Below are 70516 nucleotides of genomic sequence, written 5' to 3'. Positions count from 1 at the left end.
CTGTATTAATGCAAGAGAAGAAAGTTGTGGCTTATACTTCTCGGCAGTTGAAGTCCAACGAGAAGAACTACCCCACTCACGATCTTGAGTTGGCGGCAGTTGTCCATGCTTTGATTACGTGGAGGCATCTCTTGTTGGGAAGACAAGTGGACATTTTCACTGATCACAAGAGTCTCAAGTATATCTTCACGCAGCCCAACCTCAACCTCAGGCAGACTCGATGGGTCGAAATGATTCAAGAGTACAATCCGAGTATCGAATATACTCCAGGCAAGGCAAATGTCATTGCAGATGCTTTAAGCAGGAAAGCTTATTGCAACAGCTTAATTCTCAAGCCTTTCCAGCCGGATCTTTGTGAAGCTTTCCGCAAGCTGAATCTCCAAGTTGTTCCTCAAGGCGTTCTTGCCAACCTCATAGTATCTCCTACTTTGGAAGATCAAATTCGTGAGGCACAACTCCTTGATGCCATGGTGAAGAAGGTGAAACGTGGTATCGACAAGGGTCTTTCCAAATACAAGTGCTATCGCATTGATGACAGAGACACTTTGTTCTTCGAGGACCGGATTGTGGTTCCGAAAGGTGATCTAAGGAAAGTCATAATGAACGAGGCGCACAATTCTATCCTTTCCATTCATCCTGGAAGTACGAAGATGTATCATGACCTCAAGCAGTCGTATTGGTGGACGCGAATGAAGCGAGAAATTGCTCAATTCATAAATGAATGTGATGTCTGCCGAAGAGTGAAAGCAGAACACCAACGACCAGCTGGGCTCCTCCAACCTCTTGCTATCCCAGAATGGAAGTTTGATCATATCGAAATGGACTTCGTGACTGGATTTCCCAAGTCCAAGCGCGGAAATGATGCTATCTTTGTTGTCATCGAGAAGCTCTCTAAAGTGGCTCATTTCCTTCCTATCAAAGAATCCATCACAGCAGCTCAGCTGGCAGAGCTCTACACCTCCAGAATTGTCTCTTTGCACGGCATTCCACAATTGATTTCTTCTGATCGTGGAAGCATCTTCACCTCTAAGTTCTGGGACTCCTTCCAGAAGGCCATGGGCACTAACATTCGCTTCAGCACAGCTTTCCATCCCCAAACTAGTGGCCAAGTCGAGCGAGTCAATCAAATTCTTGAAGATATGCTCAGGGCTTGTGTCATTTCCTTTGGCATTAAATGGGAAGATTGTCTTCCATATGCTGAATTCTCCTACAACAACAGCTTCCAAGCGAGTTCGGGCAAGGCCCCATTCGAGATTCTCTATGGCAGAAAGTGTCGTACTCCTCTCAATTGGTCAGAGACTGGTGAACGCCAACTTCTTGGCAATGACTTAATCACTGAAGCTGAAGAAATGTGTAAAGTCATCCGTGATAATCTCAAAGCCGCGCAATCGCGCCAGAAGAGCTACTATGTTAGTAAGCACCGTGATTTGGCTTTCGAGATCGGAGACCATGTCTACCTTCACGTCTCTCCAATGAAAGGCACTCGTCGCTTCGGTATCAAAGGGAAGCTTGCCCCTAGATACGTGGGTCCTTTCAAGATCATTGGAAAAAGAGGCGACCTCGCCTATCAACTTGAGTTTCCTTCCAACTTCGCGAACGTGCACGATGTGTTTCACGTGTCACAGCTCCGCAACTGCTTCAAGACGCCTGAGCGCACTATCGACTTCGAAGAGATTGACCTCCAAGAAGATTTGTCTTATCATGAGCACCCAGTCGCTATTCTTGAAGAAACTGAGCGCAAGACTCGCAACAAGTCCATCAAATTCCTGAAAGTGAAGTGGTCGCACCATTCCGACCGGGAAGCCACCTGGGAACGCGAGGACCATCTCCGTTCCGAATATCCGGAGTTCTTTCAGTCCTAGATCTCGGGACGAGATCCTCTCGTAGTGGTGGAGTGTTGTAACACCCCGCATGTAACTTGCCATATTTGTAACTCCGACTCTTGCCATTTCCGGCTATGTGATATGTTTTTCCCTCCGTTGTCGGGTTTTGTCTTTCGTTTTGTATTTTGTCATGTCATGCATTCTCATATCATGTCATCATGTGCATAGCATTCGCATACGTGTTCGTCTCATGCATCCGAGCATTTTCCCCGTTGTCCGTTTTTCAATCCGGCGCTCCTATCTCCTCCGGTGCACCCCTCTAGCTTTCTTTCGTGTGTGTGTGTCAAACTTTCTCGGAATGGACCGAGGCTTGTCAAGTGGTCTTAATATACCACCCAGAGACTACCAGTCAAGTTTCGTTCCATTCGGAGGTCGTTTGGTACTCCAACGGTTAACCGGGCCTCCGCAATGTCCATTTGATTGTCCAGCAAAAACCCCCTCCAAAACCAGCCCAAAGCCCACCAAACTCTCTTCCATGCTCTAGGTCCTTCGATCATGATCGTGTGGGCGAAAACCGCACCTCATTTGGAGTCTCCTAGCTCCCTCTACCTATTTATATGTGGGCATCCCGAAAAACGAAATCTCAGACGAAACCCTAATTTCCCCTCTCCGCGGGCGGACGCGTCCAGCCGCCGCCGGACAACGTCCGCCGCCGCGCCGCCCGGCCAATCAGAGCGCGACACGTGTCGCCGCCGCCTCTTCCACCGCGCCGGCCCGCGAGCCCGCCGCGGGCCCGCCGGCCGGTTCCCCGCCCCGCGCGCCCGCCGCCGCGCTCGCCCGCGCCGCCGCCAGCCCGCCGCCGGCCTCCTCCTCCGACGCCGCCGGCCCCGCCGCCTCCTCCCTCCAGCCTCGCCTCCGGCTGCCCGCGCCGGCGCCGCTCCTTCCTCCGCCGGCGAGCAGCGCACCGGCCACCGCGAGCTCGAGCCCGAGCACGGCCTCTCCCTCGATCCAATCTGGTAGACACTGTAGCCCCGTTGACTTCCCTCGTTTCGTTTTTTTCCAAGTCTGAGAATTCTATCTGCAAGTACTCCTGTTCCCGATGCGATAACTTTGTGCATGTAGCTCCGATTTGCGCGTATAGTATGTCAAATTGTTCTTCTCGTGATGCTCTTCATTTTGTTCAATTGAACCATTTTCATTAGAGGTCATCTTGATGCCCAAATCTTCGTTGGAAGAGGGCTAGTTGCTGTTAATCTCTGGTTCTTATCAGAACTTGGAGATTTGTCATTTTTGTATCATTTAATCTGTGCATCTTTTGAGCATGAGCTCTACATGTGTTTTGAAGTATGCCATGCCATCTTTCCAGTGGTGTAGTCCATGTATTTTTTTGATCTCTGTGGTGACTAGCACAAGCATGCAAAGTAGGCCCCGTAATGTTTCTGGTTTCAGGGACTTAGTGATTTCTCTAAGTCCTAGTCTGCTGTAATTTTGTTGCAATGTAAACTTGATGCTAGAGAGAGATCCATGCATATTTTGGAGATGTTCAGTAAAGATGTTTTGTAACTATAGTTGTAATTGATCCATTCCTGCAATTTTTTGCAATTTTAGAGTAACATAGCATGACACAATCTTGCTCTACTTTTGCTATAAAATATTTCTGGCAGATTCTTAACATGATATGCATTTTGCCAAGCTTATTGTAGTTGATCCATACAGGCTATGCAATTGTTCTTGCCATGGCTAGCTTCATAAACATGCCATCTTTCTGTAGGTATGCTTGTTTTGTCATGCATTGCTCTGTAGTGAGTGCATCAAGCTCACAAAGAGGCTTACATATTAATATTTCTGCCATGCTCTGTTTTTCTGCTAAGTCTGAAACCTGATAACGAAACTTGCTATGTTTACATGCTTGCCATCATATCTTCTGTTCCTTTTTAGCTTATGATCGGTAAGGAACTTCTGTCAAGTGCATTTAGTAGAACACTACCATGCCTTGTTTTGCTATGTTAAGTTCCTGTAGCATGTTGTTTTCGTGCCCTGAATATTGCTACCTGATGATGATTTCTGCCATGTCCAGTTTTTCACTAGGTCTGTGAACCTGTAATCTTTTGCACTTTTGCCATGCTTGTTTGAGCTTGATATGTTGTGAACTAGCCGTAGCTCAGTGTTTATCTTTTGTCAAGCATCTCCTGCAAATTACTGCCATGTTCTTTTTTGCTATGTTGGGGTGCTGTAACATTGCTACTTGCTGCATTTTAGGTGCTATCTTGCTGTTTATCGCAGTTTAGTGTCATTCTTGTTTTGCTTGCCATTTGCAAACCGTGCATCCGATTCCGGTGATCTTTATATCGATTTCGACCGAAATCATCTCATCTTTCCAGTGGCATGCTTGGTTTGCCAAGTTACTGCCATGTTCATCATTTTCCTTCCGGAGCACGCATATGCATCGCATATCATATCTTGCATATCATACATGTTTTGCATCATGTTGCTTGTGCATTTCTCGTTGTTGATTGTGGTTCCGTTTATTTGTGTTCTTGTCTTGGGTAGAGCCGGGAGGCGAGTTCGTGAACGAGGAACCTGTCGAGTACGCTTACGAGGATCAAGCTTTCGACAACTCTGAGAATCTTGCACGCAAGATGACCACCCCTCGAGATCACTTCTATCTTTGCTATGTTAGTTGTTCGCTCTATTGCCATGCTCGCTACCTATCACTTGCTATTTCATGTCTCCTATTTCAGCCATGTCAGCCCCTAACCATCCTTTCCTAGCAAACCGTTGTTTGGCTAAGTTACCGCTTTTGCTCAGCCCCTCTTATAGCGTTGCTAGTTGCAGGTGAAGTTGAAGTTTGTTCCATGTCGGAACATGGATATGTTGGGATATCACAATATCTCTTATTTAATTAATGCATCTATATATTTTGGTAAAGGGTGGAAGGCTCAGCCTTATGCCTGGTGATTTGTTCCACTCTTGCCGCCCTAGTTACTGTTATACCGGGATTATGTTCATTGAGTTTGCGTTCCTTACACGGTCGGGTGATTTATGGGACCCCCTTGACAGTTCGCCTTGAATAAAACTCCTCCAGCAAGGCCCAACTTTGGTTTTACTATTTGCCGCCTAAGCCTTTTTCCCCCGGGTTTTCGCGAGCCCGAGGGTCATCTTATTTTACCCCCCCCCCCCCCGGGCCAGTGCTCCTTCGAGTGTTGGTCCGAACCGAGCAGCCTGCGGGGCCACCTCGGGGAAACTCGAGGTCTGGTTTTACTCGTAGCTTGACTTATCCGGTGTGCCCTGAGAACGAGATATGTGCAGCTCCTATCGGGATTTGTCGGCACATTCGGGCGGCTTTGCTGGTCTTGTTTTACCATTGTCGAGTTGTCTTGTAAACAGGGATTCCGAGATTGATCGGGTCTTTCCGGGAGAAGGTTTATCCTTGGTTGACCGTGAGAGCTTATGAAGGCCTAAGTTGGGACACCCCTTGTCGTGGAATTGTCACGGCAGGTGTCCTTAGTGTCAGGACTTAGTCGCGAGGCCAGCGCATCTATGTGGTAGCTTGAGAGGGGTTGATTGGGATGAGAGACGCAGGGCGGTTTAACACACAAGACAAGGGTTTAGACAGCTTCGGGCCCCGGGAAACATCATCCGGTAATAGCCCTACATGCTGTTTGAGGCTAGGTCTCATTATGCTCATGAGAGAGTCGCCGGTAAGCCGGCTCTTTGTGTCTAGCCTTAGAGATTGTTTCTTGTTGCTTGTCCCTCTTTGGGGTGCCCTGCCCCTCCTTATATAAGTTAGAGGGGCGGGTTACATGTGGAGTCCTAGTAGGAGTAGGACTAGTCTATCTTCTCTTACAAGTTAATTACAAATCCGGGTCTTGCTTCCTCGTAAAGGAAATATTCGTCATCCCTTTCCTTTTAATCCGGCCCATCATAACGTGAGCCGGCCTTCTGGGCTTTAGGCCTTGTTGTCCATCTGACCCGCCCGCCGAGTTACTAATGAGTCACCAAGATCGGCCAGGTTATCTGTGAATCGCCAAGCTCCGGGCGGGTCACCAGTGAGTCGCCAATTCCGGCCGGGTCATACCGCGGGATATATCCCCGACATTAGCCCCCAGTTTAATTTGGATTTATCCATGTTAAACTGATCCTGTAAAATAAACACAAGAACAAACTTGATAGGTTGTGCTCCGGGTTAAATTTTGTAAGCCGGCACCTGATCATCTTTAAATCCTTGTCATTTCTTTCTTGATACATGCCCATGAACTCCTAGAAAATCTCCTTTAGTAGATATGTTCAAACTTTGTGAATGCAAAAAATCCAGATACTTCTTTTGAGAAATCCGGGTCAATAGGCCAGCTTCAGAGTCAATTTGCTGGCATTGGTCTCTTGTAGAGAAATATTGTAAGAAACAATCCACTTGAATCGGCTTTCAATGCTCTGACTTGACAAAAATATTGGTCTTCAAATATTCAACTTATATTCATCCGGCTTAAAGATATAAAACTTGCCGGTTTATGAGTACCAAAATTGCCGGGTTATAAATAGATGATGCCAAGTCATAATTGTCGCCGACGCCGGTTTATGATTGTTAATGACGCCGGTTTACAGACACAGGGTCATAATGATTGGTGACACCGGATCAATCTGGTTTTGCTCAAAACAGAGAAATTGAAGATATTTCTTTGATAATAATATAATACCTGTAGCCCCCAAGTCTTGAGCAGAACAAAGCGATGGCTTAAGACTTGCTTCAATATGAATACTGCCACTTTGAAGAAATCCATGTTGTTCATCCCAATCACTAGTAAAAACTGAATATTCCATATTATGTAGCCCCCAAGTGCCGGGTTGTCATGCTTGCAGCAACCTGGGACTTGTAATTGCCTGATTCTCAAAAACTTCAACCAGTGTAGCCCCCAAGGGCCGGCTTAGTAAGATAATACTGAGCTGGGACTTTTCATTGAAAATAATCATATGATGTAACCCTCACCATGGGGCTTGAACCCACGTCCACAAGGTTAAGAGCTTTGTGCTTTACCAACTAAACAGTGGATCCTTCAATATAATGGATTAAGACTTATGTACCTTGAATTGTTGACAGGAGCAATTGGTAGCCCCCAAGGGCCGCTTTATCATAATATGATGAGTCGGATCTTCAACAAGGCCAATAAAAAGTAATCTTGCATTAGCCCCCAAGTGCCATGGTGCATGCTGGTAGTGACATGGGACTTGCACATTTGATGTAATCTCAATTTGAATAATGTAGCCCCCAAGTGCCGGGTTGTAAGCCTGCAGCGACTCGGGACTATTCCTTCCATTGTAGAATAAATCATATCCATTGATAAAATAATAGCCATTGCACTGAAGCGACTTTGAAAACCTCAATCATAATATTAGTTTCTGATAACCATAATAAAAATCCAGCCATGTTGGCTATTAAAGATCTGACTAACCCGGTTTGAAAACCTCAATCATTCAAATCATAATGAAAATCCAGCCAAGTTTGGCTATTTAAAGATTCCAAATACTTTATCTGTTGACAAGTAAATCCGGAGTTTAAATACCCGGCGGCTCTTGGCTGATGGCGATTTATTACGCCTCCATTGTAAGCCGGAATTTTTACAACCCGGCGGCTTATAGCCTTTGAGAAAACCAAGAATTGATAACCCTTTTGAGACACCAATTTCAATCTTTGATGATGGGCTTGAACTCAATCATTTATGTAAGTTATAGCCCTGTAAATCCTGCACAGAGTTCAAACAACATATGCCCTGGCGACTTAACGTTAAAAGCCAGGGCGGGTAATCACCCAAATGTAGTCTTATCCTGCACACAAGTAGATCACAAGATCCCTTGGCGGTTTACCGCAGGGCGGGTCATAATATCTCACATATAACCACTGTGATATTGATTTTGTACTGCCGGTTTACATGACCTGTGCAGTAAGGGTGATAACCCAATCCTTTAGAAGCCAATGCTTCCACATAGATGATGATTGTCATAAGCTGGCGATTTATCATCGAAAATCAAGCCGGGTTAAATAACAACCACTCATATACACTTTAGATATGAAAAAGAGCTTCAAATGAAATCCAAAAATTGTTGGCAAAAAGAGACTTCAAAATTTTTGAGGCTTCTGATTCGAATACGATCAGAAAACCGTCCCAAAGGGGTTAAGCTAAGATTCGAATACGATCATATAGCCCCCGGTGGCTTTGGCGTTGCCGATCAAGAGGGTACCGACAGCTATGTTCTCTTTGGTTCGAATACGACCTATGTTTGAACAGGAAGCCCCCAAATGACCTTGAGAGTTGTTTAACGACGCTGATTCGAATACGATCCACGTCGGTTCCCAAAGGGGGTTGAGCTATGGTTCAAATATGACCAAGAAACTCCCCAATGAGCTCGGCAGTGTGCCGATCAAAAGGGTATCGACAGCTATGTTCTCTTTGGTTCGAATACGACCTATGTTTGAACAGGAAGCCCCCTAGTGATCATAAGAATATTTAACGACTCTGATTCGAATACGATCAGGGTCACACCAAAAAGGTTAAGCTAAATTCGAATACGATCAGCTCCCAATAGTCATTAAAGCAGGGTACCTATGTTTGGGTTGTGCTTTGTAAAGACTCTCTTTGGTCCCTTTAATTTTTCTTGAGAACTCGAACTTTGCGAGAGATAACCTCTTTGTGAACCGAAAATTTGTAAACCGGATATTAAGAGCTTCAAAGCTTTATAAGATATAAATTTACCTTGAGCCGGACGTTTGAACCGGATTTGAGAGCTTCAAAACTTTGCGGGAGAAAAATATCTCTTGAACCGGATTTTAAACCGGAATCTTTATTTGAACCGGCAATTTTCTGACGGCCTTTAAAGTTTCATCAATATGGTAGCAGCCTCCGAAACCGGGTTATCATTCCCTCCAACGACCCGGGGTTCCCGAGTCATGTCACTGTAGCCCCCGAGTCTCAAGATGACTCGAGGAGTTGGCTTGAGATTCTCCATATTTACCCGTGATATAAACCGGCATAACTTGTATATCATTGGTGTTGATAACACGATGTGAACCCACAGAAGGTTGAAGCGACTGCGGCGGGTTATAAATGATCCCATATAAGCCGTGTCAACAACTCGGCCAATGGCTCCTTCCAACTGGTTGTTCGAAGTTAACCAAACTGTAGTGGCGGCGACTCGTACGCCTGCTCATTGAACCATCCAGTGCAGACGACGGCTGAGAATATATGATAATTTGCCTCCAGTTTGTTGGAAGAAAACCGGGCTTCCCAAGTAGTGACTTGCTCATAATCAATAAACAACTCATTCAGACAAGTGTGGCCTAGTGTGTTGATGTAGATCAGGCCGCGAGAGACGGATGGTAAAGACGATCGTAACATCAGAGGCGGCACAGACAGATGAGTCGGCCGTGGCGTTGTAAACCGGTGCGGACGGGTGAGTTGTCCTCCTTGTTGTAAGCTGGCGTGGTCGCGAGAGACGGCCACGGCGTGGTAAGCCGGCGCGGTCGTGAGAGACGGCCACGGCGTGGTAAGCCGGCGCGGTCGTGAGAGACGGCCACGGCGTTGTAAGCCGGTGCGAGGGTCCGTTGAATAACGAAGACCACCTGTGCCAAAAGATGTTGGCGTGCCTCCATCTCCGCAGTATAATATCACTTTTTGTCATAAATAATTGCCCTGTATAAGCAATATTGCAGACCAAGGCAAAGATAAACTATCCTTTGACAAAAATAATATGTACTAAAAATATATTTTAGATGGATATCACCTGATGTGTTTAGGCCGAAAATAACCCGCCATGAAGCTGATGATCACCAGGTGAAACTGGAATCCTTCACGGGTGAACCGGCTGCGGGAGCAGACAGATAAACCGGCCACGGCGTTTGTGAGCCGGTGCGGACGAGCAAGTTGTCCTCCGCGTTGTAAGCCGGTGCGGACGCGTGAACCGGCCGCGAGGGCGGACGGGCAAGTCGTCCGCGGCGCTGTAAGGCGGTGCGGACGGGCGAGTCGGCCGGCGCGTTGATGTAAACCGGACCGCGACACGCCCGTCCGTGAAGCCGCGCGACACAGCCTAACGTGCATCCGTGGTATAACACCACCCCTTTTTCTTTTAATAGTCGCCCTGCGTAAAAATATTACAGGCCAGAGTAATTGTTTTTTGATGAAAAAATATATGACAAAATAGACTTAGATGGATATCACCTGATCTTATTGTCGAAAAACCTTCAGCCGTAAAGCTGCAGCAACAACGACAGAGGCAGTGGCTTAAACCGGGCACCGAGCGGCTCAGGAGAGATCCTCCGGGTCATGCTAACCCCTTCTTTTTTTTAAACCGCCCTTGACTTTTCCTTTTTTTCCTTCTTTCCAGCCAGAGCAAGCACAGGGGAAGCAGGGCTCCTGCTCCGGCAGAAAGAGCAGCTAGAGCCTGCAGGGCCGGAGATGGTCGCTCCAGAGGCGGCCCGGGGCAGAAGAGGCGGCCACGGAGCAGAGCCTGCGCGGGCGCGGGGCGGCTCGAGGCCACAGTATAGGGGCGAGGCACACTGGCGGGTCGTTGGAGGTGTGCTATGGCGGCGCTCGACGAGGAAACAAGGCACTCGAGGGCGACCCAGAGATGGCGTCAGGTGGCGACTCGGAGGCGGAGACGGTTGGCGATGCGGCGACTCGGAGGCGGAGACGGCTGGCAATGCGGCGACTCGGACAGGAGGCGGGGCCCAGACCAGCCACGGGTCGTGGCCAGCTTTGGCTGCAGACGACCCAGGCGGCCGCGGCTCAGAGACGGCTCTCCAGCGGCGGCTTAACGGCGCGCGAGGCCACGGCGACTCTGCCACAGCGGAGACCACTCGACGGCCAAGGCGACTCGTAGCGAGGTCCTGCAGTGCGCGCGGAGGCGTATCATGGACGAGGTGAGCGATGAGGCCACGGGGGTGACGGCTCTTGGCAACTCAGCACGACCGCGGCAGGTTTTGCGCAGGGAGGCTCAGAAGTGTAACGGCGGATACGGCAGGGCCGAAGCCAGCAGTCGCGGCTCGGAGGCCCAATTGTGGAGCCCAAGTCAAAAGAATACTATTAATCCCATCCAGGATATGTGTGAGCAGGCCTCACTTTCCCTTCGATTGAACTTTCACGTGGGGTCATGGTTGCAAGTACTAGCACTCCACGGACGAAATTGTTTCAGTAGTGAATTCTGAATTGGCATCGCTAATTTACCCTGTAGTGGTGTACTGTTCCCGGACTGCGATGGTACCCGCGGGTCGATGATGGTAGCAGACCGCTCAGTGCAGAGTCGACGGAAGCAGAAGGTGAGTCAGCGCAATAGCGGTTTAAAGTACAGCATCGACGATATCAAGGCCCAGGCCGGCTTACGGTGCAGCAGAGGAGTGGTAGGCCTAGGGACTCGTAACATGCAATGATGCTTGTTTCTTTATTCCTTTGCCCTCACGCCTAAGATGTAGTAGCAGTGACAACTTGATGGATTTGGCATGCACTGCCATAAATTATCCTTGGGAGTAAATCGCACTGGTCAAAAGGCGACTTGACGTAGCGATTTCAAAGCAGAGATGATGGCGACCTGAGATAGCGCGTGGAACGAGGCCTGTCGAGGCGTAGGTTTGAAGGCGGGCGATTTAGCACGGCCGCGACCGAATCCGACTGCGTGCGACCAAGACCTCCGGGTCGTGGTCAGTTTGACCAATCCACGTTCTCCCTCCCTTCGACTTGCGCAAATTAGATCAGATCGAAACCGTAACAACTAATCAAAACACCTGCTTTTCGACTTGCGCGACGAGGTCAGCAGCTCCAGGTCACATGTTTGTCTCCCCATTGGCTACTTTCTCTGGTAAATGCATGCGGGTAGAATCACCTGTAGATTGCTAACACGCTTTTGATGGTCAACACAGATTGAACCAAGACTGCTGAGACCATCCGTGGTGGCACAAACAAACTCTTTCTTCGATCTCCATTGAAGAGATTTAGGGTTGTCGTAGATTCTTAATTGATCCGGCAGGTCATAACTGATTGTAAAACACGGACCGATTACACCGATGCCGATTCTTTTGAGTCTTTCTCCATCCCGAAAATTGCAAAGTTCTCGAGCCCTAGTAGAGATCCCTCCAAGAACTCATCACCAATGTGCGCAGGCCCCACGGTGGGCGCCAACTGTCATGGAATTGTCACGGCAGATGTCCTTAGTGTCAGGACTTAGTCGCGAGGCCAGCGCATCTATGTGGTAGCTTGAGAGGGGTTGATTGGGATGAGAGACGCAGGGCAGTTTAACACACAAGACAAGGGTTTAGACAGCTTCGGGCCCCGGGAAACATCATCCGGTAATAGCCCTACATGCTGTTTGAGGCTAGGTCTCATTATGCTCATGAGAGAGTCGCCGGTAAGCCGGCTCTTTGTGTCTAGCCTTAGAGATTGTTTCTTGTTGCTTGTCCCTCTTTGGGGTGCCCTGCCCCTCCTTATATAAGTTAGAGGGGCGGGTTACATGTGGAGTCCTAGTAGGACTAGGACTAGTCTATCTTCTCTTACAAGTTAATTACAAATCCGGGTCTTGCTTCCTCGTAAAGGAAATATTCGTCATCCCTTTCCTTTTAATCCGGCCCATCATAACGTGAGCCGGCCTTCTGGGCTTTAGGCCTTGTTGTCCATCTGACCCGCCCGCCGAGTTACTAATGAGTCACCAAGATCGGCCAGGTTATCTATGAATCGCCAAGCTCCGGGCGGGTCACCAGTGAGTCGCCAATTCCGGCCGGGTCATACCGCGGGATATATCCCCGACACCCCTGCAGGGTATTATCTTTCGAAAGCCGTGCCCGCGGTTATGAGGCAGATGGGAATTTGTTAATGTATGGTTGTAGATAACTTATCACTTGACCCATTTAAAATACACCAAGTGCGTGTGTAGCCGTGATGGTCTCTTCTCGGCGGAGTCCGGGAAGTGAACACGGTCTGTGTTATGTATGACGTAAGTAGGTGTACAGGACCTCTTCTTGGTCATTGCTAGATGACGTCCATTCCTTTGCTTCTCTTCTCGCTCCCATTTGCGCAAGTTAGCCACCACATATGCTTTTGCCGCTGCAGCTCCACCTCTTTGTACCTCTTTGTCCTATAAGCTTAAATAGTCTTGATCTCGCGGGTGTGAGATTGCTGAGTCCCCATGACTCACAGATACTTCCAACACCAGTTGCAGGTGCCGACGATGCCAGTGCAGACGATGGCGTCAATCTCAAGTGGGAGTTCGACGAGGAACGTGGTCGTTACTATGTGTCTTTTCCTGATGATCAGTAGTGGAGCCCAGTTGGGATGATCGGGGATCTAGCATTTGGGGTTGTCTTATTTTCATCTGGATTTTGACCGTAGTCGGTCTATATGATTGTATTTTGAATGATGTATGGATGATATTTATGTATTGTGTGAAGTGGCGATTGTAAGCCAACTCTTTATCCCATTCTTGTTCATTACATGGGATTGTGTGAAGATGACCCTTCTTGCGACAAAACCACTATGCGGTTATGCTTCTAAGTCGTGCCTCGACACGTGGGAGATATAGCCGCATCGTGGGCGTTACATCTCTTGTTGGGAAGACAAGTGGACATTTTCACTGATCACAAGAGCCTCAAGTATATCTTCACTCAGCCCAACCTCAACCTCAGGCAGACTCGATGGGTCGAAATGATTCAAGAGTACAATCCGAGTATCAAATATACTCCAGGCAAAGCAAATGTCATTGCAGATGCTTTAAGCAGGAAGGCTTATTGCAACAGCTTAATTCTCAAGCCTTTCCAACCGGATCTTTGTGAAGCTTTCCGCAAGCTGAATCTCCAAGTTGTTCCTCAAGGCTTTCTTGCCAACCTCATAGTATCTCCTACTTTGGAAGATCAAATTCGTGAGGCACAACTCCTTGATGCCATGATGAAGAAGGTGAAACGTGGTATCGACAAGGGTCTCTCCAAATACAAGTGCTATCGCATTGATGACAGAGACACTTTGGTCTTCGAGGACCGGATTGTGGTTCCTAAAGGTGATCTACGGAAAGTCATAATGAACGAGGCGCACAATTCTCTTCTGTCCATTCATCCTGGAAGTACGAAGATGTATCATGACCTCAAGCAGTCGTATTGGTGGAGTCGAATGAAGCGAGAAATTGCTCAATTCGTGAATGAATGTGATGTCTGTAGAAGAGTGAAAGCAGAACACCAACGACCAGTTGGTCTCCTCCAACCTCTTGCTATTCCGGAATGGAAGTTTGATCATATCGAAATGGACTTCGTGACTGGATTTCCCAAGTCCAAGCGCGGAAATGATGCTATCTTCGTTGTCATTGACAAGCTTTCTAAAGTGGCTCATTTCCTTCCAATCAAAGAATCCATCACAGCAGCTCAGCTGGAAGAGCTCTACACCTTCAGAATTGTCTCCTTGCACGGCATTCCACAATTGATTTCTTCAGATCGTGGAAGCATCTTCACCTCTAAGTTCTGGGACTCCTTCCAGAAGGCCATGGGCACTAACATTCGCTTCAGCATAGCTTTCCATCCTCAAACTAGTGGCCAAGTCGAGCGAGTCAATCAAATTCTTGAAGATATGCTCAGGGCTTGTGTCATTCCCTTTGGCATGAAATGGGAAGATTGTCTTCCATATGCTGAATTCTCCTACAACAACAGCTTCCAAGCGAGTTCGGGCAAGGCCCCATTCGAGATTCTCTATGGCAGAAAGTGCCGTACTCCTCTCAATTGGTCAGAGACTGGTGAACGCCAACTTCTTGGCAATGACTTAATCATTGAAGCTGAAGAAATGTGTAAAGTCATCCGTGATAATCTCAAAGCCGCGCAATCGCGCCAGAAGAGTTACTATGATAGTAAGCATCGTGAATTGGCTTTCGAGATCGGAGACCATGTCTACCTTCACGTCTCTCCAATGAAAGGCACTCGTCGCTTCGGTATCAAAGGGAAGCTTGCCCCTAGATACGTGGGTCCTTTCAAGATCATTGGCAAAAGAGGCGACCTCGCCTATCAACTTGAGCTTCCTTCCAACTTCGCGAACGTGCACGATGTGTTCCACATGTCACAGCTCCGCAAGTGCTTCAAGACGCCTGAGCGCACTATCGACTTCGAAGAGATTGACCTCCAAGAAGATTTGTCTTATCATGAGCACCCCGTTGCTATTCTTGAAGAAACTGAGCGCAAGACTCGCAACAAGTCAATCAAATTCCTGAAAGTGAAGTGGTCGCACCATTCCGACCGGGAAGCCACCTGGGAACGCAAGGACCATCTCCGTTCCGAATATCCGGAGTTCTTTCAGTCCTAGATCTCGGGACGAGATCCTCTCGTAGTGGTGGAGTGTTGTAACACCCCACATGTAACTTGCCATATTTGTAACTCCGACTCTTGCCATTTCCGGCTATGTGTTATGATTTTCCCTCCGTTGTCGGGTTTTGTCTTTCGTTTTGTATTTGTCATGTCATGCATTTTCATATCATGTCATCTTGTGCATTGCATTCGCATACGTGTTCGTCTCATGCATCCGAGCATTTTCCTCGTTGTCCGTTTTCCAATCCGGCGCTCCTATCTCCTCCGGTGCACCCCCTCTTGTTTTCTTTCGTGTGCGTGTGTCAAACTTTCTCGGAATGGACCGAGGCTTGTCAAGTGGCCTTAATATACCACCCGGAGACTACCGGTCAAGTTTCGTTCCATTCGGAGGTCGTTTGGTACTCCAACGGTTAACCGGGCATCCGCAAAGTCCATTTGAGTGTCTAGAAAAACCCCCTCAAAAACCAGCCCAAAACCCACCAAACTCTCTTCCATGCTCTAGGTCGTTCGATCACGATCGTGTGGGCGAAAACCGCACCTCATTTGGAGCCTCCTAGCTCCCTCTACCTATTTATATGTGGGCATCCCGAAAAACGAATTCGCAGTCTAACCCTAGCGTCTTCCACCTCGCGCCGCCGGACAACGTCCGCCCATGCCGGCGGACGAATCGCGAGCCGCCACGTGTCGCCGCCGGATCCTCCACCGCGCCGGCCCGCCCGGCCCGTCGCGGGCCCGCCGCCCCGCACCGCCGCCCCGCGCCCCGCGCCTGCCGCCTCCTCCGTGTCCGCGCCGCCGCCGCCGCGGACATCGCCGCCGCCCACGCCTCCGGCCGTCGCCGGCGCCGCGCTGTGCCCCGCCGCCCGAGGCGCCGTGCCCCGCCGCCCTCGCCTTCTCTCCCTCCGGTCGTGGTCTCCCTCGCCTCCTCCGTCGCCGGCCACGAGCGCCATCGCCGGCATGAGCCAGATCCGATCGGGAGCTACTGTATGCGTTGACCTCTCCTCGCCCCTTTTTTTTCCTGTCCTCAAATATCTTCAGCATCTTGCTCTGTTCGTATAGCCATAACTTCTTGCATGTAGCTCCGATTCGCGCATGTAATATGTCAAATTGTTCATCTCGTGATGCTCTTCATTTTGTTCAATTGCACCATGTTCATAAGAGGTCATCTTGATGCCCAAATCTCTGTTGGAAGAGGGCTAGTTGCTGTTATTCTCTGGTTCTTGACAGAACTTGGAGATTTGTCATTTTTGTATCATTTAATCTGTGCATCTTTTGAGCATGAGCTCTACATGTGTTTTGAAGTATGCCATGTCATCTTTCCAGTTGTGTAGTCCATGTATTTTTGTGATCTCTGTGGTGACTAGCACAAGCATGCAAAGTAGGCCCCGTAATATTTCTGATTTCAGGGACTTAGTGATTTCTCTAAGTCCTTGTCTGCTGTAATTTTGTTGCCATGTAAACTTGATGCTACAGAGAGATCCATGCATATTTTGGAGATGTTCAGTAAGGATGTTTTGTAGCTATAGTTGTAATTGATCCATTATTGCTTTGTTGCTATGTTGGGGTGCTGTAGCATTGTTACTTGTTGCATTTTAAGTGCTATCTTGCTGTTTAACGCAGATTCGTGTCATTCTTGTTTTGCTTGCCATTTGCAAACCGTGCATCTGATTCCGGTGATCTTTATATCGATTTCGACCGAAATCATCTCATCTTTCCAGTGGCATGCTTGGTTTGCCAAGTTACTGCCATGTTCATCATTTTCCTTCCGGAGCACGCATATGCATCGCATATCATATCTTGCATATCATACATGTTTTGCATCATGTTGCTTGTGCATTTCTCGTTGTTGATTGTGGTTCCGTTTGTCTGTGTTCTTGTCTTGGGTAGAGCCGGGAGACGAGTTCATGAACGAGGAACCTGTTGAGTACGCTTACGAGGATCAAGCTTTCGACAACTCTGAGAACCTTGCAGGCAAGATGACCACCCCTCGAAATCACTTCTATCTTTGCTTTGCTAGTTGTTCGCTCTATTGCCATGCTCGCTACCTATCACTTGCTATATCATGTCTCCCATTTTAGCCATGTCAGCCCTAACCATCCTTTCCTAGCAAACCGTTGTTTGGCTAAGTTACCGCTTTTGCTCAGCCCTTCTTATAGCGTTGCTAGTTGCAGGTGAAGTTGAAGTTGTTCCATGTCGGAACATGGATATGTTGGGATATCACAATATCTCTTATTTAATTAATGCATCTATATATATTTGGTAAAGGGTGGAAGGCTCGGCCTTATGCCTGGTGTTTTGTTCCACTCTTGCCGCCCTAGTTACTGTTATACCGGGATTATGTTCCTTGAGTTTGCGTTCCTTACACGGTCGGGTGATTTATGGGACCCCCTTGACAGTTCGCCTTGACTAAAACTCCTCCAGCAAGGCCCAACCTTGGTTTTACCATTTTCCACCTAAGCCTTTCTCCCCCGGGTTTTCGCGAGCCCGAGGGTCATCTTATTTTAACCCCCCCCCCGGGCCAGTGCTCCTTCGAGTGTTGGTCCAAACTGAGCAGACTGCGGGGCCCCCTCCTGGAAACTCGAGGTCTGTTTTACTCGTAGGATGTCTCATCCGGTGTGCCCTGAGAACGAGATATGTGCAGCTCCTATCGGGATTTGTCGGCACATTCGGGTGGCTTTGCTGGTCTTGTTTTACCATTGTCGAAATGTCTTGTAAACCGGGATTCCGAGACTGATCGGGTTTTTCCGGGAGAAGGTTTATCCTTCGTTGACCGTGAGAGCTTATGATGGGCTAAGTTGGGACACCCCTGCAGGGTATTATCTTTCGAAAGCCGTGCCCGCGGTTATGAGGCAGATGGGAATTTGTTAATGTCCGGTTGTAGATAACTTGTCACTTGACCCAATTAAAATACATCAACTGTGTGTGTAGCCGTGATGGTCTCTTCTCGGCGGAGTCCGGGAAGTGAACACGGTCTGTGTTATGAATGACGTAAGTAGGTGTTCAGGATCACTTCTTGGTCAATGCTAGATGACGTCCGTTCCGTTGCTTCTCTTCTCGCTCTCATTTGCGCAAGTTAGCCACCATATATGCTTTTGCCGCTGCAGCTCCACCTCTTTGCACCATCTTTTCCTACAAGCTTAAATAGTCTTGATCTCGCGGGTGTGAGATTGCTGAGTCCCCGTGACTCACAGATTCTACCAAAACAGTTGCAGGTGCCGACGATGCCAGTGCAGATGATGGCGTCGATCTCAAGTGGGAGTTCGACGAGGAACGTGGTCGTTACTATGTGTCTTTTCCTGATGATCAGTAGTGGAGCCCAGTTGGGACGATCGGGGATCTAGCATTTGGGGTTGTCTTATTTTCATCTGGATTTTGACCGTAGTCGGTCTATATGATTGTATTTTGGATGATGTATGATGATATTTATGTATTGTGTGAAGTGGCGATTGTAAGCCAACTCTTTATCCCATTCTTGTTCATTTCATGGGATTGTGTGAAGATGACCCTTCTTGCGACAAAACCACTATGCGGTTATGCCTCTAAGTCGTGCCTCGACACGTGGGAGATATAGCCGCATCGTGGGCGTTACAACGGGGTTGATGGAGTCGTACTCGTCGTGATCCAAATCACCGATGATCCTAGCGCCAAACGGACGGCACCTCCGCGTTCAACACACGTACGGAGCAGCGACGTCTCCTCCTTCTTGATCCAGCAAGGGGGGAGGAGAGGTTGATGGAGATCCAGCAGCACGACGGCGTGGTGGTGGAAGTAGCGGGATTCCAACAGGGCTTCGCCAAGCGCTGCGGGAGGAGGGAGATGTGTCACGGGAGGGAGAGGGAGGCGCCAGGGCTTAGATATTGCTGCCCTCCCTCCCCCCAGTATATATAGGGCGAAGGGAGAGGGGGGCGCAGCCTTGGCCCTTCCTCCAAGGAAGGGTGCGGCTAGGGAGGAGTCCATCCTCCCCAAGGCACCTCGGAGGTGCCTTCCCCCTTTAGGACTCTCCCTTTCCCTTATCTCTTGGCGCATGGGCCTCTTGGGGCTGGTGCCCTTGGCCCATATAGGCCAAGGAACACAGCCCTACAGCCCATGTGGCCCCCCGGGGCTGGAGGACCCCCTTGGTGGACCCCCGGACCCCTTTCGGCACTCCCGGTACAATACCGATAATGCGCGAAACTTTTCCGGCGACCAAAATAAGACTTCCCATATATAAATCTTTACCTCCGGACCATTCTGGAACTCCTCGTGACGTCTGGAATCTCATCCAGGACTCCGAACAACTTTCGGGTTACCGCATACTAATATCTCTATAACCCTAGCGTCACCGAACCTTAAGTGTGTAGACCCTACGGGTTCGGGAGACATGCAGACATGACCGAGACGACTCTCCGGTCAATAACCAACAGCGGGATCTGGATACCCATGTTGGCTCCCACATGCTCCTCGATGATCTCATCGGATGAACCACGATGTCGAGGATTCAATCAATCCCGTATACAATTCCCTTTGTCAACCGGTATAGTACTTGCCCGAGATTCGATCGTCGGTATCCCGATACCTTGTTCAATCTCGTTACCGGCAAGTCTCTTTACTCGTTCCGTAACACATCATCCCGTGATCAACTCCTTGGTCACATTGTGCACATTATGATGATGTCCTACTGAGTGGGCCCAGAGATACCTCTCCGTTTACACGGAGTGACAAATCCCAGTCTCGATTCGTGCCAACCCAACAGACACTTTCGGAGATACCTGTAGTGCACCTTTATAGCCACCCAGTTACGTTGTGACGTTTGGTACACCCAAAGCATTCCTACGGTATCCAGGAGTTGCACAATCTCATGGTCTAAGGAAATGATACTTGACATTAGAAAAGCTCTTAGCAAACGAACTACACGATCTTGTGCTAGGCTTAGGATTGGATCTTGTCCATCACATCATTCTCCTAATGATGTGATCCCGTTGTCAACGACATCCAATGTCCATGGTCAGGAAACCGTAACCATCTATTGATCAACAAGCTAGTCAACTAGAGGCTTACTAGGGACATGGTGTTGTCTATGTATCCACACATGTATCTGAGTTTCCTATCAATACAATTCTAGCATGGATAATAAACGATTATCATGAACAAGGAAATATAATAATAACCAATTTATTATTGCCTCTAGGGCATATTTCCAACACTAGGTTCTGTTCTGGGGTTTTCTTGATTTATAGGAGGAGTTGGCGTTGATTTCACGTCAGGGGGGCCCTCGGGGAGTCCACGAGGCAGGGGGCGCGCCCCCCACCCTCGTGGGGCCCACGGGACTCCCCTCCGGTAGATTTTTGTTCCAGTATTTTTCATATTTTCCAAAAAAAATCTCCGTTGATTTTCATTGCATTCCGAGAACTTTTATTTCTGCACAAAAACAACACCACGGTAGTTCTGCTGAAAACAGCGTCAGTCCGGGTGTCGGGGATATATCCCGCGGTATGACCCGGCCGGAATTGGCGACTCACTGGTGACCCGCCCGGAGCTTGGCGATTCACAGATAACCTGGCCGATCTTGGTGACTCATTAGTAACTCGGCGGGCGGGTCAGATGGACAACAAGGCCTAAAGCCCAGAAGGCCGGCTCACGTTATGATGGGCCGGATTAAAAGGAAAGGGATGACGAATATTTCCTTTACGAGGAAGCAAGACCCGGATTTGTAATTAACTTGTAAGAGAAGATAGACTAGTCCTAGTCCTACTAGGACTCCACATGTAACCCGCCCCTCTAACTTATATAAGGAGGGGTAGGGCACCCCAAAGAGGGACAAGCAACAAGAAACAATCTCTAAGGCTAGACACAAAGAGCCGGCTTACCGGCGACTCTCTCATGAGCATAATGAGACCTAGCCTCAAACAGCATGTAGGGCTATTACCGGATGATGTTTCCCGGGGCCCGAAGCTGTCTAAACCCTTGTCTTGTGTGTTAAACCGCCCTGCGTCTCTCATCCCAATCAACCCCTCTCAAGCTACCACATAGATGCGCTGGCCTCGCGACTAAGTCCTGACACTAAGGACATCTGCCGTGACAATTCCACGACAGTTGGCGCCCACCGTGGGGCCTGCGCACATTGGTGATGAGTTCTTGGAGGGATCTCTACTAGGGCTCGAGAACTTTGCAATTTTCGGGATGGAGAAAGACTCAAAAGAATCAGCATCGGTGTAATCGGTCCGTGTTTTACAATCAGTTATGACCTACCGGATCAATTAAGAATCTACGACAACCATAAATCTCTTCAATGGAGATCGAAGAAAGAGTTTGTTTGTGCCACCACGGATGGTCTCAGCAGTCTTGGTTCAATCTGTGTTGACCATCAAAAGCGTGTTAGCAATCTACAGGTGATTCTACCCGCATGCATTTACCAGAGAAAGTAGCCAATGGGGAGACAAACATGTGACCTGGAGCTGCTGACCTCGTCGCGCAAGTCGAAAAGCAGGTGTTTTGATTAGTTGTTACGGTTTCGATCTGATCTAATTTGCGCAAGTCGAAGGGAGGGAGAACGTGGATTGGTCAAACTGACCACGACCCGGAGGTCTTGGTCGCACGCAGTCGGATTCGGTCGCGGCCGTGCTAAATCGCCCGCCTTCAAACCTACGCCTCGACAGGCCTCGTTCCACGCGCTATCTCAGGTCGCCATCATCTCTGCTTTGAAATCGCTACGTCAAGTCGCCTTTTGACCAGTGCGATTTACTCCCAAGGATAATTTATGGCAGTGCATGCCAAATCCATCAAGTTGTCACTGCTACTACATCTTAGGCGTGAGGGCAAAGGAATAAAGAAACAAGCATCATTGCATGTTACGAGTCCCTAGGCCTACCACTCCTCTGCTGCACCGTAAGCCGGCCTGGGCCTTGATATCGTCGATGCTGTACTTTAAACCGCTATTGCGCTGACTCACCTTCTGCTTCCGTCGACTCTGCACCGAGCGGTCTGCTACCATCATCGACCCGCGGGTACCATCGCAGTCCGGGAACAGTACACCACTACAGGGTAAATTAGCGATGCCAATTCAGAATTCACTACTGAAACAATTTCGTCCGTGGAGTGCTAGTACTTGCAACCATGACCCCACGTGAAAGTTCAATCGAAGGGAAAGTGAGGCCTGCTCACACATATCCTGGATGGGATTAATAGTATTCTTTTGACTTGGGCTCCACAATTGGGCCTCCGAGCCGCGACTGCTGGCTTCGGCCCTGCCGTATCCGCCGTTACACTTCTGAGCCTACCTGCGCAAAACCTGTCGCGGTCGTGCTGAGCTGCCAAGAGCCGTCACCCCCGTGGCCTCATCGCTCACCTCGTCCATGATACGCCTCCGCGCGCACTGCATGACCTCGCTACGAGTCGCCTTGGCCGTCGAGTGGTCTCCGCTGTGGCAGAGTCGCCGTGGCCTCGCGCGCCGTTAAGCCGCCGCTGGAGAGCCGTCTCTGAGCCGCGGCCGCCTGGGTCGTCTGCAGCCAAAGCTGGCCACGACCCGTGGCTGGTCTGGGCCCCGCCTCCTGTCCGAGTCGCCGCATTGCCAGCCGTCTCCGCCTCCGAGTCGCCGCATCGCCAACCGTCTCCGCCTCCGAGTCGCCACCTGACGCCATCTCTGGGTCGCCCTCGAGTGCCTTGTTTCCTCGTCGAGCGCCGCCATAGCACACCTCCAACGACCCGCCAGTGCGCCTCGCCCCTATACTGTGGCCTCGAGCCGCCCCGCGCCCGCGCAGGCTCTGCTCCGTGGCCGCCTCTTCTGCCCCGGGCCGCCTCTGGAGCGACCATCTCCGGCCCTGCAGGCTCTAGCCGCTCTTTCTGCCGGAGCAGGAGCCCTGCTTCCCCTGTGCTTGCTCTGGCTGGAAAGAAGGAAAAAAAAGGAAAAGTCAAGGGCGGTATAAAAAAAAGAAGGGGTTAGCATGACCCGGAGGATCTCTCCTGAGCCGCTCGGTGCCCGGTTTAAGCCACCGCCTCTGTCGTTGTTGCTGCAGCTTTACGGCTGAAGGTTTTTCGACAATAAGATCAGGTGATATCCATCTAAGTCTATTTTGTCATATATTTTTTCATCAAAAAACAATTACTCTGGCCTGTAATATTTTTACGCAGGGCGACTATTAAAAGAAAAAGGGGTGGTGTTATACCACGGATGCACGTTCGGCTGTGTCGCGCGGCTTCACGGACGGGCGTGTCGCGGTCCGGTTTACATCAACGCGCCGGCCGACTCGCCCGTCCGCACCGCCTTACAGCGCCGCGGACGACTTGCCCGTCCGCCCTCGCGGCCGGTTCACGCGTCCGCACCGGCTTACAACGCGGAGGACAACTTGCTCGTCCGCACCGGCTCACAAACGCCGTGGCCGGTTTATCTGTCTGCTCCCGCAGCCGGTTCACCCGTGAAGGATTCCAGTTTCACCTGGTGATCATCAGCTTCATGGCGGGTTATTTTCGGCCTAAACACATCAGGTGATATCCATCTAAAATATATTTTTAGTACATATTATTTTTGTCAAAGGATAGTTTATCTTTGCCTTGGTCTGCAATATTGCTTATACAGGGCAATTATTTATGACAAAAAGTGATATTATACTACGGAGATGGAGGCACGCCAACATCTTTTGGCACAGGTGGTCTTCGTTATTCAACGGACCCTCGCACCGGCTTACAACGCCGTGGCCGTCTCTCACGACCGCGCCGGCTTACCACGCCGTGGTCGTCTCTCACGACCGCGCCGGCTTACCACGCCGTGGCCGTCTCTCGCGACCACGCCAGCTTACAACAAGGAGGACAACTCACCCGTCCGCACCGGTTTACAACGCCACGGCCGACTCATCTGTCTGTGCCGCCTCTGATGTTACGATCGTCTTTACCGTCCGTCTCTCGTGGCCTGATCTACATCAACACACTAGGCCACACTTGTCTGAATTAGTTGTTTATTGATTATGAGCAAGTCACTACTTGGGAAGCCCGGTTTTCTTCCAACAAACTGGAGGCAAATTATCATATATTATCAGCCGTCGTCTGCACTGGATGGTTCAATGAGCAGGCGTACGAGTCGCCGCCACTACAGTTTGGTTAACTTCGAACAACCAGTTGGAAGGAGCCATTGGCCGAGCTGTTGACACGGCTCATATGGGATCATTTATAACCCGCCGCAGTCGCTTCAACCTTCTGTGGGTTCACATCGTGTTATCAACACCAATGATATACAAGTTATGCCGGTTTATATCACGGGTAAATATGGAGAATCTCAAGCCAACTCCTCGAGTCATCTTGAGACTCGGGGGCTACAGTGACATGACTCGGGAACCCCGAGTCGTTGGAGGGAATGATAACCCGGTTTCGGAGGCTGCTACCATATTGATGAAACTTTAAAGGCCGTCAGAAAATTGCCGGTTCAAATAAAGATTTCGGTTTAAAATCCGGTTCAAGAGATATTTTCTCCCGCAAAGTTTTGAAGCTCTCAAATCCGGTTCAAACGTCCGGCTCAAGGTAAATTTATATCTTATAAAGCTTTGAAGCTCTTAATATCCGGTTTACAAATTTCCGGTTCAAAAAGAGGTTATCTCTCGCAAAGTTCGAGTTCTCAGGAAAAAATTAAAGGGACCAAAGAGAGTCTTTACAAAGCACAACCCAAACATAGGTACCCTGCTTTAATGACCATTGGGAGCTGATCGTATTCGAATTTAGCTTAACCTTTTTGGTGTGACCCTGATCGTATTCGAATCAGAGTCGTTAAATATTCTTATGATCACTAGGGGGCTTCCTGTTCAAACATAGGTCGTATTCGAACCAAAGAGAACATAGCTGTCGATACCCTTTTGATCGGCACACTGCCGAGCTCATTGGGGAGTTTCTTGGTCATATTTGAACCATAGCTCAACCCCCTTTGGGAACCGACGTGGATCGTATTCGAATCAGCGTCGTTAAACAACTCTCAAGGTCATTTGGGGGCTTCCTGTTCAAACATAGGTCGTATTCGAACCAAAGAGAACATAGCTGTCGGTACCCTCTTGATCGGCAACGCCAAAGCCACCGGGGGCTATATGATCGTATTCGAATCTTAGCTTAACCCCTTTGGGACGGTTTTCTGATCGTATTCGAATCAGAAGCCTCAAAAATTTTGAAGTCTCTTTTTGCCAACAATTTTTGGATTTCATTTGAAGCTCTTTTTCATATCTAAAGTGTATATGAGTGGTTGTTATTTAACCCGGCTTGATTTTCGATGATAAATCGCCAGCTTATGACAATCATCATCTATGTGGAAGCATTGGCTTCTAAAGGATTGGGTTATCACCCTTACTGCACAGGTCATGTAAACCGGCAGTACAAAATCAATATCACAGTGGTTATATGTGAGATATTATGACCCGCCCTGCGGTAAACCGCCAAGGGATCTTGTGATCTACTTGTGTGCAGGATAAGACTACATTTGGGTGATTACCCGCCCTGGCTTTTAACGTTAAGTCGCCAGGGCATATGTTGTTTGAACTCTATGCAGGATTTACAGGGCTATAACTTACATAAATGATTGAGTTCAAGCCCATCATCAAAGATTGAAATTGGTGTCTCAAAAGGGTTATCAATTCTTGGTTTTCTCAAAGGCTATAAGCCGCCGGGTTGTAAAAATTCCGGCTTACAATGGAGGCGTAATAAATCGCCATCAGCCAAGAGCCGCCGGGTATTTAAACTCCGGATTTACTTGTCAACAGATAAAGTATTTGGAATCTTTAAATAGCCAAACTTGGCTGGATTTTCATTATGATTTGAATGATTGAGGTTTTCAAACCGGGTTAGTCAGATCTTTAATAGCCAACATGGCTGGATTTTTATTATGGTTATCAGAAACTAATATTATGATTGAGGTTTTCAAAGTCGCTTCAGTGCAATGGCTATTATTTTATCAATGGATATGATTTATTCTACAATGGAAGGAATAGTCCCGAGTCGCTGCAGGCTTACAACCCGGCACTTGGGGGCTACATTATTCAAATTGAGATTACATCAAATGTGCAAGTCCCATGTCACTGCCAGCATGCACCATGGCACTTGGGGGCTAATGCAAGATTACTTTTTATTGGCCTTGTTGAAGATCCGACTCATCATATTATGATAAACCGGCCCTTGGGGGCTACCAATTGCTCCTGTCAACAATTCAAGGTACATAAGTCTTAATCCATTATATTGAAGGATCCACTGTTTAGTTGGTAAAGCACAAAGCTCTTAACCTTGTGGACGTGGGTTCAAGCCCCATGGTGAGGGTTACATCATATGATTATTTTCAATGAAAAGTCCCAGCTCAGTATTATCTTACTAAGCCGGCCCTTGGGGGCTACACTGGTTGAAGTTTTTGAGAATCAGGCAATTACAAGTCCCAGGTTGCTGCAAGCATGACAACCCAGCACTTGGGGGCTACATAATATGGAATATTCAGTTTTTACTAGTGATTGGGATGAACAACATGGATTTCTTCAAAGTGGCAGTATTCATATTGAAGCAAGTCTTAAGCCATCGCTTTGTTCTGCTCAAGACTTGGGGGCTACAGGTATTATATTATTATCAAAGAAATATCTTCAATTTCTCTGTTTTGAGCAAAACCAGATTGATCCGGTGTCACCAATCATTATGACCCTGTGTCTGTAAACCGGCGTCATTAACAATCATAAACCGGCGTCGGCGACAATTATGACTTGGCATCATCTATTTATAACCCGGCAATTTTGGTACTCATAAACCGGCAAGTTTTATATCTTTAAGCCGGATGAATATAAGTTGAATATTTGAAGACCAATATTTTTGTCAAGTCAGAGCATTGAAAGCCGATTCAAGTGGATTGTTTCTTACAATATTTCTCTACAAGAGACCAATGCCAGCAAATTGACTCTGAATCTGGCCTATTGACCCGGATTTCTCAAAAGAAGTATCTGGATTTTTTGCATTCACAAAGTTTGAACATATCTACTAAAGGAGATTTTCTAGGAGTTCATGGGCATGTATCAAGAAAGAAATGACAAGGATTTAAAGATGATCAGGTGCCGGCTTACAAAATTTAACCCGGAGCACAACCTATCAAGTTTGTTCTTGTGTTTATTTTGCAGGATCAGTTTAACATGGATAAATCCAAATTAAACTGGGGGCTAATATCGGGGATATATCCCGCGGTATGACCCGGCCGGAATTGGCGACTCACTGGTGACCCGCCCGGAGCTTGGCGATTCACAGATAACCTGGCCGATCTTGGTGACTCATTAGTAACTCGGCGGGCGGGTCAGATGGACAACAAGGCCTAAAGCCCAGAAGGCCGGCTCACGTTATGATGGGCCGGATTAAAAGGAAAGGGATGACGAATATTTCCTTTACGAGGAAGCAAGACCCGGATTTGTAATTAACTTGTAAGAGAAGATAGACTAGTCCTACTCCTACTAGGACTCCACATGTAACCCGCCCCTCTAACTTATATAAGGAGGGGCAGGGCACCCCAAAGAGGGACAAGCAACAATCTCTAAGGCTAGACACAAAGAGCCGGCTTACCGGCGACTCTCTCATGAGCATAATGAGACCTAGCCTCAAACAGCATGTAGGGCTATTACCGGATGATGTTTCCCGGGGCCCGAAGCTGTCTAAACCCTTGTCTTGTGTGTTAAACCGCCCTGCGTCTCTCATCCCAATCAACCCCTCTCAAGCTAACACATAGATGCGCTGGCCTCGCGACTAAGTCCTGACACTAAGGACATCTGCCGTGACAATTCCACGACACCGGGTTAGTTCTAATCAAATCATACCAAAACCATATAAAACTATTGTAAACATGGCATGAATACTTCATAAATTATAGATACATTGGAGACGTATCAGAGGCCCCTACCTCCCCTTATATAGGTAAACGAGGGGTATGGTTACATGGCTTGTTGCCCAAGTTTTGCACTAATACATGTCTTATAGTACAAGTAAGAGGTCTCCTTCGAGAGGAGGCCCACTGTCATGGTGAGGGTCCTAGGCCGTGGTGGGGCCCCGTGGCAGGCCCATTGCAGGTCTTCCCGGTACGCAGACCACCCCCGGTGCAGCACGCCATCATTACCGCTAAAACTGAAGCCATTGCAATCAAAGACCTAACCAATACACCTAGACTATAGAACACACACGTAACATGGTCCCGGAATTCCTCTTTCTCCTGTCACCACCATAGCAGCCAACGGAACTGAGGAAACCCTGCCGACGCTGGAGTTCATGCACCCGCTCCCTTTTCTAACCGGGTCGCCTTAAGCGGCTGGGATTTCACGGGGTTGGGCAACGATAGAGGGCTACATCAAACCATGGTAATTCTATTGCCTAACTAAAAAGGAAATATGCATGCATATACACTCAAACAAGCCATAATACCACATGACCAGCCTTCGCATTTGGTGCATACCCGTGTAAGAGCATATACAACCGGAGTTGACAAATTCGGGCCCGTATACGTTCGTGCACATGTTCGGTCGCGTTCGCGGACAGTCATCGGTCACACATCAGAAGTCGGCCTCACAACTAGCTCCCTCAAATCCATACTAGTTTCATGCAACGTTAAATTACACACGTAGTTGAACACACATGTCATCGGGCTACCAAAAATTGACATCTTCTACTAACTACGAATGCAACGAGAAGAAGCTCATCCATGGCCACGCTTCCCCTTGCACTTTGATACATCTTCAATGTATCTATAATTTTTGATTGTTTAATGCTATTATATTATCTGTTTTGGATGTTTTATATGCATTAATATACTATTTTATATTATTTTTGGGACTAACCTATTAACCTAGAGCCCAGTGCCAGTTTCTGTTTTTTCCTTGTTTTTGAGTTTTGCAGAAAAGGAATACCAAACGGAGTCCAAATGAGCTCAAAATTTACGGTGATTTTTTATGGACCAGAAGAAGCCCCCGAAGCACAAGAGTTGGGCCAGAAGAGTCCCGAGTCAACGACAAGGGTGGAGGACGTGCCCACCCCCTAGGGCGCACCCCCTGCCTTGTCGCTGACCCGTGGACCCCCTTGATGTGAAACCGACGCCAAAAATTCCTATAAATTCAGAAACCCCCAGAAAGAAACGTAGGTTAGAAGTTCCGCCGCCGTAAGCCTCTGTAGCCACGAAAAATCAATCGGGAGCCCGTTTCGGCACCCTGTCGGAGGGGGAAACCATCACCGGTGGCCATCTTCATCATCCCGGCGGCCTCCATGACGAGGAGGGAGTAGTTCACCCTCGGGGCTGAGGGTATGTACCAGTAGCTATGTGTTTGATCTCTATCTCGTGTTCTTGATATGGCACAATCTTGATGTACCGCGAGCTTTGTTATTATTGTAGAATCATATGGTGTTTCTCCCCCCCTATCTTCTTGTGATGAATTGAGTTTTACCTTTGAGGTTTCACTATTATCGGATTGAATACTATTATGGATTTGAGAACACTTGATGTATGTCTTGAGTGGGATACCTATGGTGACAATGGCGTGTTCTATTGATTCACTTGATGTATGTTTTGGCACTCAACTCACGGATTCCCGATGTGACATTGGGGTAATCTACGCATATGGGTTGATGCACATTTTCGTCCTTGTTTCTCCGGTAGGAATCCTGGGGCACTCTTTGAGGTTCTTTATGTTGGATTGAATATTATGAATCTGAAGTTGTTTGATGCATATTGTATAATTGACCCACGGATACTTGTGGTGACATTGGAGTATCTAGGTGACATTAGGGTTGATTGATGTGTGTCATATGGTGTTATTTTACTATGAACTCTAGGGCTGTTTGTGACACTCATAGGAATAGCCCAACAGATTGATCGAAAAGAATAACTTTGAGGTGGTTTCGTACCCTACAAGAAATTTCATCTTATGTTCTCCGCGATAGGAACTTTGGAGTGACTTTTGTCGCATGTTGAGGGATTGTCATATGATCTAGTTATGTTATCATTGTTGAGAGAATTTGCACTAGTGAAAGTATGAACCCTAGGCCTTGTTTCCAAGCATTGCAATACCATTTTTGCTCACTTTTGTTACTAGTTACCTTATTGTTTTTATATTTTCAGATTATAAAAACCTATATCTACCATCCATATTACACTTGTATCACCATCTCTTCGCCAAACTAGTGCACCTATACAATGTACCATTATATTGGGTGTGTTGGGGACACAAGAGACTCTTTGTTATTTGATTGTAGGGTTGTTTGAGAGAGACCATCTTCATCCTACGCCTCCCACGGATTGATAAACCTTAGGTCATCCACTGAGGGAATTTTGCTACTCTCCTACAAAACTCTGCGCTTGGAAGCCCAACACGAGTCTACAAGAAGAAGGTTGCGTAGTAGACATCACACTTGCCGTCTTCGTTGCGGAAGTAGCAGTCAAAGACGCAAAATGGATCAGGGTGCATCTGCTCACTGGCGGAGCTGTCTGATACGTCGCCATTCTCCTCCTCCTCCTCCTCTTTCTCCTCCTCTTTGGGGGTAGTCCGGCCATGGCACAGACCCCTCGGCTTTGCTCCTTTGCTAGGACGCGTGCCATCCTCCTTTTCCACTTCTCGATGACTCGGGCATGGAGGGCTTCCTCATCCAAGGCGGCGTGCGACTCTGGCTCCACCTTGAGGGCTGCCGCGGCTTCCCGCGTCCTATGCCTCGCACGGCGGGCATGCTGCGTGACCTCAACGGATGGCCCGTAACACATGCTAACGTTGACCTCCAACTCGGAGCCCGACACGGTGGAGACGAGGCACTAGCAAAGGGATTGTGCTGCCCCCCCCCCCCCCCGAAGTTCTAGTTGATGGTCGTCGTGTTCGACGAGGTCTCGGTCACGTGCCTGAAGCCACTGTCCCCAATGGATCTAAGAACCATTTGTGCGTACACATCGGACTTCCGCATGATTGAGTCCGGCAGCGGTCGGGCGCACTCCTCTCGGGAGCGGAGGAGAGCCATGCAGACGACCATCTCCTCCTTGTCCCCGCATGGGACGAGGATTCAGTCGATGGATCGGAAGATCTCGGAGTCACATCCATTGATCGCCATGTCGGTGAAGGCCGGAATTCACCAAACAAGAGCTTCAGGATGAGGTGGAGTGGCTAGGGTTTGGTCCTGAATGTGGATAGGGACGAATATATGTGGAGTCGAGGTGGACCGCAGTGAGCCGGATCCTACGTGGTGGACCCATCCGGGCATCCCATATTCACCACACAAATGGGCTGGGTATGGGGGTTGACAGTCAACCCATACGTTTGGGATGCGTTTGTGTTGTCATTCTTGCCAAGGTTGTATGTTTTTTTTCAACCTACTCAAGTCCAAAACGTTGGGGCCCTGGTTGGGTGACTTTTTTCAAAAAAAAATTGTGTCTAAATACAATGTTTTCTGTAATGCTATTCAATGATGTTCGCTGAGGAGGGTGGCAAATCAAACGTTTTTATGGTAATTCATATTGTCACGAGGATGACAATTTTAGTTGGTAAACACGGCAAATCCTAGAAAAAATAAGATGAATTTGTCATACTTTTTTTTGATCTGGAACACCTTGCATTCCAATTACTTAGGACCAACCAAATCGGTGGTCACAGCACGACGTACATCGTCAGGGATATCCAAATACCAAATATGTTGGCCATCGGTGGAACCCTTTGAACCAAGAGAGGCCAGCACATGCGTTGGGGAGTTACAAGTCCTAGGGGGTACACAACACGATGATCTATGAAGCCGGTATTAAGCTGGAACTTCGCTTCCCGGAACAACACACCGAGAGGTCCACGATCGGCTGCATCAGTGGCTATATTCTGCTGCAGGACCAAGCAATCAGTTTCAAAAATAGTGTGGCCCATACCATGTTGCTCGACCAGACGGATCGCATGCAAAAATGTTTGGGCTTCAGCCTGCAGTGCGGATCCGAGATGGTTCAGCAGCCCTGAGGCGGCCAACGCCACATCTCCCTGAGCATCTCTTGCGATGACTCCCCAGCCCCCATGCCGAGGCATCAAAAGCAGCATCAAAGTTTAGCTTAATGAAGTCCAAAGGAGGGCGAGTCCATTTCTGCAGCACCGTTGATTTACCACCACTTTCCCGGCCCAGAAACTCACGCCATTCAGCAGTAGTGTAGCGAACCTTTGCTTCAAATGCATCCGCGGGCAACCTTTGCTGCTTATGATTAGCTTTATTGCGTTCAGACCACCATGCCCATAGAAAACAGATTGTATGCAGTGTCACCATTTCAGGTAGCCGGAACACAGCCAGTAGTAAGTCCCTTGCTGATTCGCAGCCCAGCAGCTTCTGCCTAGTATTCTCCAGGGAGCAACTTCTCCACATTCTCTTAACCTCCTTGCACCGCAGGAAGAGATGGGCGCCTTCCTTCGGTAGCTGACGGCAAACTACACACTTGTTGTCTAGCTCCACACCGATCCGCTCCACATTCCTAAGCAATGGATGGCTGTTATGGGCAAACCGCCATAGGAAATGATGTACTTTCGGAGGGCACTTGATTTTCCAAAGCTGCTGCCAAAAATTCTGCCCCACTGGATTGATGAGAGAGCTCTCTCCCTGCTGCCTGAACTTTTGGCTCTCTAGGAGGCTTGTGAAGACCCGGTAAGCCGACTTTACAGAGAATCTCCCCTTACTATCAAAATGCCAAGCCACAAAGTCATCATATTGTTCACAAATAGGGATCGACAAGATCACAACCGCATCCTTCGGAGAGAAAGTCTGACGAACAAGTTGGGCATCCCACTCATTCCTCTCCGGATCGCTGAGCTCATTCACGGTGGTAAGCAGGTGACTCCCTCCGAGTGTACCAGAGCGCCTAGTATCATCTGATGGGATCCAGGGGTCCTCCCAGATTTTGATATTACTTCCCGAACCCACACGCCATATCATGTCAGCTTTAACCACTTTCATTCTCGGTTAGGGATTCGTCATACTTGTCAAATAGACTTGTTATCGTCGGTCAACATAAATTATCATGCAAATCGTTCGCAGTTTACTTGCATCCCAACTGACGTTAGCTGGTTAAAATGGTCTCATGTTTCTAAAAAGAGAAAATTGAACACATGTTTTTTATTTTCTCAAAGTCGGTCTTTGGAGACCAACTCAGAGTACCAGCTCAGGTCGGTTCGTTGTAACCGCCTTGTTCAATGGCCGAACCTGATGGCTGACGCCTAACCCTGCCTCCTCTCTCCGCCCCCCGCCGCCGCCGCCGCCGCTTTCTTCCAATCCTCCGCTCTCCTCGTTCGCCCCCGCGGCGGCCGCGCCCAAGCGCCGACGGAAGGACCAATACGCTACGCTGAGCGTCTGCCGCGACGCCACCCTCCCGCGCAACGCAAGGTGCTTGCTCTCTTCCTTCACCCCCCTATCTCTCGTGTTGTCGAACAATACAATGAAACGGATTCATCTCTAATTCCGTTCGAACTCCTCGCAGGATTCGGGGGACCCGCAGAGCCTTTTGCATCTCGGCATTGCCATAATACCCGACTCCTAATAATCAGGCGAGGCGCGGACGGCGACTCTGGGTTACCCGCCGGCCGCCTGATCTACTCTGTCAACGGCCACACTCACCTCCGCGGCTCCGTCCTGGTACAGCTCGCTACCCGTGCGGTCGTCTCTCAGGTCGCTGCCCCATTACAGCCGGTGGCTAGGGGAGTACCGCGGATATGTCGGTCTTAATCGTCACCAGCGTGGGCGATCTCGTGGTGGATCTCCACACCGATCAGTGCCCCCGCACCACCTACAACTTCCTCAAGCTCTGCAAGATGAGGTACTACAACGGGTGCCTGTTCCACAAGGTGGCCAAGGATTTCGTGGCGCAGACCGGGGACCCGACCGGGACCGGCACCGGCGGCGATTCCATGTACAAGTTCCTCCACGGTGACCAGGCTCGGTTTTTCGACGACGAGATCCATCCGGAACTGAGGCACTCAAAGATTGGCACCGTTGCCATGGCGAGCGCCGGCAAAAACCGCAACGCCTCGCAGTTCTACATCACGCTGCGGGACGACGTGGAATACCTCCATGATAAGCACACCGTGTTTGGGATAGTTGCTGAAGGTGAAGGCCTTGACACACTGACGAAGATAAACGAATCATATGTTGATGGTGAAGGGAGACCTTTCAAGGACATAAGGATTAAACATACTTATGTGTTGTATGACCCTGACGATGATCCTGCCCAGCTTGCTGAACTTGTTCCTCCAAATTCTCCCATTGGAAAGCCGATCGACGAGATTGCAGAGGAGCGCTTAGAGGATACCTGGGTCCCTCTCGATGAAACAGTGGACCCTGTGCAGCTTGAGGAGATGATCCGCTCTAAAGAAGCACATACAAATGCCGTGATCCTTGCGAGTATTGGAGACATTCCAGACGCCGAGGTCAAGCCACCAGACAATGTCTTGTTTGTTTGTCAACTCAACCCAGTGACACAGGATGAGGATCTGTATACGATCTTTTCTCGTTTCGGAACCGTGACATCAGCTGAAACAATCTGTGACTACAAGACTGGTGACAGCCTGTGTTATGCTTTCATTGAGTTCGAGGCAAAGGAAGCCTGCGAGCGTGCACACAGAGATATGCAAAATTGTCTGATTGATGCTCGGAGGATTCATGTTGATTTTAGTCAGAGCGTTTCAAAGCTGTGGCGTCAGTTCAGACAGGGCACGCGGAATGCAAATAAAGATGGGTGCTTCAAGCGTCATGCCCCTGATTACCGAGCCCGAGATCTGGATAAGGGTGCTGAGAAGGAAAACAAGAACCGAGATTATGTTCTGAGAGATGAAAACACTCAGCGAGGTGGCAGTAACCGTCGAAGTTATGATTTAGTCTTTGATGAGGACGGTGCTAGTGCTGATAATAGGCAAGATTGTCGAAATGCTGATAGAAGAAAGATCCAGAAATTGGATGATTGGAGGTCAGAGGCATCACACAAGCGTGATCGTGATAGGACCAACAGGGATAGGAACAACAGGGAGAAACTCCATATTAGTGAGGAAGGGGGTCGGAGGCACGATGGCCACATCAGTTACCATGGATCTAGTGATCGAAGCTATAGTAGACGCAACAATAGTGACTATGGCAAGCACCAGAGCAAGAGCAGGCGTAGGGATGATTAAATATGAACGAAGAAGATCAGGAGCTTTTTTTGTTCTTGTTGTGCATGAACAAGATCAGAAGTTGATCGTTAGGACATGGATAATGTAAGAAGATGACCATAGAAGATATATTGGGCGATCTCCACAGGAGAAGCAGCAGAGTCGATACTGTGAGAGGCAGAGAAGTGGAGACTGTGGACACCGTGAGACGCAGATGCACGGGGCTGTATCCCCGTCAGTTTTCCTTATCTGATTTCTGGTGTACATTGAGTTTGTGGTGTCGCCTGTGATCCAAAAAATTGACACATATAGGAGTAGCTTATAATCGTTTGGTGATCTGACCATGGCTGAATATTTTGTTTTGAAGACTCGTATCAGCCTTTGTTCAGTGCCTGCCTTTGTTCTCTCATTGTTCTAACCTGCCTTATAAAATTTTGAAATAAGAGGATGGGTTTTGTTACCTGCTCCCTCCATTCCAATGAATAAAGATTTCCAAATCCAACTTTGATCGTAAATTAGATTAATAATATATATTTTTGTGACCTAAAATTATACCATTGAAAAGTTCATTCAAATATGAAGTCAACGGTATAGTTGTTTTCACATGCAACCCATGTTTGGTTGGTTGAATTGAAAGTTCTTTTGAATATGGCAATGCCAACTCCATCAATCCACCTGCCCTCCGCCACTGGCGTAATCGTCGACCCCCACGGCCAGCATCGCCAACCGCCCCTTGCGAATTGGTTGAATCGTCTCCACCACCCCGACCATCTCACTACCCCACTCCCCCTTTCGCACACCCATCAAAAACTCTGGCGGTCGTCGTCTGAAGTGTCGAGATGCTGCCACTCTACTCCCCTCCCCCCCCCCCCCCCCCCACATGTCATTTCATCGTTGGCTTGCCTAGTCGCCCCATGCAAATCTATTGAAACCCGAAGATTTCCCGGAAACTTAGAGCATCAAAACTCCCCCAACTAGCTATTGGGACTCCCCAATACCTAACCTGACCTATATAAGTCCCACTTGGCGGTGGCACGGCGAACGACAGCGATGGTGTGGAGGCCATTCGTGACGGGCGACAACGATGGCGCGACAGGTGGTGGTGGTGACATTCGCGGGTGATCGGTGGTGCCGTGGAGGGTGGGGGCGAAGGTCGCCGGCGATTGGTGGTGGCAGCGGTTGGCGGTGGATCGGTGGCGGCGATGACACGGAGGATGGTGGTGTCGGTTGTCGCCAGGGATGGTCCGACTGACGTGGCGCCTATTGTGCCTTGGATTGGGAGAAGCCCAACTCCCCTTCATTTAAAGGAAGATGGGCTTTCTTTTATCACCAATAATTTATTGGTGAAAAGGAAACTGTTGGAGCTTTTTTTTTCCCAAATGACAGGTGCGTGGCATTCCTGCTCTGGCGTTTTTCGATAACAATTTTAGTCACGCAAGGATGGCAAATTGCAGTGGCACATGGCAAATTTCTGTCAAAAAATAAACTTAAACACGAAAGCTGACATACTTGCCAACTAAAGTTATCGTCCTCGCATAACTAAATTTGTCATCGCAAATGTTTGGAGCATGTGCTCGTACGTCTGACACTTATTATTATTTTTTCCCAACTCCCAACGAGGAAGATGCTCTTAAAAACAGCAATTGCGATTTTCTAGTAGTCATATTGTGGTGCTAGTAGTTTCTAGTTTGAGTCGCGGTGTGAAAGCCAGAGGGCGTTGCGAGTTTCACCGCAACCGGACTCGTACAGGTCAGTTCGGGGTGCGCGGGCAGCCACCGCCCCGTTCAATGGCCGCCGCGCTTTACCTCCCGGCGAACCCAAATCCGACGCCCAACCCTACCTCGTCCCTCCGCCCTCCGCTGCCGCGGCCTTCCACTTCCGGCGAGCTCCACTTCCGTCCCCGCCCAGTGCCCCGTCGTGCCCGCGCTCGAACCCATCTCCCCGCCGCGTTCGGGAGGCGACCGCCCGCGGCGGCTGCGGCCGAGCGCGGAGGGAAGGACTACTACGCCACGCTGAACGTCCGGCGCGACGCCACCCTGAAGGAGGTCAAGAGCGCCTACCGCACCCTCGCGCGCAAGGTACTGCTCTCGTCCTTCCTCTCCCATGCCTCTCTCGGCTGCTAGCTGCTGCTATTTTTGCTACATGCCGTCCAGTTTGCCTGTCTGTAATTATATGATTGTACAGAGACTAGGAAGTAAGAGAGATGATGTGGTATGATTGAGTTGAGCCACTTGCATAATTCTCCGGTGCCAGCCTGGGAAATTATAAGCATGTGAATCAATTTCACTACTTTGATCTTGTATTAAAAATGTGGTAACATTGCAGAAAGCTGGGTCGTGGCGACAGTACTGCAAAACATGAGCATTTTCTGACTTGTTGGGATGCGGCCTGGTAAAAAAGCAGCTCTCATAAAGATTGGTAGTAGAGGTGACAGAATTAATTAGTAGTAATTCACTGGCGACGAACTAGGGCTAGTGTCCAGCGTTGTGGGTAAGGCAGGTGTAAATTAAGCTTCACACGATGACTGCATCAATAATGCACCATAAATGAAGTAATATGTTAGAGATGTTCTACCCTTCACGGGATTCTGCAAAGCTATACTAAATGTAATTTGCAACTAATTTTTTTGGTTTCGTCCTAATTTTCAAATGCATTCAGCTTTGTTAAAAGGAATGCTTGGAGAAAGATACTGGGTTTTAGCAATTTGTAAGATGATAATCCTGCATATTTGTGCTCTTTGTGTTGAAGATTACCGAGCTATACATATGTAGTGCAGTTTACAAATTAAATCCCAATTGTGCATTTTTGGGTGTTCTCTTCAGGTAGACCCTACTCGTATTTATCAAATGGGGTGTTGATTTCCAAGATTCCACCCATGTATAGGTGTTGCTGGAGCTACAGACCGTGAAGAAAACACTTTCTTGGTTTGTTTTGTATTTCAGTACCACCCGGATATGAACAAGAGCCCTGGGGCAGAAGAAAAATTTAAGGAGATAAGTGCTGCATACGAGGTATCGTCTGCTCTCTGGTCTCTGCTGAAGTTATTCTTTGCATCTTGGATATGCTGAGTGTTAGACTATTATACCAAGATTTAGTTATTATTTTACTCTCGTAGTAAAGTGACCCATTTTTTTCCACCATGCTGCACTTTATGTGCGCTGTAGCCTGATGAAGTTATTCTCTGCATCTTGGAGATATGCTATACTGGAATAGTTGCAGCAATTTCATGAAGCCGCTTAAAAACCTACTCCCTCCGTTCCTAAATATTGTCTTTTTAGAGATTTCAAATGGACTACCACATACGGATGTATATAGACATATTTTAGAGTGTAGATTCACTCATTTTGCTCCGTATGTAGTCACTTGTTGAAATCTCTAGAAAGACAAATATTTAGGAACGGAGGGAGTATTACTTACAATGTGTTATGACCGGCATATTAGGGGCTTAGCCCAGTGGGCTGTGGCTCAAGTTATCTTATCGTTATTAGGGGCTTAGCCCAATTATCTTATCGTTATTAGGGTTGTTTGCTTAGGAGTCAAGTAAACCTCTCTATATAAGGAGAGGAGATGTATCAATCTAATCAAGCAAGAAGCAATCAGCATTTGGTCGGCTTCCCTTAGGGAGCCGGGCTTAGCCCAATTATCTTATCGTTATTAGGGTTGTTTGCTTAGGAGTCAAGTAAACCTCTCTATATAAGGAGAGGAGATGTATCAATCTAATCAAGCAAGAAGCAATCAGCATTTGCTCGGCTTCCCTTAGGGAGCCGGGAGACCTAACCCTAGCCGCCTCTTGCGCCGCCACCGCCTCTTCTCCACCACGCAAGGACGACGCCCAGCCGCCGGCCGCCGCGCCCTCGACCTCGTCTTCCTCCTTCTTTCCCCTACAATCTCCGCCCTAGAACCGGCAGAACCCTAGCTCCTAACACATTGGTATCAGGTAGCTCAGTTCCGATCATGTCTTCGCTGCCGCCCATCCCGTCGCTTCCGCTGCCGACCATCACCACCGCGCCGCTGGCCTTCTCCACCGCGCCGCTGCCCTCCCCGTCCGTGCCGCTGGTCGCATCCTCCGGCGCCGCCACCACCCAGATGACGGCGCCCTCCACCACACCATCGGCCGCCGTCTACTCCCCGGCGGAGATCACCGGGATCCTCAACGATCTCGTCACCGTCGTCCAGGGGATACGACTATACCTAGCCGGCCCCTACGGGTCGCCGCCGCCCTTGCCGCCGGCCGCCGCGACCGGGCCAGCCGCCCTGCCGTGGTATTCGGCACCTGCGGCGCCGACCTGGCCTCTACACCACCACCGGCCGCTTCAGCCGCCGCCCGCCGCCGCGCCCCAATGGCCGCAGTGGCCGGGGCCGGCCCTCGCCGCGTCACCCACGCCACCCGGGTCCTCGCCGCCACCGCCCTGGCAGCCGCCGCACCCCGGGGCCACCGCGACGCTGGTCGGGCCGCTGTAGCCCTCGCTGTAGCTACAGCCAGCCTCCGCCACCGACCCGATCTGGCCACAATGGCCGGCCGCGGCCATCGCCGTGCCCGCCGCCTCCGCCGTTTCCAGGTAGCAGCAGCTGCCGCTGCCGGCGCCTCCGCCGCCCAGCACCGAGCTGATTACAACCGCGCCGGCGGGCGTGCCGATTCAGCAAGTGCGGTTCCCGCCCTCGCCGTCCCAGCTTCCGGCCTGGTTGGCCGGGACGTCACCGCCGCCAGTCTACACCATGGCCGCGGACCAGCCGGCGCCCTCCCTGTCGTACGACGGGCCCTCCGGCTCCGTGGGTTTCCACGCTGGCTTCGACGGGCCACCGCTTTCCTGCGGACCACCTGTGCACAACGGACTAACGCCATCCTCTTCGCTGCTCCGTACCGCCAAGCCATACACTCACGGCGGTCCTGCTCAGACACCGCCGCGCTTCGCCAAGCTCGCCTTCGCCACCTATGACGGCGCCGAGGACCCCCTCAACTGGCTCAACCAGTGCGAGCAGTTCTTCCGGGGGCAACGGACGCTCGCGTTGGACCGCACCTGGCTCGCCTCTTATCACCTCCGCGGCGCCGCACAGACGTGGTACTACGCTCTCGAGCAGGACGAGGGCGGCATGCCCCCATCGGAGCGTTTTCGCGAGTTCTGCCTCCTTCGATTCGGACTACCGATACGTGGGAGCCGGCTGGCGGAGTTGGGCCGCCTTCCCTTCACCTTTACGGTGCAGGACTACACCGACCGCTTTCAGGCCATGGCGTGCCACGCGTCCGGCGTGACGGCTCACCAGCGGGCCGAACTCTTCGTCGGCGGTATGCCAGATCATATCCGCGTGGACGTCGAGCTGCAGGAACCCCAGGACCTCCAGACGGCCATGTACTACGCCCGCGCGTTCGAGCGCCGTGCGGTGGCCATCCAGCAGGCATCACCGTCCCGGGCCGCCGGGCCGCCACCCTGGCCGGATGTTCCCGCGCAGGGTCGGCCTGCTCAGGCTTCCGCGACACCCCTTGCCGCGACCGCGGCGCGCCCGTTCCGCCGGCTCACCTCGGCCGAGCTACTCGAGCGTCGCCGCCAAGGGTTGTGCTTCAACTGCGACGAGACCTAAATGCCCGGCCACGTCTGCCCCCGACTCTTCTACCTGGAGGCTGCAGACTACATTGAGGAGGACGCCGTCGCCGTCGGGCTCGGCGACCTGGCCGCTCCAGCTGTCGCGGAGGTGTTTGACGCTGGTTGATCACCTCGAGGAGTTCAGCAAGCGCTTCCCCGCCTTACAGCTCGAGGACGAGCTGTTTGTGCAGGCGGGGAGAAGTGTTATGACCGGCATATTAGGGGCTTAGCCCAGTGGGCTGTGGCCCAAGTTATCTTATCGTTATTAGGGCCTTAGCCCAATTATCTTATCGTTATTAGGGTCGTTTGCTTAGGAGTCAAGTAAACCTCTCTATGTAAGGAGAGGAGATGTATCAATCTAATCAAACAAGAAGCAATCAGTATTTGCTCGGCTTCCCTTAGGGAGCCGGGAGACCTAACCCTAGCCGCCTCTTGCGCCGCCGCCGCCTCTTCTCCACCACGCAAGGACGGCGCCCAGCCGCCGGCCGCCGCGCCCTCGACCTCGTCTTCCTCCTTCTTTCCCCTACAATCTCCGCCCTAGAACCGGCAGAACCCTAGCTCCTAACACAATGCTATGTTTTTCTGTGTCTCTGTTGTTTTCTTTTACTATGCAGATGTACTTTAAAAAAAAATCCTTTATCTGCTAGCTGAAACTTGATGTAAAGAGGGCCAGTTTGAAACTATTCTTAACCTTTAATTTGTGCGCGTATCCTTGTTAGTTACTACACTGCTAATCCACTGTGTCAAGGGGTTCACACTTAACGGTGATCCTTGTACTTACTGGTTCCTTGTTTATCAACAACATCACTGAATCAAAATCAAGTAATATACTACTCCCTCCGCCCATAATATAAGAGCGTTTTTGACACTAGTGTAGTGTCAAAAACACTCTTATATTATGGGACGGAGGGAGTATATTATAGTTGTGCTGTAGTTAAAGAGTCTTAGATGACCATATACTTCCAAACTGTGATGTTTGACAATGTTATCAAATGACTACGCTTTTATGTGATTCACTTATGCTATAGCCTCTTTTAGGTTCTGTCGGACAAAGAGAAAAGATCTTTGTATGATCGGTTTGGAGAAACAGGACTTCATGCAGATTATGGAGGTGGAGATTTCGGTGCACATGGGGTATTTACTTATTCAAAGCATGATGGTTTTGCTTTCAATCAGATATTTTCCTAATTTAGGGTATAAGTTTATTTTCTAGTACTCGATTTTGTTTTGTCTTGCTAATTATATTCTTCAACTTACACCAACAATTGTTGTCTAAATTGGATTTCATGTTTCACAATTAATATAAGAATAGTCAGATAGGTTCGATCGTGAAATTATTATGGGCTGAACTGTAAAAATGTTTCTCACTTAACCCTCTGCGTACATTCTATATTCCCTATCATATACATTGGCATGTGATTCTCAATTTTTCTGAAGGACTAGCTGAACTATGCTATAATTGCATTAACAGCTGAAGTAAACAAACTAGAGACTTTTTTTTACAGAGAACTGTAGAGGAGACCCTGAAAGTATATATATTATTAATAATGAAAAGGATTTACAGGATATGTACAATAGTATTTACAAGAGACCCGTGGAAAGAATATACAGATAAACGCCAAGTAAAAATCTAACTGAAAAAGTAAGCTAGAGAATCTATCCAACAAAGTACAAAGTTATCTGTAGGATGCAATGCAATGAAGAAAAAACAACAGCAGCAGCATGCAATTCTCATTTACGCATGATAAACTTGCAAATAGTTGTATGTTGTGTGCATCTTGCATCCTAACTAACAAGCCACTTAACATGGAAGGTCTCAGTCGAATAAAGTTAATGTAACATGATCTTCAGCCTTTTGTATTCTTTTGCAGGTTGATCCATATGAACTCTTCAATGCATTTTTTGGCAGTTCTAACAAGTTCTTTGGAGATAGCATGGGTCCAGGGCGATTTCATTACAGTTCAAATGTCAAGGATAACAGGGCACTTGATATTCGGTAAACAATTTAAGCCTCGCATTAGAGTGGGGAAAATTAATTCTTGGATAGCTGTTTACACCCTTTTTCTGTATTGCAGCTATGATCTTCTCCTTCCTTTTGAAGAATCAATCCTTGGAGGAAAACGGGAGATCAGTATTTCTAGACATGAAACCTGCGGCGCTTGCCATGGATCTGGAGCTAAATCTAGCAATAGCATAACAGAATGTACACAATGCAGAGGTCAAGGCAGGTCGATGAAATCTCAGAGGACACCTTTTGGTATAGTATCTCAGGTGACCTAGATGTGCTACTGGAATGCTGTGTTTTCTGTCATTGTGTAACTTGTGCTTAATACTGGCTTACTGAGTTCACTATATGGCTTTTGCAAATTCAGTGCACCTTTATTAGAGCCTACAATACACAAATTGTCTGTTAAATGAAGTTGTCTCTCTGGAATTTTGTTTTCTGTTGGATCACCACTCACCACGGTTACCTGTGGAGTTCATTGAATATGGGAGTTACTTGTGGAATCTGTATTTCATTAAATATGGGAGAAGAGATATCATATTGTAGAAAACCACTGTATATCAAGTGTTAGATTCTGCTCAGTTAACTAGCCTGGTATTTATTTATTTTTGAAACAACGAGCCACCTCATTGATTTCCATTATAGAAACCGCCAGCAGTTTTACGAAAACATAAACCCATTAACTAGCCTGGGATACTCTTGTCTTCTGGACATGCATAACAACAAAGTCTTGCATGCAATAAATTTTATAAATGTTGATATGTCATAATCCATCATTCGGTGCATTTACCACATATGTAGTCTGTTTATCACTGTTTACTATTGTTCATGTCTAGCATGCTTAGCTTAGTCCTCTCTTTCCTGAAGTTCAGAATAATACACTTTAGTTATTATCTTTTGCTGTATGACCCTTTAGTTACTATCTGTGTCTGTTACATTCTGCAGATATCTTCTTGCTTAAATTGTGATGGCAGTGGGAAGATAATTACTGAACATTGCCCAAGCTGTGATGGTTCAGGCAAAGTCCAAGTTGAGCGAAGTATACAAGTAGACATACCTGGAGGTATTGAGGATGGCTCAGCCATTCGAATTACCGGAGGAGGTAGTGTTGATAAGCAAAGGCAAGCACTGGACAATTAATACATAATTATGTAAATTCATGAACCCTTTATGTAGTTTTCACATGTTTAATTTAAACTGTAACTTGGTCAAAGCTAGGCCTAGGCTGTCCATACTGTAATTTCTATCAATTGGCAAAGTGCTCATAATTATTAATTGGTATATATTAAGTATAGTAACACAGTCTGGATGAAACAATACTCACATTTCAGTAAAGTTGATTAGGATCCACTTACTGCGAAAACATATTATGATTATTATTGTTATCCATTTCTATCTTATCACGCAGGGGTGTAAGTGGTGACTTGTATATATTTGTTTGTGTTGAAGAAAAACAAGGCATCCACAGAGAAGGTCTCGATTTGTGCTCGGATGTCACGATTGATTGCACTGATGCAATTTTAGGAACTACAGTGAAGGTGAGCTGCCAAAACTCAATGGCTCAGAACTTTTTTGGACGTGTAATCTTTGTTCTCAAATTAGATCACACAAAACTTACGTGTTGTCTTAGTGAAGCATTTTCTTTTGTTAATTCCATCACGTTGCAAACATTCTCGTTTTGTGCTAGAAAGGCTCCCACTTAAGCTTAATCAAGAAAGCAATCTTGTTATTGCAGGTTGAGACAATAGAGGGATTGAGGGATCTTTATATTCCCCCTGGAACTCAGCCTGGGGAGAAGTTGAAGATTGTGCAACTGGGAGCTCGGGACATTAAGAGACCTAACCATAGAGGAGACCACAACTTTGTGATAAAGGTGAAGATCCCGAAGAATATCAGGTGTGAATTGCCAGTGTTTTCTAACAGCACGCGAGCTGCCGACAAATGTTGTTTTTACACTCTGATGAGTTGATCTTTAGCTATTGCCGGAATCGTCACTTATCCAAAAGTTTTAAAAACTACTCCCTCTGTCCCATAATATAAGAACGTTTTTGACACTACACTAGTGTACAAAACGCTCATATATTATGGCACGGAGGGAGTAGTTGATTTCTTGTTCAAAGAGTGAACCAAATTGGACATGCTTGATTCAGGGCTCAACAGCCAACAGCAATCACATGACTTCATATTTTCATCTGACCTGTCCTGTCATCCTTTTGTGTTTGCTCTCTGTGGCATTACTGGTTGGCAACTGTAAGTGTGCTGCTACTCGTAGTGGTCTTCAGGGGCTGAACTGGAAACAGTAGCATTGCTTGTTAGTTTTTATAGTGTTAACACCATAGTCACTTTTGTTGTGTTACTTTCTCATTGTGTTTATTTATGCAGTGACCAGGCACGTTCACTTGTTGAAGATCTTGCTGCATTAAAGGGAACTCGGGGCATTTCAGTTCCTGGTGATGGTACATCGTACTGTTCCTGAGTTGATTGTAGTTAGCATCTTATGCATGCATATACATAACATAATTAACAAGACTTTTTGCTTCCTAACTTTTGGCTTAATCAGAAACTATAGATCAAGGAAACTTGAGAAACAGAAGCCATCATTCTTCCGCAGGGAAGAAATCATCGTTTTGGGGGTCCGTCAGGAATCTGTTCAGGTACATATTATATTTTATTAGTATTGTAGTTCATTTTTGTTCGAATAAGCATCCCCTAGTTCTGTTGAATTATAGTTCATTTTTGCCCGAATTTAACAATGTTATTCATACCATGCCAGGGGTGAAGAAGGGGATCAGAGATTTGCTTCGATCAGTGCACAACCTGTTATTCCACGGTGGACTTATCAACGCGGAGTTCATCGTGCTGCCCCATTGTTAGAAGGATGCTTCATGATCACAACATTCATCTTCCTGATATGCAGAACGGGCAAATTCAGGTTTCGCCTGAAGGGGGATGATCGCACAAGTAAAGCTGAAGATGGAGAGTGAATTTCGGTAGCATTGTTTGTTGGATGTTAATAGTGTAATGGATCGGAATCCGGTTGCACAAATCTGTTTCTCGGGCGATCATATTGTTTGCGCCCCGCCAATTTTGTTATTGTGTGGGAAGCCGGGAAGAAGCAGGGGCCAGAGTAACATCAGTGAACATAGAACAGCACATTTTGTGCTAGTTTTCTAGACAGGTGCTCATGACTTGAACAGGTTACAGTATGTGATTGAAAATGCCTACAATTTTAAAGAAGCCGTTGTCTCAAAAATGGAACACGTTACATGCAAAAGGGATTGCAATATGTTTACATGCAAAAGGGAACACGTTACATGCAAATGCGGTTGAAGTTTTTAAAACATGTTTCAAATATTGCAAAGAGATTGAAATATGGTACTAGCATCTGTAATGCGTTCCACTTGATTGGTTGGATGTTTCAAATATTGCAAAGAGATTGAAATATGGTACTAGCATCTGTAATGCGTTCCACTTGATTGGTTGGACTCCACACGGGGCAGAGACAGACACCACCGCATTCGTCGCACCGTCCGCTACCGCTGCCGACCGGATGGATCCAACACCCGCCATGCGTCCGCTCCACCGGATTCAGCGGCGGCGGATCCCCGCGGCCTGCAGCTTCCTCCTGCTCCTCCTCGCTCTCCTCATCTCCCCCACCGCCGCCGCCAAGTCCTCTGGCCGCCCCATCACCGTACGTCTCCTCCCCTGACCTTTCCCCAAGCTTCTCCCTGCCTCCCACCCGTCTCACCCTCCAATTCCGTGTTGCAGGACAAGGAGATCCGCGAGAACAAGGCCGCCTGCTACACCGACGTCGAGAAGTACGTGCCCGCTGTGTGTGCTGCTCGCGCTCGATGGGGATGCATCTGATGTTGTTTCTGACGGCTGTTTCTCTTGGCTCCGCGCAGCGGGCTGTGGGGATTCGCGTGCAGGTCGTCCACCACGGAGAAGGAGAATTGCGTGCTGCGCTGCCTCTCGCCGGAGTGCTACAACCTCATATATGGCGGCGATCCGGTGAGTGGAGGCGCGGTGTGGAAGGCTGCTTCTGTGATGTTTGCTTTGAATTCTGATGAAGTGATTTTTACTGTGTTGTGGCAGCTTGAGGAAGGGGAGCTAGACTATGTCCGCAGCCATGAGTACAAGTACTGCATGCACAAGTAAGACAGCAGGAAATATAGGGAATATTTAGCTTCAGTGTTTCTGGATTTACACTGAATTGTACTATCTACGTAGCATTCGTAAAGGTTTGCATTGTTGTGCTCTCTGTTTGGGTGTAGAGTGTGGAAAAGGAACAAAATAATTTTTGAGTAATGTCTCCTGTCAGATGGTGTATTTAGGAGAGGGTGGGAAGAAGTCTCATAGACAAGTAGAGTTCTTAGCAATTCTCACCACATTCCAATTTCGTATAACTATATCTTTTCATGTAGTTCCTTATGAAGGACAGTCTTAGTTATATGTTTAGCGTCTAGTGATTAGACTTCATGTACTTATGGTGGAACAGTTAGTTATGGCCTGTGTTAAAACTTAAAAGCCTGACCATGAAGCCTGTCATAACATGTCAGCCAAATGGATAATTCAGTAAGGGAGATTACGTTGCACCCATCTCATATCTTTTACTGCATGCTGTCTGTTTAAGTGATAGTTGAGCAAGGGAGATTACATTGCGCCAAATAACGCTCACAAACAGCAAGCACAGCAGCACTCAGGACATTTTATTCCTACCAAGCAAATCATTATGTTAGTCTGCTCAAGTGTCATCACTCATCACCCACATTCCCAACCTCCATGATCTGCAGTAGAACAAAGGTTCAGTCCTTATGTATTCTACTCAGCTGTCTCTTGGATTCTATGCTCTACATTACTGTGTGTTTAATTTTGACAACTCACAACTCAACTCATCCTAATGTGGGCTAGTATAACTGTTCATCAAGGGTAACCTGCTGGGTCCATTGGGTTTCTAATTCTTGATGCTATATCTCGCAGTTTTACTTCTCCAGAACAAAAAAGAAAACATTAGTTACTGGTGCTCCTCACACTGTAAATACCTGTACTTCCCAGAATATCACTTTGACTCCCATGATCATTTGTTATTTACTGAGAAACTACATCCAGAAAAAGAAAACAGAAATCACTTTATTTCGGACTGAGGTGTTTTGGATAATTTACATTAGAGTTTACATGCTGCCACTTTTATTATTCAGTTTGTTGTATAGGTCTGAAAAAATAATCTCAGTTTTATACTGTAATGAACCTAACCTGTATCCATATTGTCATTGCATCATTTTTTACTAGTTGATCATTGACTCTCTGGCATTTTAGTTTTTTTTCCTCAAATACGCACAGCATGCGTATCATATATTAAAGATAGAAGATGGGTAAAGAAAGAGCCCAATCCACCGTGGATGTTACATTCAAACTTTCACACCCACACTCGCCACTCCACTCCACCTAATATAGAAGATGGCATTTTAGTTTGGTTAGCTGCTCTTGCTCCGTCGCCCCAACTTGTGTTTTTTGTTTCTGTTCTTTTCAGGGTATCCCTTGGAGAAAGCTTGGATGGTGTGAAGGGTTCCTTCAGCTATTCATGAAGGATTTATACTTTCTGCCAATGAAGTGAACAGAGAAACATTCTCCAAGTCTGCTGTAAACAGTAAACTGTAACGTTTCCTAACATATGGTGTATCCTTATGTTGCATTACGCAGTAGGTATATTTGTATGAAATTCTTAGTCAGCAATCCAACATATATCTTTCCAGTGTTATCATTTCATGCTGGAAAATTTAGTATCTAACAGTAGCTCTTATCCGGGAAAATTGTGTCAAGTTATTCCTGTGTTTCCACTGTCATCTCTCTCTGACTTAATAATAGAGATCCAAAGATAACAAAACAAGTCAGATATGCAAATATAATAAGGTACTATAGGGAAACCATATTTAAGATTCATTGAGATCAGTGTTAGTGTTAGATAGACAACAGAATTGAAGCTTCAGTTGACACAAACATTACAAAGGAAAGGGTTCAACAAGAAAGAAGCACCCAGAACAACAATCTCCTGAAGTTCATGTCAACATTCAGGTTTTACTGCTAATGTCAGCAAACACATCACTTGGGGGCTGTTTGGTTTCTAGCCACACTTTACCACACATTGCCACGCCTCATATTAGGTGGGTGTTTGATTCTAAGCCACACCTTATGCAATATTCTTTTTGTGAAAAATAACCATATGTCATGCACACAAAAAGTGTGGCAAGATTTCTCGACCGACAGCCCCTTGCATTGTCAGATAATAAGTGCTCAGTCAAGAGGAGAGGCTCATGATAATTGTTGCCACTAATGAGAAGCTTGGGAGGCATATTTGACAATCATGCAAGCATGCTTTCAGAATCAGTACGAGGCACATCTCTCAATCCAGAGAAGTAGCTGAGTCAAAAGCTTCAATATTCTGCCGATTCTTTTTTTCTGTTTAACTCTGCGATTGTGACAAGTGGGAAAAACCATTCGGCTGGTCCACTCTTTGGAAACAGCGTAGCTGCCGTCATGTAGGATCAGTCAACTTCACAAAGAGGTGCCTCGGCCTCATTATGTGTCGGCAATATTTTGCTCTCGGTTGACTTCAGGTGCAGAGTTACCCAGTTGGGTAGCCTCTACATTGATGGATCTTGGAAGGTGTTTAATTCGTCAGAGATGGTGTGAAGCTGAACGACTCCGCCATGGTTGCTGGCATTGTGTCAGTGTCAATGGATGAGTCTTGCAGGCTCAGTTCAGCCATTTTTTTGGATATGAAGATAAACAAGGGCTCCATTTTGAGTTTGCGAAGTTATGCTGGTTTTGGTGGAATACAAAGGCATGAATGAAAGGCATTTGCTTGAGTTTATCAGCCGATATAAGCGTCAGATATCATCTCTCTGCCCAGTTTCAGTCGCTGCATCTCCTGGTACAAAACTCCCTTGGTAGAAAAGGAGAGAACCACGTCGTATGCAACATTTCAGCTTCTAGATGGCAACTGCAACATCTATCTCATCGCTGTCAACAAGTTCCAGCATTTTTTACAACCAGTTCAGCATGGTAAGTAGGTAAACCATCTTCACCATCCTGCAGCATACGTTGTCTTTCTGAATTTTGGTACGAAACCCAGTATGGTAAGCAGGTGCGTCTGCAACATCCTCTACTGTTATTTGTCCTTTACGAAATTCAATACGAAATCATCTGATTTACTATGTAGCTTCACATTTCTGAAGGATTGTCATTTTCTCTTGAAGGATTGTCATTTACAGAAAGCTGTTTCTAAGATGCTTTGGTCAATTTTTCTGACATTAAAAACTAGTATCATTGTCGCCCCTTTGGTTGCTGACTTGCTCTTCATCTACTCCCCGCGTTCCTAAATCGAAATTGCTCTGCGTACGACTTTAAAATGTATGATTCAGTCCGATCCAGTGATCCCATGATTGCCGCTGATGCAGAGATTTGATCGGAGGGTGACTGAGCAGTGTCGTACAAAGTCGTACAAGTATTCATCGTACGCGTAGCACTGCTCTTCCTAAATATAGGTCTTTCTAGAGATTTCAACAAGTGACTACATACGGAGCAAAATGAGTGAATCTACACTCTATATACATCCGTATGTGGTAGTTCATTTGAAATCTCTACAAAGACTTATATTTTGGAACGGAGGGAGTATTATTTTTGTCTCCTCCTTGATGTGTTTCAACCCTGTCTGTAGCTATTCTATGGAATCCTTTGGAGTCTGGGTTCTTCCTCCCGTGGGCATTATTATTAGCACCATCTCGAAGGAAGAAAGGTCGTAGAAATGGAAGAAACGAAAACGAAAGCCCCTAGTGAAACCTAGCCAGTTGGTCAATGCATCATCAGCAAGCTTGCTACACGATTGGGCTGGACCGATTTGCTTGGGCAGACAAAAGAATCTAGTTGGTGGGCGGGGCGGAGCCCATCTCTCTCACAATTTCCAACCGATGGAACAACAAGGGAGTTCGTTGTACCCGATACGATACCTGCTGCCTGGAAAGACCTACCGTACGCACCCTCGATCGATCATTGCCAAACCAACAGCACCAAAAAAAAAGAGGCGCCACACTTCCTTGGGCCACACCATCATCATTTGCCAGAGCTCGTCGCTCTTGTTCTCCCGGGACACGAACAAGTTGGCCCGATCAGCCGGCCACTGGCCACCATTCTATATTTCTTTTTTCTCGAGTAGCCGAGTCTCGAGCGTGATGATGCAGCTCAGCCGGCGAGTCCTTGACCGGAACCAAAAGCCTGTCAAGCGTGCGATCCTGAACCTGCCCAGTTAAATTTGCCTTTTCACACAACCGTGAACCTGCCGAGTTTTACTGCTGCGTTTTCAGGCACTGGGTGGGTACGTACGTACGTGTTGCCCAAGATTCAAGATTATGTACACCAACACAAGACCGTGCTCGTGTGCCTTGCCCGGGGAACTGGCCGATAAATGCCCGTGAACTGGATAACATGCGATGCTCGGGTACTACCACCGGCACTTGCACTGCCCGAGTGGCCAGCAGTACTCGCAAACCTTTTGCTCATGGTTGGAAGCTTGGAATTCACTCAACCCAAAAGAATCTCCAGCGCGGTGGGTAGGAATTTCTCCCAATGGAATTCCGGGTGAAAGCGAGCGCGGTTCATCTGTCTAGCTCACGATTTCCTAAACAATCCATCATGGAAATATATTACTATTAGCACTGCAGCAGTATTATTTTTCTCGTGTCTTTTGCCCCGGCTGGTGCTGGTCCCGCGTCCAGCCTTTCATCTCATCGGGCCTCAAAAGACTCCACCTGCTAATCTGCCTTTCTCCCCTCGGAGCGAGCTTTGGATTAGAAAAAGAGGAAAGCGGGAATTCTCCAACTAGGCTCCAGTAAGCGCCACCGGGTTAATCTATCATTAAAGCAATCAAGCCCATTTGCGCCAATCAGGCCCGCCGCTCCAGCTCCTTGGCCTAACCAAACCTTCCATTATAATTCAAGATTCCCCTGCCCCTGCCCCTGCCCCTGCCCACTCTATTTCTACTGCTGCCAGTACTACCACCACACAGAGAGAGTGTCCGTCTCCATGGCCATGCCAGTGCCCTCCTTGAGCTGACAGAGCAAGAAGCCTCTCGCCGCCCACCTCCCTCCCGCCCTCTCTCACCCCGCGCCGCCGGCGATGGCGGCAATGCCGGGGCTGGCACTTGCGGTGCTGGTCCTTGTGTCGGTGCTCCCGGCGTACCGCTCCGACGACCTCAACACGGACGCGCAGGCGCTGGAGGCGCTGCGCAAGGCGGTGGGCCGGTCCGCGCTGCCGGCGTGGAACAGCAGCACGCAGACGTGCCAGTGGCAGGGCGTGGCCTGCGAGAACGGCCGCGTCGTCGAGCTCCGGCTCCCCGGCGCCGGGCTCATGGGCGCGCTCCCCTCGGGCGTGCTCGGCAACCTCACCGCGCTCCGCACGCTCTCCCTCCGCTGGAACGCGCTCACGGGGCCCATCCCCGACGACGTCGCCCGCATGACCGAGCTCCGGGCCATGTACTTCCAGCACAACGCCTTCTCCGGCGAGGTCCCCGCGGGGCTCTTCACGCTCAAGAACCTGGTGCGGCTCAACATCGGGCAGAACAAGTTCTCCGGCGAGATCTCGCCCGACTTCAACAAGCTCAACCGCCTCGGCTCGCTCATCCTCGACAGCAACGACTTCTCCGGCGAGATCCCCAAGCTGGACCTGCCCACATTGGAGCAGTTCAACGTCTCCTACAACAAGCTCAACGGCTCCATCCCCCGCAAGCTCCGCAAGATGCCCAAGGACTCCTTCCTCGGCACCGGGCTCTGCGGCGGCCCGCTCGGCCTGTGCCCCGGCGAGACCGCGGAGACGCCGGCCGGGTCGCCGGAGGGCCAGCCAGGCGCCGGCGGCGCCGCCGCTGACGTCGGTGGCGGCAAGAAGAAGAAGAAGCTCTCCGGCGGCGCCATCGCCGGCATTGCCATCGCGTGCGTGCTCGGCCTGCTGCTGCTGCTCGCCCTGCTCTTCTTCCTCTGCCGGAAGAAGAAGTCCAGCAGCGCGCCGAGGTCTTCTACGGCGGCGGTGGAGAAGGGGCGGGACCTGGGCATGGGCCCGCTGGACGCGGAACCCAAGGGGCAGAACGGCAACGGCGTCCACGGCGCCGCAGCGGTGCCGGCCGCCGCGGCCGCAGCTGCCGCCGTCGCCGCCAAGTCAGGAGGAGGAGGGTCGACCGCGGGGTCGAAGAAGCTGATCTACTTCGGGCCGATGGCGGCGGCCCCGCCGTTCGACCTGGAGGACCTGCTGCGCGCGTCGGCGGAGGTGCTGGGCAAGGGCGCGTTCGGCACGGCGTACAAGGCGGTGATGGAGAGCGGCGCGGCGGTGGCCGTGAAGCGGCTCAAGGACGTGGACCTCCCCGAGCCGGAGTTCCGCGAGCGCATCGCGGCCATCGGCGCCGTGCAGCACGAGCTGGTGGTGCCCCTCCGCGCCTACTACTTCAGCAAGGACGAGAAGCTGCTCGTCTACGACTACATGTCCATGGGCAGCCTCTCCGCCCTCCTCCACGGTAACAAAAAATAAAAACCTTCTCTTTCACAGTACGGTAACTTTTTACAGGCTCGCGCCGGGCCGGTTCGTTATCGGCGCTGCCGCCCTGTCGGTGGATCGATCCAAACAGGCTGGCGATATTCCGTCGCCGGCGTGAAAAAAGTCCAACGCGGACGCGGTGGCGCGTCGCTTTCGCCCGATCCATTCCGTTTGAGACCCTTTTAACCAGTGCTCCCTCGGGCACGATCAATTCGCTGGCTCGCATCACGGCCACCCACGCCTGACCTACCCCGCCGCATCCATGGCCCGGTTTCTTTATGGCCCTGCCATTGCCAAGGTGTACATTTCATACGCTCGAACTGCAATTTGTACGCTAGTAATGTACTACGACTACAGTAGTAGAGTTGTCGGGCTCAGCGTTTGCCAGCTGAGTTGCGTGGGGTCTAATCCACTAGTTTAAGGCAGCCAACAACGTGACAGCCATGACTGCCCTTGGCACGACCCGCCATTTGCGACCAACTTGCCCTGTTCTGAGGCGACCTAGTTTTGAAATCTTGGATGCCATACTGTGCTAGCGTAGTGTACGATACAACTATGCGAGCACGTACATGGAGTTATTAGTTGCAGATTGGATTGATTCCTGGTAGTAGTAAAATTTCTTGGCAAGTTGCGTGCGCATGTGAGCAGGGAAGGCGTCCCGGGGCAGGGTGGTTGATGAACTTGATATGCGTCCATGTGACATTTAGTTGGCGCCACTGCTCCGGTCCTCGGGATTCCTCCCCCTCCCCGCGCCAATAATGGCTGGCGTACGTAAACACACACGGAGAGATTTAAAAGGATCATTCGTGAGCCCGGACGGGGTAGATAAGAACACATGCCATGCACATGCACATGAAACGTAAAACCAACGGAAGCCAAAAGGAAAGAAACAACCGTGTTGCACCGTGCACGCACGCCAGCGCGGTAACTAACTGTGATGAGATATGTACTACTGTGTTAACAATCTTCATGTGATCGTGTGCATGCGTGCAGGGAACCGGTCGTCGGGGCGGACGCCGCTGGACTGGGAGGCGCGGTCGGCGATCGCGCTATCGACGGCGCGCGGGGTGGCGCACATCCACTCCACGGGCCCGACGGCGTCGCACGGCAACATCAAGTCCTCCAACGTGCTGCTCACCAAGAGCTACGAGGCCCGGGTGTCGGACCACGGCCTGCCCACGCTCGTCGGCCCGTCCTTCTCCCCCACCCGGGTGTCCGGCTACCGCGCCCCGGAGGTGACCGACATCCGGCGCGTCTCGCAGAAGGCCGACGTCTACAGCTTCGGCGTGCTGCTGCTGGAGCTGCTCACGGGCAAGGCGCCCACCCACGCCGTGGTGAACGAGGAGGGCCTGGACCTGCCCCGGTGGGTGCAGTCGGTCGTCCGGGAGGAGTGGACCGCCGAGGTGTTCGACCAGGAGCTCCTCAGGTACCAGAACGTGGAGGAGGAGATGGTGCAGCTGCTCCAGCTCGCCATCGACTGCTCCGCGCAGCACCCCGACCGGAGGCCCAGCATGTCCGACGCCGCCGCGCGCATCGACGAGATCCGGCGCTCCGCCTCCTCCCCCGCCCAGCACGCGACGACGGACAGCCCCGCCGCCCCCGCCCCCGAGGGCGACGAGCCCTCCCTATAACCGACCGGCATTGATCCCTTCATCAGTTGGAAGAAAGGAAATTGCTTAGTTCTTTGCATGGATCTTGTCTTTGCTCATCAGCAACTTGTGCATGTCTTCATTTTTTCTTTCATCTTCTTCTCCTTTTTGGCCCCTTTTTTCTTTTTTCTCACGGGCTTTGATTCTGTTCTATAGCACATGTCAGTCACTACTGTAAGCGTTTGATTCTTGGAAAGTAACACATGGATGATGCCTGTACTGTACCTAAGCACCAGCTGTTGTAATGCTTGCTTGCTTGCTTATTTAAAACACCCAGTGATTTGCACGCGGTAGCTAGGCTTTCGCTGCCAACGCTTTGCTTTGCTTGCCTATGCCAGCTCCCCTCCCTCCCTCACTCACTTTCACCTTGTCTAATCGACCGATCTTGGTTGTTAATGGTTGTTGGGCTGGCCATTTTCCTACCGTGATGAGCCTCCTTTTGCCCGTCACCTCGCCGCTCGATGGCTCCGCCTGTGGCGTCTAGCACTCGGCCTGTGAGAGCATCTTCAGCCGTTGGCCCCAGGGGCGCCTAAAATCGCCGCCTGGGGATGACCCGGCGAAAAAAATGGGCCTGGGGCGAGTTGGCCCCCAGCCGCCGGCCCCAGGCGCAGGGAAAAAAATAAATTGTGTAGCAAATTTACGTAAAGTTCGGCTAAAACACGTCAAATTTCGGCAAACTTGGGCTTATATTTGCGGATTTAAGTCGAGTAGTCGCCATTACATATAAAAACTAATAAAAAAAACTTGCTGAAGGCCGAGAAGTCGCCGTCGTCGCCGCCATCGTCGGCCTTCTCCTCCTTGACTCGGGCGCCCCTGCTGGACCCCTCCCCGGCTGGTGGCGGCGGCGGCGCGTCGTCGTCGTCGTCGCTGGCGCTCCGTCGCCATCTTGATGGAGTCCTGGCGTGCCCATTCAAGGGCCGCGTCGTCGTCGAGCTCGACCTCGCCGTGCTCCGTCTTCACCGGCGCCAGCCCCGGTTCCGTCTTTGGCTTGACGAAGCGCGGAGGAGGAGCCGACGAGGAGGCGTGCTGGCCGCCCTCGTTGATGACGATGCCGGGCTCGGCCTTGACGCCGAGCAGCGTCGGAGTGCCGGAGGAGTGGGAGGAGGAGCGGGAGGAGGAAGAGGAGGAGGACGCGCCGAACCTCCTTGGCGCCCATTGCCCGTCGCGTCGGCGGTGCGCCGGGGCGGCCGCCCTCGCCGGGGGGTACGCCAACGGCGGGTTGTTGCCGCCCTCGAGGTGCGTCAGCACGCCCTCAAGTGTGCGGCCGGGGGCGCCCCAGTACAGGTGGCGCCCCTCGCTATTCTTCACGCCACCGGCGCCCCGTTGGTGGACGCCAGCCGCTGCTGCTGGCGGCGCTCGAACTACGCCGCCCAAGCCGCGTGGTTGTCGGCGGCGTACTGGGGGAGGGAGAGCTCGGCGTCGGTGAGGGAGGCGCGCACGATCTCGACCTCGTCGGCGAAGTAGGATGGTTTGGCCACGGCGTCGGGCAACGGGGGAATGGGCACTCCCCCATTGCTGAGCTGTGACGCCCGGATAATTAAGCTACCGTAACCCTCTACCAATGATGCCACGTCACCACTGTTATTGTTACTAAACTCACTCTGGTTCAAATCCCGTTCGAATTCAAAATTCGAAATCAAGTCAAACAATAAAAGTTTTCGAATATTAAAACTAAAATGTCCGGAATGAACCAAATATTACATAGGTAATTATGATGGAGAAACCACACCTTTATAAAATGTTTAAATACTATCAGATGAATAAAACAGCAGCATAAATAATTATTTAAATACCTTTTGTAATTAATAAAATGTCAAACTAAATTATTTGAGGACTAGACTTTTGTGACAATGGCCTAAATTGAATTACTAAATTAGATGCCAAGTATATATTTTACAAAAAAATAAAACAATAGGAAACAAAGACAAAAACAGAAAAGAAACTAACAAAAAAAAAGAAGAAGGAAAAGAACCCCCCGGGCTCCGGCCTAGCAGGCCATCAACCCCACTGGGCCAACCCACCAGGCCCAGCCGGCCACACCTTATCCCCTCACCCCCCAGCCAAACCCTAACCTAACCCGAACCCCCACCCACTCTCCCCGATCCCCTCTCTCTCTCGCTCCTCCCCGATCGGGATCGGGGGTGCTCGACGCCGCCGCCGCCCGGAACCCCCGCCGGAGCCACCCTGCCACCCGCTGTCGTCGGTGTCGCCACCTCGTCTTCGTCGCTCGTCCTCATCTCCCTCCTCGCGACGCCAACGCCCCGCCGCCCCTGGACATCGGCGCCGTAGCCGTGCGCTACACCACCGCCGCCCGGAGACCTCGCCGCCTCGACCTCTTCCCCGTCGCTCGCCTCCCCGTCCTCACCCCTCCTCGTGGATCCGGGCACGACCTCGACGCCACCACGAACCGCCGTCGCCGAGCGCCATTCGCCTGAGTCGTCAACCGTCGCCGCTGTCATCCTCATCTCCCCCCCGAGCAGCTTCACCAAGCCTCGCCGCCCCTCGTCTCTGCAACGCCGGTGAGGCCATGGCCTCCCTCTCCTCGCACTCCCCCTCCCCGTTTCGACGTCGCCGTGCCCGCCGCCCCGCATCGGCGCCTCCCCTGCTCTCCCTCGCGCGGGATCCCACGCCGCGCCTAACCGCGCGCCCGCGCCTGGGCCGGCACCCCGCTGGCGCCCCGTGCCGCGCCTCACGTCGGCGAGCCCGCCCCGGCTCCCCTGCAGTTGCTCGCTCCGGCCATCGCCTTCGTCCCGCACGCGCCGCTCCGCCCCTGGCCTCGTCGCCGAGCGCCTCCCCCTGCCACCACCACCTCCAGCCGCGCCCCCCTGCGCCCGCTCCGCCCAGCCGGTTCGCGACCACCCCTCCGTCGTCTCCCCTGGTCCTGGCCGCCGGTGAGCGCCGTGCGTGCCCAGCGCCCCTCGGGCATGTGCCCGTTCGGGCTATGCCCGTTAACCAGCGCGCCCGTTCCAGTGGCCCATTGGCCACTGACAGCCGGGGCCCGGAACCCTGAGAACGTTTATAAAAAAAGAAATAATAATAAATAATAATAATAATAAAATTAATTAATTAATTAACTTAATTAATTAAACTAAACAACCAATTAAACTAATTAAACATTAGTTACCTAATTAACCTAATTAGCTAATTAAGAAGTCAATGACAGTGGGGCCCACCCCTAATTAATCCTGATTAGGTTAATTAATATGTTTAATTAAAATGTGTCACTGACCAGTGGGACCCACTGGTCAGGTTGACCAGTCAACCCCTGTTGACTGCTGACGTCAGCATGACATCATGCTGATGTCATAAACCCAGTTTTGAATTAAATTAATTTTGTTAATTCTAAAAATGATTTTAAACTTTGAAAATTAATATAAAATAAACCGTACCTCGGATGAAAATACTTTGTACATGAAAGTTGCTCAGAACGACGAGACGAATCCAGATACGCAGCATGTTCGTCATCCACACACCCCTAGCATATCGAACACGCAACTTTCCCCCTCCGGTTCATCTGTCCGAAAACGCGAAACACCGGGAATACTTTCCCGGATGTTTCCCCTCTTTGCCGGTATCACCTCCTGCCGCGTTAGATCACCTCTAGCACCGCGTATTGCCATGTTATGCTTTGTGATGCTTTCATTGCTCTGTTATTTATTGTGTCCCCCCTCCGTTACTTCTTTCCGGTAGACCCCGAGACCGCTGCTGGTACCCCTGTGATCGACTACATCGACGACGAACCCTTCTTGCCAGAGCAACCAGGCAAGCCCCGCCCTTGATCACCAGATATCGCCTATTCTTCTCTATATTGCTTGCATTAGAAGAGTGTAGCATGTTACTGCTTTCGGTTAATCCTATTCTGCTGCATAGCCTGTCATTGTTGCTACAGTTGTTACCCTTACCTGCTATCCTACTGCTTAGTATAGGATGCTAGTGTTCCATCAGTGGCCCTACACTCTTGTCTGTCTGCCATGCTATACTATCGGGCCGTGATCACTAGGGAGGTGATCACGGGTATATACTTTATACTTTATATACATGACACATGTGGTGACTAAAGTCGGATCAGCTCGTTGAGTACCCGCAAGTGATTCTGATGAGGGGGCTGAAAGGACAGGTGGCTCCATCCCGGTAGAGGTGGGCCTGGGTTCCTGACGGCCCCCGACTGTTACTTTGTGGCGGAGCGACATGGCAGGTTGAGACCACCTAGGAGAGAGGTGGGCCTGGCCCTGGTCGGCGTCCGCGGATACTTAAAAATAACACGCTTAACGAGATCTTGGTATTTGATCTGAGTCTGGCCACTGGCCTATACGCACTAACCAACTACGCGGGAACAGTTATGGGCACTCGACGTCGTGGTATCAGCCGAAGCCTTCGTGACGTCAGCGACGGAGCGGCGCGCGCCGGATTGGACTAGAATGCCTGCTAGGCTAGGTCTGCTTCCGGCCGCCCTCGCAACGTGCAGGTGTGCAATGGGCGATGGGCCCAGACCCCTGCGCCATAGGATTTAGACTGGCGTGCTGACCTCTCTGTTGTGCCTAGGTGGGGCTGCGACGTGTTGATCTTCCGCGGCCGGGCATGACCCAGAAAAGTGTGTCCGGCCAAATGGGATCGAGCGTGTTGGGTTATGTGGTGCACCCTGCAGGGAAGTTTATCTATTCGAATAGCCGCATCCCTGGTAAAAGGACCCGGAGTTGTACCTTGACCTTATGACAACTAGAACCGGATATTTAATAAAACACACCCTTCCAAGTGCCAGATACAACCCGGTGATCGCTCTCTAACAGGGCGACGAGGAGGGGATCGCCGGGTAGGATTATGCTATGCGATGCTACTTGGTGAACTTACCATCTACTCTCTTCTACATGCTGCAAGATGGAGGTGGCCTGAAGCGTAGTCTTCGACGGGATTAGCTATCCCCCTCTTATTCTGACATTCTGCAGTTCAGTCCACCGATATGGCCCTTTACACATATACCCATGCATTTGTAGTGTAGCTCCTTGCTTGCGAGTACTTTGGATGAGTACTCACGGTTGCTTTTCTCCCTCTTTTCCCCTTTCTATACCTGGTTGTCGCAACCAGATGCTGGAGTCCAGGAGCTAGAGATCCCGAGGATGATTCTACATGGAGTTCAGCTTCGAGGAGTAGTTAGGAGGTCCCAAGCAGGAGGCCTTGCCTTTTCGATCGTTGCTACTTTTGTGTTAGCCTTCTTAAGGCAAACTTGTTTAACTTATGTCTGTACTCAGATATTGTTGCTTCCGTTGACTCGTCTATGATCGAGCACTTGTATTCGAGCCCTCGAGGCCCCTGGCTTGTATTATGATGCTTGTATGACTTATTTATGTTGTAGAGTTGTGTTGTGATATCTTCCCGTGAGTCCCTGATCTTGATCGTACATATTTACGTTCATGATTAGTGTACGATTGAATCGGGGGCATCACATGAGCCTCCAGCCCGTCGGCCCGGCGCGCATGTCCGGCGGCGCCGAGATGTTCGGCTGGAACAAGAGCCAGGACTCCTGTTCGCGGAGCGAACGGCGGCCGAAGCCGTTGGCCGCCGCCTCGTCTCCGGGGAAACGCTCGGCCATCGGGGAGATGGAGTGGCTGGGGAGAAGAGATCGGCGGCGGCGCTCGGGAGATGGAGTGGCTGGGGAGAAGAGATCGGCGGCGGCGCTCGGGAGAGGGAGGGCTGGGGAGAAGAGCTCGGCGACGGCACTCATCACAGGCGAGCGAGGCCATATATAGCCGCGCCGCGTCCGTGTGTACGCGTCCGAAGGAGGGGAGGCGTCGGCGCGCCGCCCCGTGAACGCGCCGCCCGTGAGGAATTAATGGCAAAGCTGACCGGCGGCAGCCTTGGCATTGATTCTCCGCGGGAAACCGAGGCGTCGGGAGAAGACGAGGCGGGCGGTGTCGCTGACGCGGCTGGCCCGCGGCGCTTTCGCGTCAAAAACGATTTGCCCGGCGCCCCCGAGCGCCCCCCAGCGCGTCGGGTTCGGGTTGGGTCCGCCGGCGCCAATTTCGCCCCGAGCCGGCGAAAAAAGGGCCCCTGAGGGCGTGACTGGGCCATTTTTTAGCGTCGGCGGCCGAAAAATTGCTGGGGGGCCACGAGCACGACTCGAGATGCTGTGAGTGAATGGACGAAACCCGGCTACGGCTACGGCTACTGGTCTTGATATGGCGTGGTAGGTCGGAGGAGGCATCCCTCTTTCTTTATCGGAGAGTGCTTTCGAAGTAACACGGCGACGGAGAGAGACCCGGCCCGGCCCAGAGGTCATGTACGTAGCGTTGCGTTTATACGTGTGCAGTTCGATGACGCTGACGGGATCGTCAAACTCGGCGAGCAGTGCGACAACAAGACGTCATCGTCGTCGTCTGCACCGTTTGTGGCTGGCTGAATTCAGATTGCCAGTCTGTAGCCCGGTTTTGTACGGGTACTGTACGCCGGCGAACCGACAGTACAGACCAGCCGTCGCGTGTCAAACCAGCTGGAATACCATGCCGCGTCAACCTCCATGTGTAGTACGTACAGTAATAAACAGACGCAATTGTGCAGTGTTTTATAATTTATACTACTACTAGTAATGGTATCTGTGGTGTGCAGCAGCAATAAGAATGAATTACACGAAGCCAAGAGCTAGGCTGGTCCCCCCCCCCCCCCCCTCTTTTTTTGAGATTCTCCTGCCCTCGTCCTTTTGCGAGCTGTACTGAAATGTAGACTTTGTTTTGTTTGGATTTTAATCATCGTTCTGATGCAGAGCCCTCGATCATCCTCTTTTAAAAAAAATCCAGCTTGGAGTCTCCATCAATGGCCCTGTTTGGTTCCGCGAGTTAGAGTTAGTTTGGATTAGTTTGGACTCAACTAATCCAAAAATATCCAAACGGGAGGGTTAGTTTGGGTTAGATGCATCTAACCCACCCAAAAAATCTAACCCACGAGGTGCTTATTTGGGTTAGTTCTTTTTGGGACCACTAAAAAAATACAATTTTCTCTCACTCTTCTCGCAGCATACCCCCTCGTCTCCCCGCAGCCCGTTCGTCCGCCGGTAAGCAGTCGCGGCTCCTTGCGCGGCCCGTCCTCGTCGGCCTCGGCCAGCGCGACTCCTTGCGCAGGGACGGCGCATTCGGTCGGCAGGCTGCGCGAGAGGCCAGCGCGGCTCCTTGCCGGGCGCGTCCCCGTCTGCCTCGGCCAGGGCTCGCTTTGCCAAATCCGGCAGTAAGTAGGGTCCGAAGTAGCCAAATGATTGAGGAAGAACATTTATTGTCAATATAACCGTGTCATCCAAACACCTCTTTGGTTAGAGTTAGTTCAGGGTTAGAATCTAGCTCTAACCTCTAACCCATCATGGGAGGAGACTCAGGGTTAGAATCTAGCTCTAACCTCTAACTGAGTTAGACTATCCAAACAGGGCCAATGTTTATTCCACTTTCATTTCAAATGTTCTTTTTTGTTTTTGAGGGATCATTTCAAATGTTCTGAGTTCAGTACATAGTATATATCTCTCACTCACGACAGTAGCAGTAACCGTTCAAAAGTGAATTACAAATTTACTCGTATTGTGACGTGCTTACCATTAGAAACAAGGAAAGGAAAAAAGAGAGACCAATTATCAAAAAGTTGGTACAACTCCAAGGACCAAGGGGAGATAAAAGCAAGCTAGGTCGACCTTTTGACTTGTTTCCCCGACGAGACGAACCAGCCAGCCCCAGCCCCATGTTGGCCACTGCCTGGACGTCCTTAGCTGCTCACCCAATCTAGACCCAAGTCCTCGACATACTTATAATGGAGTCGGGTGACAGAAATGGCTCCTCTTCGCCTTCTCGTCCTGTCTGTGCTTCCCGTTCCATGGCGGTGGCCTCGCTATCTCTAGCTGCCGCGCACTGGTGGCGCACCGGACAGCACATCCCCGGCGCATCCACGTGAAGAAGTGACCTGGATCGGACACGCATGATCTTTGCGCATATGGGTTTACAAGAGTGAGCTGTGAAATTCCCGTTTGGTTGCAATGATGTGATATGCGCCGGCCGGCTAAGGTTTCGATTTCATATATTCGCCATAGGTCAAGGCCTCAAGGGGTAGGGTAGGGAGGAGGTGGTCTGGGCGTCGTGGTGTTTTCTTTTGTTGTTGCTAAAATAATGCTCGCAAGTTGCAAGTAGAGACGTTGGTTCGAGTTTTTTTTTGTGTTAAGTATTGGAAGTGGTCCTTCGAAAAAATTTGGACGTTGCTTCGATTTTTTTTTAAGAGTACTATTTTATTTTATTTTGTAATTGTATTGGAGCGGATGCCTGGAGCCGATCGGCCGAAGGAGCGTCAATGCGCGATTCGGACGGGTTTCTTTTCTAGACGTTGCGTGGAGCGATTAATATTGAGAATGGAGAAACATGTTCGCGGACATTAAAATGCATGTGGAGAGTTGACGATGCAAAACAATCCGTTGTACAGTACTATGTTATATAGCCGTTCAAGCAAAAATCAATCTGTTGTATAGATGGTGCCTGCGTGCCGTGAACCCATCATGGGAGGAGACTCAGAAGAGGAGAGCGCAAAAGGAAAGAGTTGACAAATGGATAAAAGCTATCATTAATTTAAAACTGGTGCTATTAGGTTTAGCATTTCATTGTTTTATGAAAATACATTACCCATTAGAAAGTCGCACAAGAGCACATATATATATAGAGAAGTCAATCTTTCACATTTCTATTGTTTTTCTGAATTTTTTGAATTGCTTACCACATGTGTCATATGATCAATCTTTCACATTTCTAGATATTACGCTGCTAGGCGCCGGGTGACCGGCTAGGGCTTGCGCCGGTCGCACGCACACCGTTCAATTGGCTTTAACGGTAGCCGCCTGATCTCTACTCACTTTATCCTCTTTCCACCGCTTCGTCTTAGTACGAGTCTTCCTCTGTTTTGGGCTTCGGATGAAAGGAATTTCACCTTTGACGAGACCCGTGTCGGTGTCAAAACCGGCAGATCTCGGGTAGGGGGTCCCAAGTTGTGCGTCTGAGGATCGATGGTAACAAGGGACAATAGGGACACGATGTTTACCCATGTTCGGACCCTCTTAAAGGAGGTAAAACCCTACGTCCTGCTTGATTATATTCTGTGTGTGTATAAGGGTTACAAGAGTTGAACTACCTCGAGATCGTAATGGCTAAACCCTAGCTGTTTAGCCTATGATTCCTCTCTCTTTCTACGGACCTAACCCTCCGGTTTATATACACACCGGAGGGGCCTAGGGTTGTATAGAGTCGGTTTGCAGAGGAAGGAAATAGTACATCCGGACACCAAACTTGCCATCCACGCACATAGGAGAACTACCCGGACACGGGGGATAATCTTCTGCTTTGTCTTCACGGCCCATCAGTCCGGCCCATATCGAATAGACCGGACACCGGAGGACCCCCTAATGCAGGACTCCCTCAGTAGCCCCAGAACTAGTCTTCGATGACGATGTGTTCGACACGCGGATTGTCTTCGGCATTGCAAGGCGGGTTCCTCCTCCTGAATATTTTAATTAGGCCTCCTACATAAAGGGATTGTATCCGGTTCTGCATAATTAATACAACCCTTAGCCACAAAGGCAAGGCGTCCAAATAGAAACAGTGCCTTTACTGACAACTCTTCTGACGAAGCGTCACACTTGACTTTTCAACACTTCGAACCATTTTCACGCTCTTAGCTTCGTGTTTCGAGGCTTAGCCTCCATTGGCACGTCTTGTCAAAACAATGATCATGCCCACCCATTACGGGATTCTCATCAATATGATTTGGGTAATCCAACCGCACCTTACGCACGATCTCGTTGGGAGCAAGCGAGTTTTATGGCTTAAGAGGGGGACGCTTGGCATTTTCACCGTCCATAAAAGGGTAAAGACCCCTCCTTTTTCTTCACGCCTTCCTCTAGCTTATGTCTTCCAATCTCCAAGCTCCAGCGCCCACAACTCCGACCTCCTCCACCGCTGCCACCCTTCTCAGCAATGGCCGGGTCCGGCTCCAAGGGCAAGTGGGAGGCCTCCACCATCACCGAAAAGGACGTCAAAGATCTCTGGAGCGCGGGCTATCTGTCCGCGGACATCGCGCATAGGATTCCAGATAAAGACCAGGTTGTTCCTACTCCAGAGCCTGGTCAGAGGGTTGTGTTCATCCCCCATTTCCTTCGGGGGCTAGGATTTCCTCTCCACCCCTTCGTCCGGGGTCTTATGTTTTACTACGGGCTAGATTTCCACGATCTAGCCCCAAATTCCTTCCTCCACATATCGGCTTTTATAGTCGTGTGTGACGCTCTCCTCCGCATCCCCCCACGCCTTCCTGTGGCTCAAAGTCTTCAATCTGAAGCCGAAGGTGGTTGACGAACAACATGCGGATTGCGGCGGAGCTATGGTAAGCAAGCTCCCCAACGCAATTTGGCCAAAAGGGGCTTTCGTGGAGACAGTCAAGGTATGGCAGCAGGAATGGTTCTATATCACCGAACCCTGCGACGCCACCTGGGCGGCCACACCTGATTTCAGATCCGGACCCCCCATGAGACTCACCTCATGGACCGCCAAGGGCCTTGATTGGGGGTCCAAATTGGAGGTGAAGATGCTCCAGAAGCGCATCTCCGACATGTTGGGTGAGAACACCAGTCTCACAAACGTGAAGTGATGCTCTTCCGCTGCACCCTTCCCTGCCAGCCCCGGGCCTCCCCCATGTGGGAGTTCAATCCGGAGGAGCCACGGACCCTGAAGCGCTTCTTCGGCACCACGCACGAAGATATATGGAAGCAGCTCTTCAAGGCTCAGAAAAAGTGGCCGAAGAAGACCGAGGACATCGGACTCGACATCGAGAACCCGGCCACGACGGTAAGCATAATCTTTCTGAAGACCTATCCGGTCAATATTTCAGATATAATAGAAATTATATTGCCCGCTTTCCTTATAGGTCTGGACGGCAAAGGCACAGCAGATCAACTGTCCGGCACCGCTGCCTGAGGACCCGGCCACACCCCAGCTAACGAAGATGCTGGTCCCGGCGCCGGAGAAGAAAACCAAGAAGAAGAAAGGCAAGGAGTGATGGAGTCCTGGATTATGGGGTCCTCGGGCGTCCGGGCTATGTGACATGGGCCGGACTGGTGGGCCATGAAGATACAAGATAGAAGGCCTTCCCCCGTATCCGGAAGGGACTCTTCTTTGCGTGGATGACAAGCTTGGCGTGCGGACATGAAGATTCCTTTCTCTGTAAACTGACTCTGTACAACCCTAGCCCCCTTCGGTGTCTATATAAACCGGAGGGTTTAGTCCGTAGAGGCAATCATAATCATAGAGGCTAGACATCTAGGGTTTAGCCATTACGATCTCGAGGTAGATCAACTCTTGTAACCCCTATACTCACCATAGTCAATCAAGCAGGAAGTAGGGTATTACCTCCATTAAGAGGGCCCGAACCTGGGTAAACATTGTGTCCCCCGCCTCCTGTTACCTTTGATCCTCAGACACACAGTTCGGGACCCCCTACCCGAGATCTACCGGTTTTGACACCGACATTGGTGCTTTCGTTGAGATTTCCACTGTGCCGTCGTTAGAAGGCTCGATGGTTCCATCGATCATCTACAACAAGGCCGCCTTGAAGGAGACTTTTCTCCCCGGCCAAATTTTCGTATTCGACGACTTCGCACTGCGGGCCAACTCGATTGGCCATCTGGAGCAGATCGACAGCTACGCCCCTGGTCATCAGATTAGTTTTGGAAATCTGAACTATGTCGCTGATGTCCGAGGAGACTTGACCTTCCAAGGGTTCGCGGCCCCAACCACCGCTCTGGCCTTAGATTCAGAGCACATCACGAGGTCCGAAGACGGGAGTCTAGAGCCCGCCGGACTCTCTGCAGCTACAGAGCTTGTCATCGGAGAACCGGAGGGGACCGCGTCACCGGCATGCCCGGAGTTACGCCGCGCTCCCTCTATCATCATAAAGCCGGACTCACCTCCGGACACCAGCTCCGAACTCTCGAGGTCCGTGTTATGTGAGCTCGGCCAGGAAACTTTTGTTCTGCCCGACCCCGCGGACTCTCGCTTCCCCGTCCAAACCTCACTCTTAAACGAGGCCCTGGACTTAATGTGATCCCTCACCATTCCAGAAGAATCACTGCCGAGCTACGCCCACCCCACGCTAGGGGCTGAGAGCGAGGAATTTTACGTCCCACCCACCGCCCACTTCATAGCCACTGTCGAAGATCTAACCGACATGCTGGACTACGCTTCCGAAGACATCGACGGTATGGATGACGATGCCGGAGACGAACAAGGCCAAAACCCGCCGTTCACCGGACGATGGACGGCCACTTCCTCATACGACGTGTACATGGTGGACACACCCAAAGAAGACGACGACGACGATGAGAAGGATCCAGTCGAGGATGAACCTCCTGAGATACCACCAAAGCGTCGACGTCAGCGGCGCCGCTCTAAATCGCGTCACGAAAAAGATAGTAACACCAGCACCGGAGACAATAATACTCCAGAAAACGCCGAAGACCCCGAAGCCTCTATCGAGCCAACATCCAAACAGGATGATTGGGAGGAAGGGCAGGTTAACCCCGACGACCCTGTCGAGAACGAGGGCTCGGAGGACAGTAATTACCTACCGATCTCCGAAGAGGACGTGAGCCTTGGCGACGAAGATTTCATCGTGCCGGAGGAACCCCTCGAACAAGGATGCTTCAAGCGACGGCTAATCGCCACTGCAAGAAGCCTGAAAAAGAAGCAGCAGTGGCTTCAAGCCGATCAGGATTTACTCAATGACAGATGGACTAACGTCCTGGCGGCCGAGGAATACGGCCTTGCGCACCCAACTAAGAGTTACCCGAAGCGCAAACTACTACCTCAATTCGATGATGATGCCCCGGAGCCCATACCGCCAATGCATGATGCTGACAGACTTGATCGACCACCATGTGGCCGGGACAAAGAGGCAACTCAAGCCGAACACCAGCCTGCACCACCTCGCCGTAGAGGCCGAGAAACAGCAGCTCCAGGATACGCATATGACCTCCGACATGACCTGGAAAATAGAGCCGGGCAGACCAGATCAATCTACGGATCACGGAGGCGTGCCCCAGCGCGAGAAGACGGCTATCAGGCCTGGCGTGACAAGCATAACTACACCCGGGCCGAAAATCGCATATGGACTTCATCCGAACTGCGCCGAGACGTGTCCTGATATAGAGGCGCCGCACACCCCCTATACTTCACCGACGAGGTAATGGAGCACCAGTTCCCAGAAGGGTTTAAACCCGTAAACATCGAATCATACGATGGCACAACAGATCCCGCAGTGTGGATTGAAGATTTTCTTCTCCACACTCACATGGCTCGCGGTGATGATCTACACGCCATCAAATACCCCCCCCCCTCAAATTTAAGGGACCAGCTCGGCTCTGGTTAAATAGCCTCCCAGAAAACTCTATTGGAAGCTGGGAAGACTTGGAAGATGCCTTTAGAGACAACTTCCAAGGCACTTATATCCGGCCTCCGGACGCCGATGACCTCACTCACATGGTCCAGCAGCCCGGAGAGTCGGCTAGGAAATTCTGGACCAGGTTCCTAATTAAAAAGAACCAGATTGTCGACTGTCCGGACGCCGAAGCCTTAACAGCCTTTAAACACAGCATCCGCGATGAATGGCTCGCCCGACACAATGGCCAAGAGAAGCCGAAGTCCATGGCAGCCCTCACAGCACTCATGACCCGCTTTTGCGCGGGTGAGGATAGCTGGCTAGCCCGTAGCAGCAATAGTACCAGCGACCCCGGCACTTATGAGGCCAGAAACAACAACGGCAGGCCCCGACGCAACAAACACAAGCGTCGAAGCAACAACGACAATACCGAAGACACGGCGGTCAACGCCGGATTCAGTGGCTCCAAATCCGGTCAGCGGAAGAAGCCATTCAAAAGAAACAAAGACGGTTCATCTAGCTTGGACCGAATACTTGATCGACCTTGCCAGATTCACGGCACCCCCGACAAGCCTGCCAACCATACCAACAGAAGTTGTTGGGTCTTCAGGCAGGCCGGTAAATTAAATACCGAACATAAGGAGTAAGGGTTGCACAGCGAGGACGACGATGAGGAGCCTCGCCCACCGAGTAAAGGGGGCAGAAGAAATTTCCCCCCGAGGTCAAAACGGTGAATATGATATACGCCACTCACATCCCCAAGTGGGAGCGCAAGCGCGCATTAAGGGACGTCTATGCAATGGAGCTAGTCGCCCCAAAATTCAACCCATGGTCAGCCTGTCCGATCACTTTCGATCGCAGAGACCAACCGACCAGTATCCGTCATGGAGGTTCGGCCGCTCTGGTCCTCGACCCAATTATTGATGAATTTCACCTCATGCGAGTCCTCATGGATGGCGGCAGTAGCCTTAACCTGCTCTATTAGGACACAGTCCGCAAAATGGGTATTGATCCATCAAGAATCAAGCCCACCAAGACTACCTTTAAAGGAGTAATACCTCGTGTAGAGGCCCGCTGTACGGGCTCAATCACATTGGAAGTCGTCTTCGGCTCGCCAGACAACTTCCGAAGCGAAGACGTGATCTTCGACACCGTCCCTTTCTGCAGTGGCTATCATGCACTACTCGGACGAACCGTGTTCACTCGCTTTAATGTGATCCCGCACTATGCCTATGTCAAACTCAAGATGCCCGGACCACGCAGTGTTATAACAGTCAATGGAAACATAGAGCGCTTCCTCCGTACTGAAGAACACACCGCGGCCCTCCCAGCAGAGGTACAGGGCGGCCTTATCAAGCCAAATACAACATCGGCAGTCAAACCCCCGGATACTATCAAACGAGTCCGGACTACCCCGCAGATCGACAATCCAGCTCGTTAGGAGCTCGATTAGCAATTCGGCCTCCGTCTCAGCCCCAACCGCATTGCGGCGTATATACCACGCGTACATAACTACGCTAAAAATACCATGGGCGGAGACGGAGGCATAGTAAAGATAAAGTCCACAATACGGCTCGACCCTATACGGACACGCATAACCTTTTTTTTTCTTTCTTTCTCTTATTTTTATTTTTTCAGGTTCCTTACAACCCACATCACCTTTCGTCGGTACCAAGGGCCCCTTTTTCAGGCCCCTCATGAAAACCCGATCGTCGATCCTTTCGAAGGATAATACACCAAGGATAAAAGCAGCATGGACGTGCGGTGGAGTGTTCAAAGGATCCTTAAAGACCACCTCTTCCTTTTCTAGGACCCGTACACAGCTTTCCCTTGTGCTGGGCATGTAAAATAGCCTTGATGCTTATCGCATTATTTGTACAAATACGTTTTGACGTATCAATCAGACTATAATGGAAATAGTTCTTTCGCCCAACCTTCTGGCTTATTTCCTAATCTGTTTTCCCTCTTTTTGTCTAACTTCCACGTACACCTCAGTACGATTTAAATTGCCAGGGGCTCCATTCAGCCACGTACACAAAATAAGTCCGAACACTCTTATAGTACAAT

The 70516-nt window shown here is 49.8% G+C and overlaps 4 protein-coding genes across 8 annotated transcripts; all 4 read left to right on the top strand.

Moving 5' to 3' along the window:
• Positions 1–33243: 33243 nt before the first annotated feature.
• LOC109778410 (peptidyl-prolyl cis-trans isomerase CYP59) lies at positions 33244–35670 on the top strand. The gene is made up of 2 exons (XM_020336965.3): positions 33244–33453; positions 33548–35670. Exon 2 carries the CDS (start codon positions 33780–33782, stop codon positions 35229–35231), a length of 1452 nt encoding a protein of 483 aa, XP_020192554.1. The 5' UTR covers positions 33244–33453; positions 33548–33779; the 3' UTR covers positions 35232–35670.
• A 1205-nt stretch (positions 35671–36875) lies between these two features.
• LOC109775519 (uncharacterized) lies at positions 36876–46047 on the top strand. 5 transcript variants are annotated; one of them, XM_040387351.3, is made up of 11 exons: positions 36876–37288; positions 38153–38221; positions 41828–41923; positions 42661–42785; positions 42865–43060; positions 43740–43915; positions 44203–44332; positions 44530–44690; positions 45177–45244; positions 45355–45448; positions 45568–46047. In XM_040387351.3, the coding sequence occupies exons 1-11, from the start codon at positions 36998–37000 to the stop codon at positions 45776–45778; spliced, it is 1617 nt and encodes a 538-aa protein (XP_040243285.1). In that variant the 5' UTR covers positions 36876–36997; the 3' UTR covers positions 45779–46047. The 5 variants fall into 5 exon arrangements, with proteins under 5 accessions (XP_040243285.1, XP_020189848.2, XP_040243287.1 ...); XM_020334259.4 differs by having other exon boundaries at positions 45177–45250; XM_040387353.2 differs by having other exon boundaries at positions 36896–37288; positions 38033–38221; positions 45177–45250.
• A 202-nt stretch (positions 46048–46249) lies between these two features.
• On the top strand, positions 46250–48604 carry LOC141021346 (uncharacterized). The gene is made up of 5 exons (XM_073496852.1): positions 46250–46485; positions 46563–46612; positions 46700–46805; positions 46890–46948; positions 48325–48604. Exons 1-5 carry the CDS (start codon positions 46345–46347, stop codon positions 48377–48379), a joined length of 411 nt encoding a protein of 136 aa, XP_073352953.1. The 5' UTR covers positions 46250–46344; the 3' UTR covers positions 48380–48604.
• A 2389-nt stretch (positions 48605–50993) lies between these two features.
• LOC109775522 (probable inactive receptor kinase At1g48480) lies at positions 50994–55288 on the top strand. Its single transcript, XM_020334261.4, has 2 exons — positions 50994–53349; positions 54363–55288. Exons 1-2 carry the CDS (start codon positions 51966–51968, stop codon positions 54998–55000), a joined length of 2022 nt encoding a protein of 673 aa, XP_020189850.1. The 5' UTR covers positions 50994–51965; the 3' UTR covers positions 55001–55288.
• The last annotated feature ends 15228 nt before the right edge of the window (positions 55289–70516 follow it).

This window comes from Aegilops tauschii, chromosome 4 (genome assembly GCF_002575655.3).
Source record: "Aegilops tauschii subsp. strangulata cultivar AL8/78 chromosome 4, Aet v6.0, whole genome shotgun sequence".
Classification (NCBI taxonomy): Eukaryota; Viridiplantae; Streptophyta; class Magnoliopsida; order Poales; family Poaceae; genus Aegilops; species Aegilops tauschii.
This window is presented reverse-complemented; position numbering and strand designations above follow the sequence as displayed.

Excerpts from the sequence above, each read along its gene's own strand:
- LOC109778410 (XM_020336965.3), top strand. The coding sequence starts at position 33,780 with ATGTCGGTCTTAATCGTCACCAGCGTGGGCGATCTCGTGGTGGATCTC.
- LOC109775519 (XM_020334259.4), top strand. The coding sequence starts at position 36,998 with ATGGCCGCCGCGCTTTACCTCCCGGCGAACCCAAATCCGACGCCCAAC. Across the intron at positions 41,924-42,660 it reads GAGATTTCGGTGCACATGGG|GTTGATCCATATGAACTCTT; the intron begins GTATTTACTTAT and ends ATTCTTTTGCAG. Across the intron at positions 45,251-45,354 it reads CATTTCAGTTCCTGGTGATG|AAACTATAGATCAAGGAAAC; the intron begins GTACATCGTACT and ends TGGCTTAATCAG.
- LOC141021346 (XM_073496852.1), top strand. The coding sequence starts at position 46,345 with ATGGATCCAACACCCGCCATGCGTCCGCTCCACCGGATTCAGCGGCGG. Across the intron at positions 46,613-46,699 it reads TGCTACACCGACGTCGAGAA|CGGGCTGTGGGGATTCGCGT; the intron begins GTACGTGCCCGC and ends GGCTCCGCGCAG. Across the intron at positions 46,949-48,324 it reads TACAAGTACTGCATGCACAA|GGTATCCCTTGGAGAAAGCT; the intron begins GTAAGACAGCAG and ends TGTTCTTTTCAG.
- LOC109775522 (XM_020334261.4), top strand. The coding sequence starts at position 51,966 with ATGGCGGCAATGCCGGGGCTGGCACTTGCGGTGCTGGTCCTTGTGTCG. Across the intron at positions 53,350-54,362 it reads CCTCTCCGCCCTCCTCCACG|GGAACCGGTCGTCGGGGCGG; the intron begins GTAACAAAAAAT and ends GCATGCGTGCAG.